The sequence below is a fragment of the Notolabrus celidotus genome, chromosome 8 (genome assembly GCF_009762535.1).
Source record: "Notolabrus celidotus isolate fNotCel1 chromosome 8, fNotCel1.pri, whole genome shotgun sequence".
Taxonomy (NCBI): domain Eukaryota; kingdom Metazoa; phylum Chordata; class Actinopteri; order Labriformes; family Labridae; genus Notolabrus; species Notolabrus celidotus.
Window position 1 is genome coordinate 18,577,395 of NC_048279.1, and position 72,089 is coordinate 18,649,483.

Sequence of the window (72,089 nt, forward strand, 5' to 3'; positions counted from 1 at the left end):
ATTGGACTTATATTTTTAGACCGGAGGTTGCCGCTTGAGTTACTAGAGTAATCAATAAGAGGTTGCCTCTTAAAATTGGAGTTGCTATTAATCAAGAGGTGATATGATACAGATGGTCAGATTCCCTGCATTAATAGCCTGAAATAAGGTGGTACTACTTTACAGCAGCATTCAAGCTTATTCTCACCCTGAGCATGGTTCAGAAGAAAGTGGCCATGAGAATGTAAAATATTTTCTTTAGTTCATTGGAAACAAAAAGTCAAGATGCGACTTTAAAGTTTAATTCTCTTATAGATTTAAGCTAAGCTAATTGTGCACTGACTCTTAGTTTTCAGCACACAGACATGAGAGTAGTTTTGTATTTAATTGTCAAGTAGTACATTCATTAGAGCATACATGCCAACATTTGTAAATGTATTTATATCCGTCAAATTAAAAAATAAATAAATAAAGAAAACACAATGCAACACATGGTTTTTGAACCAAGCTTGTTTTATTTAAACCTATGTTAGTAATGTTATTTTAGCATTTTGGTTACAACATGTATGACAGAAAATGTGATTTACTTTTTGTTTGTTTAAGAATTAGCACCGTGTCCTCCAGTATCCCACTATGATCTGGGGAGAGATGGTATCTCGTTCAGAGTCAGAGGCTCTTTCTTCAGCAGACACAGGAAACAGCTGGGCCCTCAGCCAGCACAGCACTGCCTCCACATTATGAGGGAGTTAACCCACTCTGCAGTGGCTGACCGACGCTTTGACAGCTGAGAGGAAATGACTCTGAAGTAGGCTGGTAATCCTTCCTGTTCAACTAGTCCACAAGCCCCTGTGGCCGTAGAGGAGCGATCGTATTTGTGTTGTCAGGGAGCCAGAATAGCTTTCCCTCAGGAAACTCCATGAAAAGTGCACAGTCAGTCCTGAATGGTGCTTTGTGAGGCCTACACTGCAGCTGAAGCAGCACCAGGAAGAGCCAGGAGGTTTTCAATTCATTCCTCAACTTAATTTTAACACAGTGATATAACACAGGAAATAAGGAGAATACAGAGCAGGTGAAATATATTAATCTTGCGCTGATGTGCTAGTCAAGGGCTTGATTTCCCAGGCCACTGGCTATTGAGGGCACAGGTTTCTGTTATTCAGTTTTTGCTGTAATCTGTTAATAAATGACCTCTGAAAGTGTTCCTTCTCCTGTGCTTAACCATCTCAATGAAGCGCTGGAGGAAAAAATACTCCAGAAGTATTTCCTCTGTCATGTATGTGCCAAAGAAATGAAACCTTGACCTTGTTTGACTCCTGCTCAGACAAAGCCCCCTTCCTTGGGGGAGTGCAAGTAGCCATTGTATTTTTTTCACTTCAAGGTTGTTCTTACTGCTTGCCCAATCATTTCCTGTTTTTAATGCCCGACAATACTTTGAACTTGATCCCCCACCGCTCTATTTCTTTTTGACCCTCAGCTTAAACCACAGAGGGAACAAAACTTGGAGTAATGCCATTTACTGCTTAACACTGAAATCAGTGTTTTCACATCCATTGGCACCTTTAATATTTTAAAACAATGTGAATACTCATTTTATTCAAACAAGGCTAAAGTTTGGTCAGTTATTGAAAAAGTTAGAACAACAAGACAGGGGTTTGAAAAACAAGTGCAAAAAGTGATACAGTTGCTGGCAAAGTTTTTTTGATTTATTGATTTTGCCCCTCAGCCAGTAGGCCCCATAATCAAGGTTGTCATGCAGAACCACATCTTATGTGGTAGTGTTACAATATGCCCTGTGTGTGCATTCAGTCACTGTCTTTATGTACTCTGTCCTTTTAGTAACAGGTGACACACTGAACAGTGTCCCTGTATGCCCTGAACACAACATTCAGAGGTTTTAGTTTGAAAAATGTATTCCAAACAAAGATTATCTCATAGCTTCTAATCCTAATCAACAGGAAAATGGAGCACAACCTGTGTATGTGGGATTGATTTCCTCATCTAGAAGGATTGATGTTAGCTGTACCATTTATTTAGGTGGAGGAATTAGTTAGAAATGTTATGTATAACACATAAGTTAAATCTGTGTTCAGAGAGTGACAAGACATTTGATTTTAACTGGATACAAAGTACACATTTTCAAATATTAACAGCAGTGGCTCAGTAGTAGAGTTGGTCATTTTTCAATTGGAAGATTGGTGGTTCGATCATAAGTCCCGCTGTCCATATGCTGATGTGTCATTGGGCAAGACACTGAACCCCCTAACTGCCCCTAGTGTTTGTAGCAGCAGTGTGTAAATGAGATTATTGATGGGTGTTTTACAGTGAAACTACTATCATCTGTGTATGAATGTGTGGTAAATGTGATGTCATGTAAAAGCACTTTGAGTAGTCAGAAGTCAAAAGAGAAAGCACCATATAAACAACACATTTAAAATAGAATGAAATGAAAACTATTTTCATAAAGCTCACACACCCTTACATCCTGCAGACATGTGGCTGAAAAATGACAATAACCCAGATATTAGGTTGAGTACATACCTAATACAGTGGCCTAGATATCTTGGTTTTAAAATGCATGGTTCTAGGTTGTGGTTCAGTTTAGACAGGAAATCAAAGCAAAAAAAGTAACACAAGCTTAGCATGCCCACATTTTGTATGTGTAAAAAACCCCAACAGTGTTGGGAGTGTTGCGTGTGAAGACTGTTGAGTCTGCAGAGGTAGACAGACTCAGCTCTGCCCCATCTAGCTCAGACGTTATGTAACACTGGCTTGGTCACACCACATACTACTTTCTGATTGGCTTAATGGGATTGACTGACTTAGAAGTCCCTCCCCCATTGAAACGCTTCTGTCTGGGTTTCATCTTACACTGAATGCAGCTGTTTTGAATGAATGGACTTCTTTTTAGAACATCCATGGCACTAAAAAAAACATCTTTCTTAGGGCTATTTTTAAAGTATTGTAGGAATTGGACACAAGGAAATATTTTTTGGGGAAAAAAAACAATGTTTTTGTTGTGTGAGGAAGTGAACTGAGTGAACTCAAAGAAGGGAAAAGGAGAAGAACATTGAAGTTAAATCTGACTGCTTCTGGTTTCAGTGAAATCAAATACAGAACTATACTGACTTCTCAAGCGTGACAAGTCCATAATGAAAACTCTGTCTTACATAAGGATCTGAATTCCACTTCTGACACATGGGAATGATATTCTTTTGCTATTCTACCCTGTCTTCCACATATAAGTCCAAATATAGAGGGACAGGAGCAAAGCAGGAAGTCTCTGCACAGTCCCGATTCAGATTTCAGCTAATAAACAACACAGACCACCAAAAATGAAAATATCTGCACTGCCTATTTCATGGTGCATTTGCTTTGAACAGGCAACAGGCAAGACTAACATGCAGGGATAATGTTATTCTGTAAAGCTGACATGTTATCTCTAAGAAGCCTTTGCATGAATTTGAAAGAATTCACTTTTTTTCCCTCACTTTTTTTTTTTTTTTTGCATAAAACGGAACATTTAATCCTCACTTGCAATTGTAATCCCATTTTGCATGATAGGACAGAGTTCAGGTGCAATTTCAAGAGAAGAAAACAACATAGAAGTCTAGAGGTGTTACACTAACCTCATTTTTGTTATGCACAGAGAACAGTCTTTTGCTCATACTATGGCACCTGCTCTCACAAATGAATCTTCTCTTTTTTTTCCCCAAAACCACAGGTGTTATATAAGCAAGCAGCTACTGTGTCAGCTGTTTACTCCACCGCACACGCACTTACAGATATGTTTATCATGGTGATATTAAAAACACACTCAACGGTTCTGCTGACAGGGCACACAAAGCAGATGTGACCCAGAAGCAAGTCTCCTTCCAGTTGACCCTATGTCCTTGTAATGGACAGCATGTCGATATCCACAGCGTTATGTTAGCTAGATTTTCCTGAATCAGCGAAAAGCTAAATCAGGTAAAAACGTTCACTGCCTGACTACGTGGTTCTGAGGGGGAGTTATCCTAAAACAAACACAATACCCGTCGATGGGACAGCTGCCTGATGCCAAACTTAGCACTAAATGATAACGTCTGAGGGCAGAGACCTGCCTGGCATCACTCCTTGTACTGCTTCCCTGTACTAGCAAGGCTGGGTTCTCAGTAATGTTTGAAAATTACGTCATAAATTGTATTGATTTTCAATGTTAAAGACTTATGGGGCCATTGACCATGCAATGGATCATGCTTTATTTGACTGCTGTTAATCTGTCTGGATTTGTCTGTTCTGTCATGACTTGACAAAAGTAATGTGATATACATGTAAGCCGTATATTTGATCTATCTTTTATTACAGCTCTGTCAACGTGTTTGTCTGTTTATTAAAGTAAGGTGTTAATTGCATAACATCATTTTAAAATTGGGTTATCAACCATTTGTAACAATTTAAATTGTAGTTTTACAGTTGAAATATAACAGTGTACATTTATAAAGGAAGACTTTAGAAGAAAAAGTTGACTTTTGAAGAAAAAGTTGACTTTTGAAGAAAAAGTTTTCTTTTGCAGCCTGGAGTTGAACTTTTGACACATTTTCCCATGCTTTCCTTTTAAAACTGAATGTAATATTTCCTGCCTACTGAAGCAGCACTTTGGCAAACCCAGAAAGATTGAATAAGAGTTTTTGGGTTAAAAGGCCAAATGGTTATGCAGAAAAGCAAACAGACTGTCTGACTGTCTGACCGACTGACTGCTACTGCACTCACAAAGACATGTCTGTATCCAGCTCATTCAGTACGTACAGTGAGTACTAGAGCACTAGAGCACTCACCAGCTCGCAGCGGTCATATACCATACGTCATATATCATGTTCCATATTTTCTCACACTCAGCTGTCACTTTTATGCCCCTGCTTGGAGTGGTTTAATTCATGGTTAGCTGCAAGGTTATCTCTGTTGATGTATTTATGAGATGTCAAGTCAAATTCCTACTTCACATCATGTTATCAGAGAGCATACGGGAAGAAAAGTGAGTGAGGAGTGACTCAAGAAAGAAAGAGAGAGAGAGCGTCTCTATCTCTCTCTGTGTGTGTGTGTGTGTGTGTGTGTGTGTGTGTGTGTGTGTGTGTGTGTGTGTGTGTGTGTGTGTGTGTGTGTGTGTGTGTGTGTGTGTGTGTGTGTCTATCTGTGTGTGTGTCTATCTGTGTGTGTGTCTATCTGTGCGTATGTGCGTAGTGTATGTTTGCTTACTAGCCTGTATGAGCATTACTGGCAGTCTGTGTGCATTATGATTATTGTTCGCTCTGTTTCTTTTCATCATCAAATACAGAGCCAGCTGATCCAACATGCTAATGTCCTTTACCTAAAGACTGATACAAGAGAAGACATGGTGAGAAGTTAGTGAAGCTTTTATTGCAGAATTATTTGAATGACACACAAACATTTTTGTGGTTTTGTTTGACATTTCCCTTTCGATCTATCCAAATACAGAATGGTCAGCTAAGATGAGGTAAAAGCACTTAAAAAAAACAATCCTAAGCATCTAGATCATTATGTAATTTACAAGATTTTTATGACCTATAAACTCAAGTAATCATGAATAAACATTGCATAATTTATCAATCATAAATTAGGCCTTCAAAGGGCACATCATAGTGTGTCCTTGTGGAGTTTCTGATACGAGATTATAGAGATAGCAATTATATAATTTACAGATTTAACACTTTAAGAATGTTTCGATGTTTGAGTTACTTTTAATTTAGGAAAACACATTTTAAATGAATTAATGAATAGCAATTGCAATAGATTTAACAAATATAAAAATCAAGAAGATTAAGTCCATGACACACAGACAAATTAATATTGGCCCATAAATCTAAGAAATAATAAAATAATAAATGTATTTATTATAGCTTAAAATAAAAATTAATGTATAATATAATAAAACATATAATTTCTACAATTAAGCAATAGATACAAATTACAGGCGGGGTAAAGAGGCAGCTCATAAATCTCTTCATAAAATGAAAACAATACACTTGGTAAAAGATGTTTAAAAATGACCACGTCACAACTAAACTGTAAATTGACATGGATTATCAGTTCCATGAAACTGGTTAGCACAGGCTTAGTCTCAGACTGCCATCTGACAACACAATGACAGAAGTTACAGTTCTACTGTCACTGTATGAAAGCTACTTATGCCTCTATCTTAAAGCACTCAAAACAGGCTGTTCTGCATGAATGCTTGTTGTGACAGACAGACATCCCTGCAGGGCAATGTAAAGGAGTCGTCTTCCTCATCATGCTAAAGCACATCTTAATGTGATGTTAAGCTGGAAGGAATGTGCTGTGGGGGTGTATCTCACACATGTATGTAACACTTGCATAAAGCCCCCAGCGTCTATATGTGCATAGTATGTATTTTTCCTGTTTTTTTAGCTCCAGTTACATAAGTTCAGTTTGCCTTGTAGCGCCTTTTGCTGCACACCATAAATTGTGTCAGAACACCCGGATCTTTTTGTGTAGTCGAGTCCTAACAATGATGCACTTTGAGCCTGTTTAAATAGCTAACTTTTCAAAAAGATAGATGTTGCATCATGTGAACTCTGTTTGGTGAATGAGTTCCTTTTCTAACTCTTTACAAACCCTTTTCTTTAAAGAAGCACAAGATAGTTGTGCCCCAATGAAAAGTATAAGCTATCATTGAAAACCTCCCTCCTGTAATCGCACCCTGCTTATGTCCTACTGTTGAGTTGAGTTGACCTGAGTGTAAAACGCCTGTTTGGGCAAGAGGACATCCCTAACCAGATCAGGTTGTACACTATACCTCCCCCAACTCCCATATCTTCATGATGACAGGGAGGTGAGAAGGCAGAGGGGGAGAAGCCTCTTTGGGCTAACCCTGATGGGTCAGGCTGTATATAATGTTTAGAATATGATCTGTATGTGACTGACCTGTTTGTATAAATCACTGTTGCATAAGTCTCAGTGTGAGCCTACTGGAGAATGTGCACCAGCAGAGTTATGTTTATTTGGCTGCATGTGTGCGTGCTTGGATTGCATATGTGTTTTGAAGGCACCTCATGTTTATTTTTAATATTTGCTTTAGTGTGCCAGTGCTCTCCCTTTTATTCTTACATGTCATAGCACTAATGCTGCCCCTAATCTGCAGCGCCACACTGGGCCAAGCTCTGTTTATACTCCTAACCTTATCGCAGCTGAAGCCAAGAATTAGATCACGATGTTCAGCACCTTTTGCAGTGCAATGCGGGAGGATAAGGGATGACCACAACAACGCCCTAATAGGCAACAATGCAGAATGAAGTCATCATGTGAAGCTTTATCACTTAAACAGATGTAATGTTGCTGATTCTGTGCATTCTTCTGGAGAAACACACATTCTTCATGCGGTTTTCTCTCCCTCAGAGAACATTTTTTGATAAAACTGACATTCCTCGTTTTTTAGATTGTTCCTACCGAGTCCTCAGGGGGTTTCTGGGTTCAGTTCAGCTTTGACACAGTGACAGGCTTTCATTTTGCAAAACGGCACAGCGTATTCTGATATTTACAGTATGAGCAATATGTGCTCCTTGCGTGAGGATCAATGTCTGCAGCCTAAGAACCTGTCAGACCCATCACACCGGAGCATCTTGCACACGGCTTTGTAAACAGCTTGCTTCTGTCTGGCCCTCTCTCTCTCTATCTACATATCTGTCTTTCTTTCAGGCTGTCAGCCTGAGGCCAAGCAGCTGGGAATGCTGTCTGCTCATGTGCCTCCTCTGCAAGTCGACACCTCGCGGCCCATAAAGATTGCCGACACCTCTTGATGACAAATGATTTACAGATCAAAAGAGGCTGCGGACATGCACAAGTTTATGTCTGATGAATTACTCTGGTAGCTTTGCATAGTCCACATTTCTATTTAAGGGCTAAATTATGACCAGCTGTTTCTATGACAGCTGATAGGTAGTTAATTGGGTATTCTATTTACTAATATATCTGTGTTATAGCTGGCATGTAGGGGTGTTTGAATTATTTTTTGTTTGATTGTTATTATGCAGGAAAAATAACCAAAATAAATGGAGAAATTGTCATTATTTTCTGACGCTTAAAAACAAAATTAGAGGTTCCCTCCTCTCCTCCTCTTCCTCTCTTATGATTATCATATACTGTAAAATATGCGTAAATTACATAATGAACTGTACAGTATCACTCTAAGATATTTCATGTGTAAAGGGAACAGAGAGTCTTTACCTCAGAGAAACAGTGTTACAATGTTATTAATTATTTAATTCTCAGTTTGCCTGCAGCTTTTTGGAGGTGTCATTGTGGCTGTGAAGTCTCATGAGAAACCGGGTCAAAGAGTTTAACGTGTGTTTGCTGGGGGGTTTAGGTTCAGAATTTGTGTTAATAGTGTGTCTGGCAGTAAAACACGTTATGTAATAATGCAAAGTGTGAACTGCTCTGCTGACACACCTGTGTGAACTCCAGTTATGGCACGATCATGGAGCTGCATACTGACTTGTTCTTTTTTAATTCATCTTAAAGAATTCCTCTTTCAATCACTCAAGAAGTCATAAATCATAAATTTACTGTAACAACAGAAACTCTTTGATAATTTAGTTATGCGTCTTCTTTTTCATGTCACATAAATAACAGCGACACATTCATCCCTATGACTCTCTCACATATGCATGCATTAAAACCCAGCTGCCATTCATCTAATGTTATATCATAGACAGAAGTTCAGCTCAGTTGATTCTCTTCCTCTTCACTGTGTAGGAAGAACATTGCCTGTGGGACTTGCTGTTCAAAATATTGAAAGTTAAGTCCGACCCGCCAGCGTTCACAGTGTCAAAACTGCTCAAAGGCACAATTACACAGTCGCACTCCTAAGGGAAACATAGCTGTCAGAATGTTCTGCCGTCTCTGATCGATTAACAACCACAATTGAGTGTTGAAATATAAAAGCAAAAACAAATGAAAGCTTTCTTAAAAGAGAGACTTAACTTAGTTTAATGAAATAACATATTATCCACTCATGAAATGCTTGTCCTCACATATTACTCATAACCATCCCCATATTTCAAAGCTGCAGTTACTTTTAATTTGTCAACAACATGAATCTGTAAATATTTATCACATATTATCTTCCTCAGATTTGAGTTATTACGCCAAAATGAAGAGTGGTCTGGAAGCCTCCAGTGCAACACAAAGGTAAAGAGTCTGAAACTTGTTCATCGTCAAAGCAGCATCTGTGGCGAAAGATCATTGGGATGCAAAAACATCTAATGAAAAAAACGATGCAATGCAGCAACATAACGATTTTGGTCCACTTGCCAAAGAAAGTCCACAATCGCTGCACACAGCTGGGGACAGATTCAACGGCTGTAAAGCCACCCTCGTAAAGTTCACAACCCCAGAACACCGCAGGAAGGCAATAAAGCATTAGAGAACACGCTGTTCTGCCGTCCTGGAGGAGCCCAACAAAGTTGGAGCAGGAAAGGACAGGTGTGAACGCAGACTCAATCTGCTTTGTCTGATACTGAGTCTGTTATTACGATATAATTATAAGTCTTTGATAATGGGTTGGTATGCTTATATGTGCCACATTTTTACGATGCACAGCAAACTAAAGCAGAAAAGTATTTATTATTCCTCTGTGGTGCAACATCTGTTAAAAAAACAAATGTGGAATGTAATTGACTATCTACTAGCTCTTACATCATTTAGAAATTAAATTAGTTCCTTGATTAACTACATTGTTTCAAATATTCATTCGACCAATGTTCGTTAGTAGGTGTTACACAAGGTTTTGGGATCACCTGTTATTCAAGTGTCCTCGCATTCACCTTAGAACCACCAACCGGTTAAACACGCCACATATAGGACTGGAAATGTGTTTGTTTGATACATTGTGTGCAGTGGCGGTTCTGGGGAGGGGCCAACAGGGGCCATTGCCCTTGTAAAACTGAACCTGGACCACCCTGTGGCCCCCCCTTCACACCAAAATAATATTATACAATAAAAAAAGCTTCGGTATTGCACCAATGTTACAGGCAGAACACATGCGTGTTGCACTTGGTTCCAGTCCCTTAGAGCGCTAAGAGACTCATGTTGAGTGTAAACAGCCAAACAGCTGCTGTCAGTCTGCATTTTGATATAGTACACAGTATACATGTCTAGTATATAGGGATGCACTGATTTTTTGCCAGTTTGTTCTCAGCCAGTCCTCGCCCTTCTCAGTCTGTTTTGTCAGGGTTGAATGTGTCCCTCTGACAACACCTTTGGCCCCAGCCTGGCCCCCTCAGTAAAATTGGTCTCGAACCGCCACTGATTGTGTGCCCAACATTAAGAGTAATGTCACATGTTTTTATTGGTTGGATTTTGACATTTTTGACCAACAAGAGTTGTGAAACTGGAAAGCACTGGGAAACTAAACCTCTGCTGAGTCAGCCTGTTTTTCTTTCTTTTGTGCATTTCCAAGAAATCACAGTGGAAACTCTCAAGTGCTCACAAGACCGCCATCTGAGAGGACACTTTTGAGCACAATTTGAGCATGGTTGAAGATCATGTGACACACACAGCACATGCCATAACGTTGTTTGCTTATCAAACATGAGAAAATACACTGAAAATCATGTTTGAGTAGCGTCAACACATGCACTAGGACGAAAAAGAAAGTGACTTTGGTAAGGAGTAATGACGATTCCCTGCTCCAACCTAAAATTCTCAAATTGCACAATGGTTTATTGTGCTCTGTAAACACCACAGCCTGAGACAAATTATTTTCCAGACATAAGTAAACATTTACAAGAATCGAAATCTTATCTATGACTGTAGATTTTGTCACACTGCGTTTTTTCCAGACTGCGGGAACTCTGAAGCATCCAAACACGAGGACAAACTTTGACACTCGCTTTTTTAAGGCTGGACATTTTGGTCCTGTATTTTATGAAACCTTTCTTGCTGACATCTCAGATATTTTATACAACATCTAGAATTTTATTTGGGTCCACTCTTGGTGAATATTTTGACAACCTGTTTTCCTCAATTCTGTTGTAAAGTTTAATCCTGAATCTAAAGCTGTTTGAAATTACCTCATGCACCCATTTTTCATTTTTCTTTGAAACATCTAGTAGGTGGGGAACCACAAGCTTCATCATGAACAACATGTATCACCACATTCAATGCAATTTTTGTTTCACTTTACACGTGTAATACTAAAATACTTAATTTCTTCCCTGCAATGTGCTTTTGCAAATGAAATCCCATAATTCAGCATTCAGTTATAAGTGTTTGTTCATTCCTGGGTGTTTTCCTCTGCCGTGCATGTCACAACAAAGATAGTTTTCTCTCTGTTCTACATCCGTATAAATAGGACAGTATGATGGTTTTAATCATCTGTTTTCCTTTTCTATTATACCTGCCATTTTTTTCTTGTCGTGACTTGCTGCTTTGGCCACCCAGCCAGCTCCACCCAACAGCACATAATAAAAAAAGACTTAACCTGGATTTGGCCACATTGTGTTGACGTGAAGACGGTTTACGGCTCATACACGAGAGAAGACAATCCCACATAAGCCTCCACGTGAAGTATCAAATGTATCAAATTTCTCTGTTAAGGCTGTCAAATATAAAAACATGAGTGATTAATGATCATGTGTTATGATCTGTTGGACTGTTACACATCATTTCCATTTTATTAATGAAAAAAACTGTTGTGTTTTTATCATTTGTGTCTGATTGACCCAAAGGAAAACCCTCTGTATAAGAAAGATACATTCCCAAGGTTTTTCTGGAGTTCATTTCTGACCCTGTTTACATCTTAAACTTCCTCAAACATGCTGACTGTTCTCTTCACATAGGCTGAAACTAGAACACAGGATGGGGGGATGTTTACCTCACAGAAGGGCACAGTCATATAAATACACCACAATGGAGGAGGGGGGAGTTGCATAATCCTTTCAAAACCAAACCAAATAACTTTTAAAGCCTGTATTTGTGGTGGAAAGTAATATGACCATAAACAAGCTGCAGTAAAATGTTCCATTAACCAAACACTGTAAAATGCCTTCTTGTCTTTGTACATGTTTGGAGGTTCACTGGATTCTCAGCCCTCTTTTTAAAGCATGCCACAAAAAAACGTCTTTCATGTGTTGTTATGTTCACTTGCATTCTTATTGCTTGTGTCACATTTAGCCTGCAAGATGTTAATTATAGATCAAGGCACTGCCTCTCCATAATTACAGCTGCACAGCACTGCACTGTGCATTTTGAATGAACCTGACCTCTAGCTATGACAACTCTTTATACATAGAGCCACAACCAGAACCAGAACCCGTAAAATAACACAATTATGGTTTTAAAGCCACCCAAATCAGCTCCTAGAAAATAAACTTATGTAAAACTATAAAGCCTTTTTTGTTGTAAGAAGTAGAAAATCACACTTGGTTTCATGGTGTTTAAGGATTATTTCACATAAATCTTCCTTCCAGCTCGTCATTATTTGCTTATCTCGTGATTAGTGGCCACTGTTGTGAGGAAACCCAGTCTGGGAAAATGTACGTTTTCAGTGTCGCACAGGTTATGCAACCATCCCCTCTTTGACCCTGCATGTTTCACATGTTAGAATGGAGGGTTGAGGGGCTTTAAATCATGTGCAGGTTCTTGCTGTGCAGTGGTGCCATGAGCAGGGGGTATCACCGTAAATCTGAAACCAGTGGCTATGTGACCTTTTGTCTCTCTGAGTAAGATGTTCTGACCTGCGTGGCAGCACTCCTGCAGTGGCTTTGATCAGCTGGGACACAAACACAGCTGATATATTATGAGGGGGAAAAAAACAGGTTCTCATGTGATTACTTGTAATAGCCAAAGACCAAAGCCACCAAAATGCAAACTGTATTGTTTTAATTTAGCTGCCTTAAGTGTTCCATTCTCTGAAAACAAAACCAACACAGATTTAATCATGTTTCTTATTTACGTAATCATTGTAAAATGAACCCAGTTGAATAATTCAGACCACGACTCTGAGCACAACGGATAAACTGTTCAGAACAAAAGCAAACTTTAAGGACTGGCTCATTCTGTGAATAAAACCGCTGAAAGACAGCACTAACGAGATTTGACTAGAATAACAAAATAAACAAACAAGTTGGATTTGGGTCAGACTCTCTTACAACCTCAGGTGAGATAAACTATCATTTTTAAAAACACACCGCACCCTGCAACCTGATACACATAGCTGGGTCAAGGTCCTGCTCCAAATAGCAATGCTAACTGAAAGTATGCATCAGCAGTAACTATTGACCCCTAAAATAAAAGCACTTCAGCTGTTAATTTATTACAATTTCAGCCTTCAAGTGCAAGTTACGTCCACAAACTTTCACAGGAACATTGTTGTGTCTCATTTCTTTAGCACAGAAAATACAGAGTGACATTGACAGAACTAGCACTTTTAGAAAGTGGTGGACAAAGTACACAGCTTCATTACTTAAGTCAAATTATAGATACTCCAGGTCAAATATTACTCCAATACAAGTGAAATTTGCTCTGTCAGATTATTACACGAGTTGAAGTACTGAAGTACTTGCTTTTAAAAATAAATATTCAAAGTACTTCTTAAAAAATCTCTAAACGTTGTATTTTCAAAATATATAAATGCACTCAAGAATACATAGGAGTACATTCTGTTACATTATGTTTATTTAGAAACCATTACTTGAAATCTCTAAAAACTATACCATGTAATAAAAAAAGCAACTAAGTTACTCCAAGCACAGACAACTTAGTTTGAAGTGTTCATCTGGAATGAAACAACTGTTACGTAGCTCAACACACTTTCTCAGGTTGGACAGTGAATGTTTGTATGTTTGAGCAGAGTGGGAAACAGGGTGAACATTTCAAACGATACGTATCATTCTTCATTTGAAAAACCTCTAACATGGGCTGAAGCTATGGAAATGAGTGCTCAGGTGGAGAATTACAGCCATCATTACCACCTCTAAATGAACTGACTGATCTGAGTGAAATGTGCTCTGTGTTTGCTCCACGTTCAACCGTGGAGACGCATGATATACAGGTATGACTAAACCACTGAGACAAACAGAACTACACAAACACATTTTACTGTCTTAGGGATCAGATTTCAGAAAAGAGAAGGAAATTCATGAGCTGACTTCAAAGAAAAAGGAGTGAGTAACTCGAGCACTGATAGAAATGTAGTGGAGTAAAAAGTACAATAATTGTCTTCTAAATGTAGTGGAGTAAAAGTAATATATAATAATAGTATCCTCAAAAAATAATTCTCAAGTAAATTTACTTTGTTACTGTCCACCCCTGCTTTTAGCGTATTAGTTTCTTTGAGCCAAAAACCCACTGACGTCAGGACTCTGACCTCATTTGTAAGGTTGACAACTTTGAGGATTATAGTTTGGTCCATCACGTCGCGCATGGACCAAAATAGAGCTGAAGTGTAAGAGGAAATACAGCAACATCACACAACCAAGGATTAATTTGATTAAACAGGATTCAAGGCCTAACATAAATGTGTATGAGGTGCAGCTGCTTCTTGTTCATAAGGCCTGAGTGTGTCGTGGAAATAACAGAGGTGAGAAACGTACTTAGTATCATTATAAAGGCGGAGCAGCTACTTGAAATCTGCCAAGACCTGCCGGCCAACAATCTGAACTTATATAATGGTATACATTTTGAGTACGTCAGCATTAAAGCGCTCCAGGTCTGACAGGTTCACACCAACCCGGGTATGAATCTGTGTTTTGCTGTTTTGAGTCTCCTTGCTTCACAGTCACTCATTAACCCTCATTTACGACCTGTCAACTGTAAAATAAGAGATGTACTGGGAGATATTAGTGTCATCATGTTATAAAGTTGTGTGAGGCGCTGTAAGCCTAAAGCTTGTTAGCAGTTGGTGAGCAATAGTGGCCCATTTTTCATCTTACATAACAATTTGTCATCAAAGAATTGGGTCTCTTTAGAGCTTCCTTTTATGGGAAAGTCTGTCCTAAATAACAGAACTGAACAACAGACACAAGAAATCTAACATTTGTTTGATGCAGCTCTCTCTTTCATCTCAAAGTGATGGATATGCTGACATTCAGAGGACACACAAGTTGTATATGTCTGCATGGAAAAGCAGTCCCACCAAATGATTCCCCTGCATGCGAACCCGACCGCACTGTGGCGAGGCTCAGCTTATCCCGGCACAACCCTTGAATTTCCATCTGAACCAGATGTTCCTTTTTTTTCTCATTGCATAACACAAGTAATCCAACACAAACTCTGCTCTTGGCTGCGTGGTTTTGCAAGTCCCTGTCTAAAATTTGACTCTTAACCTAAGGCTCTTCCCACACTTTTTAATTTTTAACTGTACTTGATGTGGAATAACTAACACTGTGACTCACGTCTTCTGAGTTTTTATGCCTTTTTTTAGAAAAATCTGGCGGAAGTGAGAATTGGTAACAGTTCCTTATTCATTAACCAAAGGATGTATGTGAACACGTATGACACATTTGTGAGGAAGCTTTTAACCAGGGTTACAATCAATGTTTGATCTGAGATTCTCACAAATGAACAAGTGGAAAACTCTGTTGTGTAATTTGGAAAGCTGGGTTAGAAATGAAGAAACAGATCACATTTGAAGTGCTTCTTTTATGCATTTTTCCACTCTGAGTTATGACAGGATAAGAATATTATCACACACAATGTATGTGACTTTTGACATCAGAAAAAACAACTGTGAATTTAGAAACACAAAATGACCAGCAGTAATCCTAAACAAACAGGATACGAGCAAAAACCAAATATAGCTCTGGGAGTGCTTTCCTGATTTGGCCTCAGTTGCAGCTGAATATTTTATGGTGAATAGTTTCAAATAAAAAAAATAGTCACATGCACTTCAGTGATCTTGGAATGCAATGTTACCAAAGCAGCCCCGAAATAGACATAACGACTGCTGAAAGGGAATTCAAAGTCAAGCCATAGACCTAATTGTCTTCAGACGCTAGCCGAATTGTTCCAGTTTTCAAGCAGTGTTAGCCGTTAGCACAGGTATGGTTTCACTGCTGTATGATCCCAAATCATTATGCATGAGTTATTCAGCAAACTGAATCGAAGTAGGAAGAGTAACTCTGATAATTGTGTGCAAAATGCCAATAAACGCCTTTTGCTCTCCTTATTGCCAAACAAATGTCCTCCTCGCTCAATATCCAGCACGTCCTGCCTGCCTCTAATTAAATCCAGCGTTCATTTCACAGCAGCTGTATTGATCAGGACCTTTGGCTTCACACAGAATTAGTGTCTGTGACACAAAACACTAAGATAGACCACAGTTTCTCGTGTCAAAGTGAGCAATGGGGAAGACTGTGTGTTTACTTTTGTGCTATTTGATCTGCTGCGGTGACTCCGAGTGTCTGTGTTCTCTGAGAATCATGGATGTGAGCCCGGTCTACGCACCAAGGAAGCCACAACAGATCCAGTTACACTCAGGCTTGCTCACACTGGCTGCCAATCTGTCTGAAGGGAAACGCAGAGAGGACAAACTGTTTTCTCACTCCAGCAGATTCCAACCCAATAGCAACCAGCTATCATTACTTCACTATCATTAGTGGTCTCACTGTTTTTGACTTTTGGAAAAAGCAAGTGTTTTTTTCTAATATTGAACTTAGTTTTTCCGATATCTAAGCAGCCGGTATGCTATATTTAAAAAGTACCTTTAGTGTAACTTGTGTGGCTCACACTGTTTTGACTTCTACGAATCACGTGCTGCTCACTAGCCTGACTTTGTATACAAACACACGGTTAATAAAGTTGTGATGGATTTTGCTCCGTCCAAGAACTTCCAAGAATGCAAGGTTAGTTTATGAACAGACAGTTTTTTGTTTACTCTGAAATTCAAATGAAAGGGGTTCACTGACTGTTTTTCCTCTTATTTCAGGACCAGAAAATGAAATAGTCATGGGTGTTGTTACAGCCGTCTGGTCTGTCTGCCTTCACTGAATTTCCAATGAATAAATCTACCCACTGTGCTGACTAAGTAACCTGCTCAATCACTAGCACAAGGAAAATATTAAAAAGCTCTGGTCTGGTCTGCAGTCAGTGGTATCCCCCTATTACTACTGTGTTATTGTGCACAGAGCAGATCACCAAACATTCATTACACTTACTCAAGGTTTCTGTTTACTAAGTGTGAGAACTTAAATGAGATGATCTTGGTCTATTATGGAGTAAAAGCAAATTGTTACATTACAAGTAAACCTTTAAATATCAAGTACAGGATTTTCATTCAAGGCTACGTCAAGAGAACATGAACAAAAAGACACCACGTCAGCGTACTGTATTCTGTAAACATAAGGTTTATTGCAAATGTGCAGTCGTATCCAAACACCATAGTGAACAACCATTCAGAGGATACATTACAGCAACAATACCGTTATCTTTACAAAAACATAGAAACTTTAGCTCTAGCTACAAACGAGACTTCTCCCTGTGAACTCTTACACATGGTCCTGGTTTGCTTGGCTTCTGTTGTTGAGAGAAAATAAAGGCAAAAGTCTTTGGTAGCTAGAAAACAACAACAGCAGAGCTCAGTGTGGAAATGTTTTCCTTTCTTTTCATTCATGGACAGGCACTGTTGTCATGCCATTGTTCTTACTACTTGGCAGAAAACGGACCAGATACTGGACATCGCTGCTAAAATCAGGAGTGCATCTGCAGCGACAAATGCTCGCTCGCCATCTCCACCATGGATGATTATGTACAATGTAGTAATCTGTTACTCTGAAGAGCTCTGGCAAACAGAGGGCCAGACATGTTGCCCCTCTTAATTACAAAATAACTCTTTAAGACTGCAGTACAATGCTCCTATTTTTACAAACAGCTGATTTTTGTTCAGAATCACTAACAAAAACAGAAGATAAAGCAGGATTAATTTCCCCAACAAGCAGCAAGCCCCGACTGCAGACAACATGAGATTATATTTTATGAATCAGGTCAGTATACTGATACTGTGGCGGTCCACCAGCTTTAACAGGCTATACTGCATCAACCTCCACCTCTGTTTCCTTAGCTTATCCTGTAGATTATTTGTGTTATGCTTAAATGTACATGAACAACAAGGAATACATCGTAGGTACAGGAAAAGTCCTGGCAATGTGGCTGAAATGTGTCACTGGGAGTCCTTGAAACTTGTATTTGGAGATCGAACAAATCCACATGATGGGGCTCTTCTCGTTGAGGCATGGAGGACCATCTCAGATGGGTTTCCTCTGGGTGATCGCACTTTCCAAGGCAGCACCTGCAGGGCGAGCCCGGTCAACCCCCCTTACGCCACCTCTAGAGCAAAAGGGTGGCTGTTTGGAAGAGTTCAGCATTTCTTAAAGCAAGCGCTTGTCTGTGTCTTGGTCGGCCCGCTCTCTATTCTCTGCGCTTTTGTCTACACAGAGACTACGACTAAGAGTTGGACGGTGTCTGAGGACGGGCCTGACACCACACCAGTCAGAGCGTCTAAAAGTTCTGTTTTGTGCTTATCAGTGTCAACAGTTCTTTTTGTGTCCCATCGATCATTTACAGCCGCGATGCTTCACCTTCTGTGTCGAAGGTTTTTCTCAGCGGCGGCGTTTATTGTAACGCTTAAGCTCAAATCGGAGGTCCATTACTGGTAGGAGACAGTGGCTCTGCCCGCCCCAAGGCAGAGCCACTTACACAGCAGAGCCAGTGCTGTGGATGCAGCTCTGCAGCTGGTGCTGGTCCTGGGACAGCTGAGAGCTCTGATTGTCAAACAGCGCGTCTGCCGGGACGTGTGACTGGAACTTCTCCATCTGCTCTGGACTGGCCAGGTTCTTCAGCAGGTAGTTCTCCCTTTCTAGCTGGTTGTTTTTCTCCGCCAGCTCCTTGATCTGTTCTTTTAGGATCTCCACCTCCTCCCGAACTGCGTACATTAGGTGGTTCTTCACCAGATCCTGTCAGAGGAAAGAAGAAGAGGGGGATCAGTAAAGATGTAAATACCTAAACTCCTGGCAAGTTGGATGATATATTTTACACCAGTTTATTTATTTACTAACATCTCCTAAATAAAGTGAACTGACACACTAACATTGACTGAGGAGAGTATTCAATCATTTTATACTGTAGGAAGTTTTCTCTCTGTTTTTCACTTCCTGTTCGTTTCATTCAGTTGTTCTCTTTTATCACATGCACAAAGCTGTACTGTAGCGTGAGCTTTTATGTAACAGGGAGTTCCGGCGTGGGCATTCACTTGAAGCAGGTTTTCTTGTGCAGGATGCATGGGGAAAAACGCTTTTTTGAGGGGGCGGGGGTGGTTAAAGTATGCTACAAGACAAAGTGGATGTACAATTAGCCTTTATCAGACTAGTTATTCTTAGAATTAAAGTATTAGCTCTATTAAAATCCTCACTCCAATCAAATAGTATTCAAATACAATTCTGCCCTTACTGTAGGGTGCAACTTGGATTCTTATTATTACAGTGAAAGACATATTGATGTATGTGAGTTTGCATTTGTTATATGGACTTACCATGGCCTGCTCAATCTTGTTGTCGATGGCCACAACGCTAGCACCAGAGGCACTGCAACACAAGAAGAAAAAGGCCATAAATGAACAGTTCAATAACACAATCGCTGTACATTTCATGTCGAACAAATCTCATACTGCCAATAACAGCACTTCCTTAAATTCGTTGGTCTATGACAGTGAAACAGAAAGCTTGTGGAAACAGAAAGAAAAACAACTGATGCCTGTTATCTAGATCATTTTGTGGAGTGGATTACTATGAGGCTGAGATTAGGCTTTTTTATGTGGGTTATTGTGTAACGAGCACAAAGGTGTAGGGAGGAAATTCCAAGTGATACAGACACACAAGCAGATCTCCGTACAGAGTCCAAATAAACAGCAGGAGACCCAGGATCAAAGCTGGCATTTGGTAACACACAGACATTGCAAATGGACGCTTTGAACTAGTACTATATATGTGGGCCTGCATTTCCTCGTGTTGCAATTTATCCCATATATAGCATGAAATAATAAAGACATGCTGCTTCGGAGAGTATGCTGCTGGTGGTGGTGTCGGATAATTACCTGTTGTCAAGTTTGACCGATACAACATCTCCTCCGAGGAGCGAGGAGAAGAAAGAGATGGAGAAGTTATGCAACTGGTAGACGGCAACCTCCATTGGCGTTTTCGCGAACATCTCCGTGCTCATGTTCACTACCAAACTCGTTTGAATAACACTTCTCGCCACGTTTGCGACTGTGTGTCACCTAAGTGTATATATCCGGATTTGCTTCGTCTTTTTTGCTTCGTAGCGATGCACTAACGCGTTTGCTTGCTCGCAGGCAGTGCAGTGCAGTGTCGTGGTATAAAAGCTTCGCCGGTGTGAACTAGCGACTGTCTGATGCTATTTCTGCCTCCGGCTGCTTTTTATATGGCTTGCCTCCTGACGTCATATGACGCGTGCATACATTAGTCAAATGAGCTGGTGGGTCAGATTTCATGTTGCATTCAGGTGCCAAAGGAAAAAAAAAAGCTGCCTGCAGGAGCTAAACAAAAACATTCAAGATAAAGTTTTTACACAACAAACTGAGAAGAGTAAATATCAAAGCACGCCCGGTCACGTACTCATGGCAGAGTAAACACGAGACTGGCTGCTGGAATTTACTGTTTTTGGAACACTAACTTAATGGCTTGGGATATTTGTGTTGATCTTTTAGTGCAGAATAAAAAAATATATATAACTCATAAAGCTATAAAATATATGCGATAGAATTTACTATCCTTAAATGACTTGGAGGCTGATGCATTTGTCTGCAGATGTTCTTTAAATGTCACTCATGCTGTTTTTCTGGAGGTGTTTGTTGTACATCTGCTATTTGTATATTGTGTATTTGTAACTCTGTAACTGTGCTGCTGCCTATCTTGGCCAGGACTCTCTTGGAAAAGAGATTTTTAATCTCAATGAGCATTTTCTGGTTAAATAAAGGTTATAATAATAAAATAGTAATACCGCCTGCATCTGAAAACAAATACGCCACATACACCTTTTAGTGCAAGGAATTAACATCACAGAAACTGTGTGGACATACTTTCCAAAATTGTGCATGTTTGATCATATAACAAAACTGTGGAAATTATGTGACTTTAAATGATAGAAGTCTCAGATTACCAATTTGAGATTATCAGTTAATTGATACAATGAGACACATTAAATTGTACAACTTTCAACCACTTTACAAAGTAGAGAAAAGTTGCTAGATTTTTTATTTCAGGATGCATAATTACAAGTAAACAGATGGGTTACTTGCATTAACGACTTTACTGGGAGCATTTGAATGCAGCATTTTTTGCCCTCCTCCTGAACTGCTCTTTGACTGGGCCCTCTGCAGTTAACCCAGAGACTGAAAACTCCTCACTGAAACAAATTACATTAAAAACCTAGAGAACAAGTGTGTCCATGGCATTTACACTGAACTCGTGTTGGTGATAAATAAACTCAATTTGGCCACAGACGGGTTTTCTCACTTGATTTTCTTTTAAATCACTGAGCTAAACAATTTAAATTAAATAAGATTTGTTATGTTTGAACAGGTGAACTGAGATATCCATTCATTTGGGTTCTTGATTTGTCACGTGTTGCTCCCACAGCTTTGTCAAGTAAACAACCCGTCCTTGATTACTTGATATGTAATGAGAACAGTAGCATAATGTTCCCATCACATTATTGTTGTTTGTTACAGTACTGGCTTTAACGGAATGTCCTGCACTGTCCCTACACATGCATGGATATCTGCACAGGTACTTTTCCATCTGCGCTCCCGGTAAATTTCCCCCCAATCTCTGTCTGAACTCTACCGGCCTCTAGTGGTGAAAACGTAGAATGCAGCGACCCACATGGGACAATGTTAATGGCAGGGACTTTCTTCCCGGAAACACTGTTTACCATGGGATTTTCCATACACCTTTTCCCAACTTCATCATATATAATTAACGGGCTGTTTCTCCTGCTTGGAAAACATATGGAAAATTTTCATGGAGACTCTAAATTTGAAGAGTTAATTTGCAAAAACAGATAACTCCGTTTTTATACATTTTCAAAAAAACATATTTCTTTTTTATATAGATTCCTAATAAAGTTTTTGAAACTTTTTTAAAATTTTCAAAAGTGAGTTAACTGTTTTTGCAAATGAACTCTTCATTTGTTACCTAAAATCCATATCCTACAGTGCATTTTTTGTTAAGTAGCAGACATAAAGCCTTCAAGGATTTTTTGTAGGTTAACAGACATCCCAAACTGTAAATCATATGTTTTGTATGATTTTGTAAACTGCAGCCATGCTCATTGACCTCTTGCACTTCACATGGTCTTTTGAACTACGGTGTTATGACATGTGACGCAACTACTCTGGCCTCCTGCAAAGTGTAATAAACAATTTATGGTAAAAGTTGAACACAGAGAGGAAAAAAAAGCTTTATCTGGTGTGTTTTTTTCCACAACAAATTCCCTGAGCACTGGCTGTGGCTTTTTATTGAGCAATAGAGCTTGTTTTCACCAGGGCATCCGCACACGTTTTAATAGCTGAAATGTAATTGCTCAGCACCTCTCAGCTGTCACATTAGGTTCCCTTTGTTGTTGCAATTATCTGATTCAAAACTGATCATAAGCCAATTAAATTTCTATTAGAAAGCCTCTATTGCATGCTAATTTTTTTTGCCTTAACACCAAGGTGCTGTAGAATATTATAGGCTTGTCAAAATGTGTGTCATTTTCTGCTGAGAGGTTTAGATTTTCCGTCAGACTCTTGCCAACACACTGCTAGCCATTGTCATACATATCCTGCATTTATATTTATGCAGTTGCAGCAATAAAGTCCATACATTTCTATACTAACAATACAGATGTAATAGTCTTTGTAAATAATCAGTAAGATCCCATCGCATAGGAAACAAAAATTTACAATAAAAAGAGCCAGAGCTATGTGATCTCTGTATTTTAAGCAAATGTCTGCAATGTTATTTTAGAGAAATGGAGTTCTGTTATGTAACAAAACAATTAGTGTGGAAAGGCTGACTTTGGGTAGGCCTAACAAGGCTAAGTAGAAAGCACAGTGACTGGGTACCAGGGTCCATTGTGCCTGTCGTCTCAGATTTCATGCTGTGACAGTGCAGCTGCCATGTTTAATATCAGCCCCTGTTCTGGTGATGAGGGGCTGCTGAATTACCTTGCCCTGCTGTGATAGTCCCTTTTAGGTTTGGGGAGGAGTTACTCTGATTGCCTGTGGCTAAAGCTGAAATGCACAGATAGAAGCTACAGGACAGCAGGGAGCCATCCTGCACTGTGAAAAATACGCCTTGAGATGTAGTAAAGAATGCCTAATGAGCCACATGCAGAAGATGATGACAGAGTTAAAAGTGATGGCTATATCCTTCATGCTTTAACAGCCCCGACACCAATCCGAACAAGTGAAAGGCATGCACTCACGACATGAGTGATTCCAGTTTAAACTGACTGTGTGTTTCTAAACAGTTCAAGTGCCAAAGCCACTGGCCTTCGATGCCGTTTGGAGAGAAAAATTTGCTCAGATTTCTGTTAAACTCATGCTCCCTGACCATGTTTGGGGCGTGCCAGTGAGTCACTCTTAAGCTAGGCCATGGGCAATGCTTTCCATCAGATGTCCCCTGTGAAAGAGCCAACAACGTTATATAATACCGTGATTCATCCGGACCAATGGCTGAAGAAGAATAAAGCTGAGACATGCCGCCAGACACGACTTCTGTTAGAAGCAGCATTTGAGGGTTTGAAGGATCAAATTCAAGATGAGCACAAACAGCTCAATGAGAATCACTGGTGATGAAATCAACAGAGTAAATAACAATCACGACTGGGTCTTGTCTTGTTCAAAAAGATGACATCCCTCCTCTTTATACTGTTCACATCCCATCTGCAGTCTTACAATTAGGAATGCATAATGTGTGTGAGCGTGTGGCCTGAGAACACACAGCCCTGCCATAGGCTGCAGCCAGCGGCCGTCTCAAAGGAAGCTGTCAGTGTGGCCAACAGGCCCGGTAACATCTAATGAATACTGAACACTCCACATACAGCAGAACACCCAGAGGTGGTCATTATTATCACATCACCCATAAGACTCCAGAGCTATGAATATAAACCAGGCACATGGCCTTGGTCTTTTTCATGAGGTTTCAATAAATCTAACAGGATGTCAATTTCTGCTCTTTGATTTCCAGTGATACTACTTCATGTGAAAGGCTGTATCAAAGATGCAATGCATGCAGAAAGCAATGACAGAACTGTCATTGTCATCCAACAGCTGGCAAAAATATCACTCTTCATCACTCTTTACACAACAGACAACAATCAATATATGTAAGATTTACCATAACATCAGTATTTTTAGGGTTAATGTCAGACAGGGTATGCAACTTTTTTATATCTTTTTGAATAATTGAACAGTTTGCATTTTGATTACTACTTTTTTTTAATCTGTGTATTCAAATCCAAGCCATTTGACTAAATTATTCATCCATGACACACTGTAGTTTTCACCAATCTTCCTAAGATCTACTTTTACTTTTTACATCTGTCACTGACATGTTATGCAAGACATCTTCTCACACATATGCCAAAATCTGAGACCACATCCAGCCCCTTACTTACCGCCGATCAGGCCTCTTGAACAGACTTGGTGAGTAAGGGGGAGAGAAGCTCATAGCTCTCTCAGGATAGCTGAAGTGCTGGTAGTGGCAGCAGTATCTCGGGGACGGTTCCGCCAAACGAAGGGCGCATAGCGTCCTGGGAGATGGCGGCATGGCCCCAACAGGGGGAACCTGAGTGGGACGCGTGTGAGACTGACCCATCTTTACTTCCAAGTGGAGAAGAATCAGGAGCCCAGAGACTGTTTGCTCTCTGGTCTGCTGTTGTTTGTTCTCTACTACTGTGTTCTCAAAGCACAATGAGACAATTGAGTCAGTACTTCTGGATATGCAGCCATAACTATGAGTGCCATGCGCAGACTGGCACTTGTATGATGTGTTTCCAATCCAGTGGTACACAGTGGTCCCAGAGTCACAATGAAGAGGGCGATCCTGAAATGATGCCAGTTGTCTCATCCGATACAGACAAATGAAAGGAGTCCTCTCTCGGTTCCCGAAAGGAACACATAATTAAAACAAAACTTGCATTAAATATTTATTGACCTTAAGTGGTCCCCAGACTTCCCGAGATAAAAAAGAAGTGCCAAAAAAGAGCAAAAACATTGAGACTATGGAGAAATTGTTACACAACTACCTACAATTTGCAAGCAAAATCATGCCGAGGCAGACAAATTAGCTCGGTGTTTTTTTATGTAACATTTCAGATTCTTCGTATGCCGTTCCTGTTCGTCAGTTCGGTTAATCCTTCTTGTCAACAGGCTTGTAATTAATGCATTAATGTTTGCAGAGCTTTCGCTGCAGGAGAAGGTGTAACTCCAAAAGCTAGCTGCCCTTGTCATCATTTATCACATGCGGCTTTCTAGTTTGACAGGTCTGCGTAAATGTCTCACACCTCTGTCTATAGTTAATCCTTGTTCTGCTAATGGAGACATTCGATAATGTGTATGGATTGTGACACTCAGACGTCTGTGGTGTTATATAACAGACAGCCATGTAGAACCAGTTTCTGCATGTTGCCTCTCCAGAGACACATTTTGTGGTTTGTTACAAATGTATGTATCATAAGATGGAGTTTAATGTTTTGTTCTTATGTGTCACAAGCAACAATATTAGGCAGTGTCAAGCAACTTTGCCTGAATATACTGGAGTGATTCAGAAAAATGTGTTCAGTATCTTCTAAATTGAGTGTACATTAAATCTTTAGAGGAATAACAATACTAACGAGGACAGAAAATGATGTCCCTTACACTGGGTCATGCATATTTCCTTGTTTTTCAGGTTCACTTTGAACAACCCTCGATCAAAGTTGCGTGATTCTGCACTTCATCTAAGTCTGAACTGACTTGTACAGTATCATCAGACATGGATGGCTTACATTAAAAATGTTTACACCCATCAAATGAGGAGCAGTTTATCCCAAACTGAGAACATTTAATCCTTTTGTGTCTAGCTGAGTCATTTTGGGAGGGTATTTCTATTCCTTTCTTTCTCAAGGTTTAACATCCAAAGAAAAGAAACACAACATTTTCTTCCTTAAAGAGGTGGGTTGTTTTTCTGAAAATAAGTACTGATCTTTAGAACATATTCATTTCCTCTTTTTTGCCTCTAGCTTCAGGTGAGACAGCTGTGAGCTAAAACGTCCTGTCTGACGAGAGCCAAAGGTGATACAGAAAGTCGATGTTGTGTGTCTTTACAGAGCTTCTTGTTTTTGTGCCACACAAGTGATACCTTGTAATAACAGACTATTATCTTCTCTCAGACATGACCAGTATTGTCCATATAAACACGGAAGGCTGGTCACAGTAACGTCCGTGAGAGGGAAAAAGGAAGTAATTAAGCATGTTGTTATGACATTTTTAGTAGCACTATAATGTGCTACAATAACAGGTCCAATAAAGAGAAACGAACGTGACTGTTGCTGTCAAACATTTCCTAGATTCTGCACATATAGAATTACTGTAAAATCCAGGCTCCTATGGTCTGATTACATAAGTGATTAAGGCTGTAAAAGTTACAGCATCATGTCATGAGCTCAGCATTACCCTGAGTCTGAGCTGCAGAGTTAAGAGGTTTGGCTAAATGTTGGTTACTGGCGCCAAAGGAACAACTTTTTAATAGGCTATACTTAGCTGCAGGAAGGTTTGAATTAAAATTGTTCGCGGTAAAAAACACAGAACTATTTCCTCTTGTTGTCCCTAAAGGCAGCTGCTACCAAATCAGAAGACATGACAAGCATGTGTGTTTGTTTTGTCCACATATGTACTTTCCCACTTATACTGGGGTTTTGCAGTTGGGTTGTTAACCCCTTGATAAAGGATCTCTTGCAACATATATGCAAATACCTGGGTGGCATGTTGAACTTACAACCACTGAGAAGACATGGGAGGAGCTGCTTCCTCCTTACTATGATTCAATTTCCTTGAGACAACACAAAAGCTCACTTTACTGCCTTTCCCTTTCTTGGAATTACTACACTTGATTTGATTTTTTTCCAAAGTGATAATGACTTCATTTACAGTAGCCTTCACTGGAACTGATAGCAGTCTATAACAGGACAAAGAGGACTGCAGTAAATGGTACTGTGTGCACTATATTGCAGTTAACAAGCTCAGGGACTTTGCAGCATCTGGCACCAGGCTGTGATTCAGCAGAAGACAGACAACCTCTGGCTATAATGTAAAGATTTACCTTGAGTTAACTGGGGGAATGGTCCAAGCTAAATTTACTGTGAAAACACTGACATAGAGTCAGAACCCAGAGAAGTGCATTAGGGGAATACAGGAGCATGGTGAACCCCCACAAAAAGAAATTACAGTATGTGCAAGCCTGCAGCCCATAGGATTCCCATCTGTGCTTTAGTGCAAACATGAGTACACACAGCAACACACACTTAAGACTGTAACCTCTGAAAGACAGGGGATTAGACTCTCGGGATGTGGATGCAGTTAAGTGATCTGCTAATGGCTCTGCAGATGCTCTACAAAAGGTCAAAGGTTGTGGACTCAATTGGCCGTGCAGTGTTAAATAGCAGTGAACTTAGTTATTAGCCATGTCGGAGCCCTTTGCCTCGTTATAGGTCACCTAGTTTACCACAGACATGAGAGAGTTCCTCATTACTTCTTCTTTGGTGTACTTCTCGATAAATCCATTCTAATTTAATAGTCTGAATTTAAGCACATTTCTGCATTAAAAAGCAGGGTAGAGCTTTGCTGAGAAAACCTGATGTATTTACTCAATACCAAAAATGATCAGCAGCACTTAAAAGGCTAGATGGCTGCCACTTTGCATGACACCTGTGATAAACATGCTGTTGGATCAAGTCCAGGAACAAAAGGTCACAAAGTTCACTGCACTGCCATCTGTCCATACTTATCTGCCTGTATACGGTAGAGTACTGTAACCCTCAGCTGTTGTTGTTGGTGTAGTTCTGTGTATCTATGTCTAATCTAAGTTGCCTTAGCTAGGAAATGCTGACATCACACTAATGGGTACATACAGCACTGAAATTAATCATAAGAGTGTTGAAACGATGAGAAAAGGGAATGTACTGCATGAGCTGTGAAGCTGATTGATTCACATGGAACCATTCCAAGGAAGTAGACTGGTTTTTACCACACTATCAGCACTAAGTTGGCAGGTTTTTGATTTTTATTGCAAACTGGGTCATCTGTTTGGCTACAGTCCTCACATCAATTCATTTAGAAAAATGGAGCTGGCAGTTTCATATCATAATCAGAGAGCCATACATAGGGATGGTTGGCAGCATCTATGATGTAGGTAGATAGATCTGTTAAATGATGGCTGAGCATCTTTACAGACAATCCACCTTATTGCTTTAAATACTGTATATAAACAGTGAACTGTCGACATGAGTTTGTCAGGAAGACAAACGAGAGGAAATCAATGTGGAGTAATGTCTGAAGAGGATACCTGTCTATCGAGAACAACAGTTTTAGGCTGTAAGACCTCCCAAAGTCCTATACCAGTTTTTAGCTTCCTGATGCTCAGAGTCTAAAAAATGATATAGGCCCTAGACTTTAGTATGCAATTATTATTTACCAGCTGCAGACATTATTTCTAAACCCTGTGTAGTTGTAGAATGGTGGCTTTCATCATTACCCTGACAGAATGCTAACCTTAAATACATGAAAGGCAGCTAGTAACAAGTAAGCTAATGCTACAGGCAGCGTGGCATGCAGGTCCTCCTGATGTTCTGTGTTTACTAAAGTTGCAGAAAAACCTTTATTTTTAACATGAAACGATTTAATTGTGCTTTTTTACATTTTATGATTGTCTTAACATTACATTTTTTATCAGACAGTTTTAAAATGTGTTATTAGAAAACACTTAACCCTCCTGTTATGTTGTTGGTCAAATTGACCCTTTTTAAAGTTCAAAAATTGGAAAAAAAATTGTTAAAAGTAACTTTTTTTGGTATGAAACTTCTTCTGCTTGGCTTGATGCTGCTCATGGGTTAATTTGACCCGGCACTAAAAGTAGAGGCTAAAAGGGGTCAGAAGTGTCAAATACTGAATGTTTCTTTGCGACTGTGTGACATATTTCACTCCTATCATGATCTGTGAGATTTAAAGAACATTGCACTAAATATTGATTCAAAAGGTTAGTAATGGAGTTAATATCGAGATAAAAAAAAAAAATGTATTGGGATTTTTTGGGTTCTGACACTTTTGGATAATTAAATATGCCCCGGGTAAAATTGACCCATGAACGTTATTGCTGTTCCTGAGAAACGAACATTACAGGAGGGTTAAGCGTAACATTTTGCTAGCTTGACTTAAATACAACATTAGCTGGCGGTGCGCTATTCTTCTTTATCACTCTCAAACAATAGATTTTAAAGGAAAGCATTTTATCACTTTTTAAGTGTTTTGAGGAAAAACAAGAAGTAGATTAGCTTCTAATGTCAGATAGGTGTGTTATCTGGTGTTTTGCCGCGTCCAGATACTGTATATCAACAGTATCAGATCAGTTTTGAATCCTCTTGAAGACTCTATTTTGTCCTGGAATGTGTAAAAGGTTATAAAAACAAGTGAAGTCTTCAGTTTAAACCTAACAGATGAAAAGAACTTGATAATAAGGGTTTGTTTTCTCACCCTCTACCTCTTGCCAATTATAATATCCTGATTCCCTCGTTCTTTACTTACCTTTTTGGTACTCTATTACCGTCTTCTTTTCAATCCCCCTGCTCTCTCCTAATTTCTCTCTTTCCATCTTCCCACTCTCCACATCTTTTCTCTATCCACGGGTTAGCCTGCTTGAGTCTGCAGCTGTGTGACCTAAGTCACCAGCAACTGGGACACTGGAGGGATGCAGGCCCTCGAAGAGTCTCCCCACCTGGTGAGTGTTTGTGTGCTAGCATGTGTTTTTGTTTGCTTGTGTGTATGTCAATGTGTGTGGTTGGATACACGCTTGCATACGTGCTGGCTCTCACACGTCTGGCCTCGTCAGCACGATCTGGATTTAACTGGATGATAGGCATCCCACTAACTCTCACCGTCAGTGTCATCTAAACACAGAATCATTCCCACAGACTCCAGCAGGCTCCTCCGCTGGGCTTTAAAGCTAATCTGCTGTCACCTGCGAGATGACGATGGAGCGATGACTAGGTTCCCACGGATGACTCCAGACCAGTCATTAGCGGTCATTGCTGAAGGAAAGTGGGCATTAGGTATTATTTTAGTTAGTGAGACATTAAAAATAAAGAGATTAAAATGTATTATTTAATGAAAGAGAATTTGTACCTCATTCCATTTCTGTCACTGTCATGTTATACATACTGACTTCATGCTAACAACCGTGGAGGAAAGTAAAGTTCAAATACCAAGTTACTAAGTCTACTTGAGTACAATTTTACTATAAATACTGTACATTTTTTAAACAGGCTCATGATCCCAACTTTAGGAAATGTAATATTTATGCTATTTTGAATGTTTTGAGATAACCTTCAAAGATCAAAACCACATCTAACATAAATTGAAGGGTTGACAAATTAGAGATGATGGGTGTTTATCATGCAGGGCAGGCATAGCAAAAATATCCAAAGTGAAGAAGAACATCAAGTGAATGCTTTGTGTGAGACTGACATAGAAGGCTTGTAGCAACATGGGTATGAGTGCACCAGCCAACATTACCAATCACACCCGAGAAGATTCAGAGCAACAAGATAGTTCCCATCTTATTGAATATCCCATCCATTATCAGCTTTGTTACACCAGTTTCTGTACTTCACTTTTTAAATAAAAGTGTTGTACTTTCACCAACACAGCTCTTTCTGCACCTGGTTGAATAACATCGCCAAGGCTTCACAAAATCATCCAAGGTTGATCATCAATCATACGGGCGACATGCTGCCAACCTCAAAAATGAAGCACTTGAAGTAGTTCTGAGTGAAAAAAAAATCAAACATATCACTCCTTTCTACGTGTAATCATTTATAAAAAGCTGTGTTCTTTTATGTCTGTAGACTCCAAGTCAAAGACAGCAGTGACCAAAGTTATGTTTCTGCCAAGTTACTCATCCTAGCCTGAGGAAGTTTCATCAGCCTGCCTTCCACTGATCTCGACAAGCCAAACAAATCATCTTATTCTCCTTCAACAAGACCACAAGAATGAGTCAGATCATAATTCAATCAGTTTTCCTCTTTTCACACACACTCTGACTCAGGCTGGAGAGCAGTAAATCGTATTGGTAATAGTAGAATGAAATACAAATTAACTGTGGGGGTTGTACAGTGTAGCAAGTCTACATCTAAAAACAAGGCTGTAATGTATTCCGATTCTTTGTATGTGAGAACATGTGGTGCCCTTGAAAAGACTGTAACATTGATATACAGTATTGATATCTATAGGAGCAAAACATGCTTGACTAAGTCGGCAAATCAAGAAGAGGAGTTTGAATGGGCACAGGATCACTTGTTTTGTGCACTGAATGTTACAAATCTTGAACGTTTACTTCAGGACTCCTACCCCCTGAATATGTGTTATCTTGAAACAATTGAAAATGTAGATTAATTGCACCAAACATCAACTGTGCGGTTGCAAATCACACCATGCTGCGTTCATATGTAAATATGCACATAAATTAGACTATACATTTGTATTAAACCCGTTCATGGCCTCTTTTTTTCCCTCTCAAAGGGGAACTCATAAATTTAGCAAGTCTCCCTTTCAAATAGCATCACAAATTAAAACCATTCAACTGCACACTGAGACTCTCAGACGGAGGGAACAGGGTGTACAAATTTTCTTCAGCCTGTCTGTGTGGTGAGGATCCCTACCGACAGAGGACAGGCTCACACAGACGACAAGAGGAGCAGATGTGGAGGCCCCCGAGTCTTAAACGTTCACACGCCGTAGTTTAATGGAAGAAGACTTGAAGGAACTTAAATGAAGGAATGCAATTAAAGCAGCCGCATAGAACAACTAAAATGTATATCCAGATGTTGGCCACCCGTGTGAAGGCTGTGAAACAAATACATGCAGGCTGTAAACACGTATATTACATCATTTTCTCACAGGAAAATTCTAGAAACTTAATGAGGATTTTGAGGTGTTAATTACAATGCACTTTGAAAGTAAAGTAGAGTTAGGGTAAGTATTGGATTCTTTGTGTTGGGGAAATTCTACATGTTTCTAGTGAAGCAGTAACAGCAGGATATGTTATATCAGTTATAATACATGGTAAAATGATTTAGTCCGGCTCTTCAGACATGCAACGTCAGTGTGGACATCAGTTGATTTCTCTAATTGATTTACACCATGTAAATTGTTTATACCTGAATCTGCCCTGGATCTATGTTCTTTTTGGCGCCTGAAGGACATGTGTTATTGATGACATGCAGTTATACAACAATCTATAGGGCTCCATACCAGTGGTATGTGAGAGTTTCAGTGTTACTGTGCACAGGCGGTTCACACAATTCTTATTCAAACCATGGAGATGCACACATAGAAAAGTGATCATCTGAGAATAGTCAGTTGCTTTAATTGTGCTATGCTGTAAAACTATAGCATGAATGTATTTGTGACACTCTAGACACACGTTCATTCGTTTCACATCAGCAGCGTTTAGAATGAATGTTGTCAAATCATATTAATTATAAAAAGAAAAGTTCAGATATGGTTAATGTATCTCTGGTAACTCTTCCCCTTAGATTTGAGATCAAGCTTTTTTATTTCATGTGATGTGATTTACTTTTCCGATTTCAGTTGCTGACTTTAGCACTCTCTGAAAGTGATGCCATTGAATTAATTTGTGTATATTGTGTACTTGGGCTACAAAATCTGATGAAATAAATCAGCCTGTTTGTGTTTCACTTCCTGCAGCACTACCTCTTTATGAGAACTACTAAAGCTTTTGTTTTTTACATAAGGTGACGTGTGCAATCGGTTTGTAGTCTAATTTGTGCATTTCCAACGTCTACTTCTCTTTTCAATCCTGTGTGATTTTGTGCATGTACATGGCACTGCAGTCTCATGTCCTTATATGGGCAGTAAAGGGGTGTACACCTACCCATACCTACTTACCAGCTAATTAGTAAAATCAAGAATGTGCTACAACCTTTTCCAAGACAAGACATTCATCAATGTAATGACACAGGTGACAACAACTCTGTGGTTGAAGAACAGGTTCATGAATCGTTCTAACATCTCTTGGAAACCTTCTAAAGAACAAATTTAAGAAAAATCTGAGGAAGATGTTGGTAAATGAGGCTCTTTATTGTCATTCTTCAATTAAACTTTATATGGTATTCACAGCCAGATCTCAAGTTCTCTCTCCACAGCTCATATCTTCAACTATTTTGTTGTGTTTATGATTGATATCAGTCCAACAGGATTAATTGTGTAACAAGAAAGCTTTATTTCAGGATGTGGCTCAGTCAGAGGAAGGATCAGCTTCAAAAGCGGCCGTGTGATCTCAGTAAACTGGGAACTTTGTGATATCCAGCCCGGTGCAGCACTGAGCTGAGAGGTTGTTTGGGAGTTTACAGGAACCCCTGCCTATCCTGCCTTCAAAAAGCCAAACAGCCTGCCTCCCAGGCAAAGACGCAAATCTTATAAGCTACCCTGATTGGTCACTTCAGGATTTCCCCCCCCCCCCTCTTTGTCACAGTCCCTTTGGAGACATGCACCCCGGGTTGAGGACAAGGGTAACCGATAAGAACTTGGCTTCAGGGTATTTGGTTTCATTGTTGAAGTTAAAATAAATCAGGCATATGCATTGTGCAGTGACATCTTACTTTGCATAAACAATAAAATAATGTGAAATAAATAGAAGCAGAAGCCTCTACATTATCACAACACATTGCCTTTTCCAGCCGTGTGGCTCTTCAGGATACTTTAAGCAGTAAGTGTTTGTGACTGAACAAATGAGTCTCTCGTTATCTAATGGGATTCTCCTTGGAAAAAAAAACACTTCTCAGCCATAGCTCATTGAGCATGCTGCTTGTAATGAATGCAAATGTTTGAACTAAGGGAGTAAGTAATGCTGCAGTTGCTGAAAAATCACTCTAATGGTGCCACTACTTTGCAATTTGTACAAACAATACTATTTTGAATGACTGCAGAATTGCAAAAAGGCCCAAAGGGAAGATCTTATGTGCTGCGTTGAAATAGAAACGCATACAGGGCTTTTACATCTCTCGTTAAATTAGGGGATATTGTTGCAGATGACTGTCTGAAAGCACAGTAAAGGTTCAAACCTACTCCTGGAAACAAACAGGAAATATTTCTACTTGAAAACGACTCTTGAACTTGGAGTCGTTCAGAGTACACAAGACAAATTGTCTTTCTAAGATGTCATCTTCCTGGCCTCCGAGCTGCACCGAAGAGCAAGTAAACACGATCTACCATCCCAGTCATTGTATAAAGGCTTGGGTAAACAATGTGGGCTGTATTGGCCGGCCTCCAACGTGTACCCAAGGGGTCCAAAGTTCACTGATGAAAGCAGAGAGCACTCTCTAATCTGTTTTGCACGCACACAACGCACAGGTACACAAATGCAGTCCTGTGCAAGTGAAGGTGTGCATCCAAGCATGGAAACAGCTTTGAAATATTTGTGTACCCAATCAGTATGCATGATAAAAAAAAGGTTGATATTCATCAAAACATTTATACAAAGAAATGGACATGCATATGCACACATTCAGGTTTGACGTATGCAGATAAAGCACACAAACACACAAATGCAGACAGAGAGGCAAGTGCGCACATGCACTACACACTGTTTTTGTTGCGGTGGAAGTGTGGATTTACAGTGCTGGGAAGATCAAAGATCACATTCACAAACAAAACAACCTCTTTTACCATCCTTACACCTCTCAAGGATTGAAGTCTTTTAATGCTGTTTTTTTACTTTAGAAACTAAACGTTATTGAAGATTAAGGGATTAAAACTAGTTTGAACTAAGATTGAGGACATATTGCCAACTCAATTCAAGATGTCATTCTCTGTCATCAATCAAAACAACTGCTTCTTTTGAAATAGCAGTGTGTGAAAACAAAAATAAGATGATCGTTATGCTTGGCATCTTCTGGAACGAAAGTTAGGATTGACGTAAAATCTCTTATCGGCTCTGGCCTCGCAGCATGAGAACTGCGTAAGAGTCCTTTATTGTTTTGGAGATGGACAGATTTGCCCACGCAAGAAAGTGTTTGTGAGCCAGTTAGCTGTCACATTATCTGCATACTCAAATCAGAGAGTTCAGGTGTTTTACGACGAGGTTCCCACAAGCATTGGAGTGCCTCAGCAAGGAGTGGGGAAAGGTTAAAGTTAGAACACTTTTTATTTAGGCAGGTGCTGGGGGTAATAAAACCTTTAAAATGTTTCCCAATCCGTGAAAAGTAACTATGCAGAGAAGATATTAGAGACAGGAGAGGAGTGGGTGAAGTTAACGGGGTCAATCACAATGTGCACGACACTCAGGAGCAGAATACTGATGCACAATTGTGTTTGGCTTTGGCCCAGCAAAAGCACAAGCGCACGCCACGGGGCATCATGAAACAGGAGAAATATGCCAGGCTTGACTTTGTGCTGCACACTAGAGCAGGTCTCTGGCAGGATGTTTGTCTGAGACAGCTGGAACTTCATCGTTATACTACCTGTGATAAAAAACGTCCATCTTTCAGGACGCTGATGAAGCTTTGGTTTATCAATAACAATGTATATGTGACGGTATGGTTAAACTTTGAAGCCAATTAAACTTGGACTGACACATTTACAGGATCTTTTAAGACCCATGACAGACGAACTAGGGCACAGATGTTATTGTCTTTCAGCGTATCAGTGCAGTGCAGAGATTACTGTCTTCTTTTTGATTTCCATTTACAGAAGTAACATTTGGACATCCATATTATAAGAAATTCAGCTGTGGATGATAATTGAAACTAATTCAAGCAAGCTACTTTCAGGAAGTTTTTCAGAATTTGGAGAAGTGAAAAAGAAAATTGGGTATTTCACAGGTTTCTAGACCGACTGCATGATGCCTGACCCCAGCACACACCTCGAACACACACACACACACACACACACACACACACACACGAGTGCATGCAAAGCTAAATAAAAGCCGCACCTCATTATCTTCGTTTTCTAGCCTGTGTCTGATTGTCCTCTTCACACCATCGTAATGACTGTGGTGTTCCTCCTTGGTACGACTATAATTACAGTCCAACCGCAGAGGAAGGCACGCAGTGTGGCGCCTGCAAGGTAGCTGCCAACCTTTTTACAACAAGGGCACTCCTCAAATAATCACAAAAGACACAGAGTGTGCCCTTTTAACATTTAAATATTGTTTCAGAGTGTGCAAATATTTGTGTGTAGCTTGTGCATTTTGTCTGCTACCTTGTGCACATCAATGGCTCTTCTGCTTAGTTTCTATCTCTCTCTGTCTGTACTGCACTCCTTTTACAGCTATTGTTATTCCTGTCTGTTCACACTGTCTCTGAGCTGTAAATCCTACCTGACTGGCATGCATCAGGACAGCCTAGCCCTCCCTCTGGGTTATTATCCTGTCTCTGACCTGTCTCGTCATATTGCATGTTGTTGTCTCAAGCACGCTCACCTATTTCTGGCAGAGGTGTTGCTGTGATGCCTTGCATGTTTTATTGAAGAAAATGTGCTTACGAGTGAGCCCTTGTAAGAATGTAATTCTTAGTTACAAATGGACACAGAGTCGTCCGGGGGGGGGAGTGAGATGTGTGATTGCACAAGAAATTTAGGAGCTGGTGTTTACTCTGCACGTGTACTGGATCTTGGCTGTGTTCCTAGACAGAAAAAACACAGTAATGCTGCCCCATCATGTCCTTCTACTCCTTTGTTTGTTAAAAAAATAAACCGGTATTGTTGGGAAAGATAATGTACCATCTGTTTTTTATAAGGTACAGACCAGGTTACGCACATGCAGCAACTTGTAATGATTTTTGTATGTGTATTTTGACTGCTTAGAAGACAATGATGGGCTTTTGTATGAACACATACATGTGTTACATCAACATCACTTACAGGACCTTTGTAAGGTCACTTCATGACATGCCTGTTAAAGTCAAGGAAATGCACCAAGATATGCATATTTCCTTTAGTGACAAGATACAGCTAACCACATTTTATGTAATGTGTCCTGCATTTTGGTTAAAATGATGCAGTGTATTTTTGTGACTGCAGATTATTAACAATAATGTCTGTCGTTGTTTTGATATCAATTATGGCTCTGCTATGAAAGCTGTGTCTGCAAGAAAAGAAAAAACAGTCAAGACAAAGTTACCAAACAATGGAGCAGACAGACACGCAAATTATCCCGATAACGAACATCCAAGGGATCGCCTTTCATCAGTTCACCAGATACTGTGTGTGTGTGTGTGTGTGTGTGTGTGTGTGTGTGTGTGTGTGTGTGTGTGTGTGTGTGTGTGTGTGTGTGTGTGTGTGTGTGTGTGTGTGTGTGTGTGTGTGTGTGTGTGTGTGTGTGTGTGTGTGTGTGTGTGTGGGCCCTGCCGCTCTGAGGACAGCCTCTCGCTTTGTATCAGAGACCAAGCAGAGGCAGAGAGCTACCAAACACCAAAACAGGAAAATGCAAAAATGAGGAAGAGAAAACGAGAGGAGGAGAAAGACGGAGGGAGGGAGGAGAGGGCTTTCACAGCTGTTGTTAGGCAGTGCTTCCTCTGATATGAGGCGTTGGCTGTACTCCCAGTTCTTCAGATAAACTGTCAAAAAAACACAGTTACCTTGAGTTGTGTCTGAGGGAGCATGCTGGGGTATTAAGCAATGAGAAAAGAGATAAAGTTTTATTCATAAAAAGAAGTACAATCAAATCAAATTCAGAGTTTCACCAAGCATTTCATTTGACGTATGTTTGGTGGATTTTGAAACTATTGCTGCTTGTGTTTTTTTTGGAGGAATGTGATAGATAATCTTGCAGATAGCAAAAACAGACATATATGGACACTATTATTAAGTGTTATTTTAGAGGCCCTATATAGGATAACACTGATGTATTCTCAGATCAGATGCTCCTCTTTGTTTATAAGTTGACACATCTTAGAGCTGTACAATGCAGACATCGACAAAATGTGTTAGCCTCTTATCACAGGATCATGATGGTAAGCAGAATGTAAGTCTTTAATCTGTCCCGCTGCACGTCTCATTGTGTCTGTGACCGCATGTGCTGTTGAATCTTCAGACTGTGAGTGCACAGCAAAAAAAAAGGGGACAAATGAATGTTGTTAAGCTTATGGCTTCAAATCCTTTAGAAACAAGGTGACAACTCACCCAATCTAGATCAACTTCTGAGTTAATTTCCTACAGAACCACAAAGTCCCACAGGTGTAATGAATGTTATCTTGTGCACACAATATTAGAATCATGAGGGAACACGTCATTGGCTTGTACCCACATGTTTCTTTTTCCCAAGGGAAAAGTTTTCTATCTTGTGCCCACAAGTTGATTTTCTTGAAGGAACAAGTTTATATCCTGTGCACATAGGTTAATTATCTTGTGCGCACAAGTTATCATCTTGTGGGAATAGGTTATGTTATTGTGCACACAAGTGGAAACAAGTTGTAATCTTATGCACAAAAGATAATATTCTTCCGGGCATACGTTTTGTCTTCTGTGCTCTAGGTCATTTTCTTGAGGGAACAAGTTCCCAACTTGTGCACATATAGGTTAATTATCTTGTGCTCACAAGTTATTATCTTGAGGGAATAGGGAATATTCTTGTGTACGCAAGTTATTAATGGTTAAAACAAGTTGTAATCTTATGCACAAAAAGCTTTTCTTCTGGGGGTCCTTTTTCGTCTTGTGCGCACAAGTTAGTTATCTTGAGTGTTTTTTTTATGTACACACAAGCTAATTATCTTGTGCACTGTAGTTATCTATTGAGAGCACAATTTTTTATCTTGGGCACATAAGATAATTATCATGTGTGCACAAGATGATCATTTTGTGGGAACAAGTTATTATTTTAAGCACAAAAGATAATGTATAAGTTATTTTTCTTGTATCCAAAAGTTATTGTAATTCATTACAATAAGTTATCTCTTGATGGAAGTTCCTTTTATTTGTGTATTTTTTTTAGTGTGTATGTATATTCAATGTAAAATACTCAGAATATTAATTCTGGTTAACCATGTGACCCTTTGTGATCCAGAACAGAGTGTCATTACTTATCTTTGTGGTGTAGCAACACATTTCTGTAGTCAGGCTTTTTCTGTAGCTTATTACAACAACAAAGGAGGTTGTGAGAGACCTAATATGTCCTTGTTTCCTTGTTTTATAAGAACTTGTATGAACAATATACATTTTCACAGTTAGTTATAAATTGATCAAATCAAGATATCTGACTCAACACATTGGAGTTGATGTTTTCAACATGTTGTTAAATAGAGATTCTCAAAAGATCCACTTATAGAAATTCAAAGTATGTGCCTCATTTTGACCACACAATCTGAACCACTGCATTTGCTGCCATCTGCTCAGATAAAAAGCAAACTCTAGTTTAGTTGACAACATAAGGGGGGGAATGAGAGACTCTCCCAAAATGACAGCTCCCGTGAGAGGTGCTTAGTGATGCTGTTTTCAATACACTGGCCTAGATATCAAGGCAGAGACAACACACAGGGACAAGTCCTGCTTCGTCTGAATCTGATATCTCCTCCTAGAAAGCTTATTTGAATATGAATAGGAGGAAAAATCTTGCTTATTATTCTTTTATATCCACCCCTTGATGGCTGTCAAAGAACAACAGCTCCAGACTTTGTTTTCTATCAGGGTGTTTCTCTGAATTCCCTACTGATATGGGCTACAATAGCATCCTTTTCCCTGCAGAGAGCTGTGAGGGGAACCTGTGAACTAAAGGAGCTCTAGAAATACACCTCACTGAAACCACTAAAGGGTTCAGATGAAAACATATTCATTCAAATTCTGGTGGGTGATGATAAAATCGGGGAAAGAATATGCACGGAAGGATTGTCAGTGTTTTGCCAACACTTGCACACTGCTGTGTGTGTCTGTTTGTTATGTAACCTCTGGTGAGAACAGCACTGTGTCTTGGAAATCAGAAGGAGCACTGAGCCATTACAATACTCCCACAGATTATTCATGGGTGAAGTGTCAGAACATTCAACTTTTGACCGGTCAATCCTGAGACGATCCTGATCAACCATTTACCCTCATGCACGAACGTGAAAAACATCAGGTTTGTTATGTCTTTTTCTTTTCTTTTTGTTAAATGTAAAAAATTTGACATTTTTATCCAAGAAAAACACACTGTTAAGTCTGTATTTGAAACTGATAACTAAATTAGCACTTCAGCACTCTTTTCCGGTGCGCATACGAGGAACTTCATCTCGGCTAGATGCTAAATAAGCTCCAACGGTAGTTTTAAGGTCACATTCTGACCCAAGACTCCTTACGACTCATCAACATCCAAACAGACTTTCATAACAGATTCATCCTGTATGCTGTGCACTGTTCCCTTCCCACACACTGTGACCCCGGCTTATAAGCCTATAGCAAAACAGCGCTTAAATTATGCTAAACAAGCTCCAGGGTGATTCATCGGTAAAAAACATCAGGGTCGGGCAGGGTGAGTTTGAGAAGCAGATGGGGATGTGTAGGAAAAGAAGATGAGAAAAACACACCTCAAAGATGACTAGCGCTTGAGCTTCTGTTGATGAGAGGAATTAACATTTGAAGTATTTCTTAGTGCACGGTTTCTAAGTTAAGAAAAATAGCCTGCAAAATAAAATGCCTGTGGTATACCCATGTTTTTCTTCTTAATCTATATAATCCGTACTTTTCTCTTGGCCTGTTTTGGCTAACCTTTCCAGAGCCCTGAGTTGTGACTTGAGGTGAAACAGGAGTCAACCGTCAGTCTCCAACTCCTCCACTGACGTTAGAAAAAAAACCCTCCTAACCCCAACTGACTTCCATGCCACTAGCTCATATGTACTGAGAGGTCCCGACCTCAAGTGTTACATAAATTCCCTTTTTCTGCATGCTCTGCTTCCTCTTATGTGGCACCTTCTTTTCAGGCAAGTAATAAACAGGTCTTTGTGTGCATTACAGGGTGCTGAAAGCCTTCTGTCAGTGATGTGGACGGCAGCCTGGATGGAATATGTGCAGAAAGAGAACGAGTAAAATTTTGGGGGGAATAGACGGAGAAGGGGAGGAAAAGAGGGTGATGGAATTCACCAACATCCCACATATTTCTTGCAAAAATCTCTGGTACTTTGCTTCAGAGGGAACTACTTTGTATCATGGGATCCCTGTTTAACCTAACTCTGTGCTGTGTAAACACCCCAGCGTGCAAACATAATGATGACTCATTCCTCTCTGTGACAGCAGACTGGAAGGAATGCAGAAAGAGGTCATCAAATGTCACTGGTGTTAATTGCTCCTCATAATGGCACAGTTAGACTGCAGGGGATGAGGGAGACATTATGCTCCATCAGATATATACAGTATATCTGTCCTGGGCTGCTCCCTGGCACGACTGCCTCTTTTAGACACAGTGACACAAAGACAGACTGAAGCAAGGCCTTATTGGACGGGATGCCTCTTGTTATTTTTGCTCTGTATCTGCCTCTCTGCTTCTCTGCTTCTCCTTCTCAGAACTGGGGAGCAGCCAGAGAAATCTCAGACTCCCTGAAACTTGGCACGTATGTTCATTCTTTTCTCTCTGGCAGGCTGTTGTCTGCCAGAAAGGCGATCCAGAGAGAGAAGAAGAGCTTTGTCGAACAGCTCTACCTTTTAATTTAGCCACCACTGTCTGCAACTGGGACCAAACTGGACCTCCGTCAGGCAGCTTCTACTCTGTACTAAATAAGTCACCCTTAGAAGTCTTTTGAGAGGCATGTTCATATGCATAAACTCTCTGAGTTTCTTCTGTGACTTACCATGAAAAAATGCATTGTCATGACAGAAAAAAACAAGGTTTTTGCTTATTTTGTCTTTGTTTATATCTTTAATGTTCCTTGTTTCTCCTTCTTTTTCTGTTCCTTTTTTTCCCAAAGCAGGAAAACTTGAAGCCAACATGAGCTTGGAAAGTTGGACTCACCAGGAACAAACAGGAAACCACATTCATTACACTAAAGTCAGAGTTTGATTAAGGTTCATGAGCATTTGCCAGTCACTTGGCCCTATTTAGAGCATGCAAACTGTAAACGGTAATTCAGTGTGGCAGTTATATGACATTACACTTTTTCACCAAGCCTCTGCCTGCCTTCAGGGGAAAAAAAATATTTTCTTGACTGTAGCGAAGATGTTTATTGCATACTTGGGTACATCTGATGAAACAAAGTCATTGCATTAAGGTTCGAGCAGGTTTCACAACATGTGCTCAACTCTGTGTCCTCACTTGACAACTCTGTGAAGTCGATTGCTTGTTTATTTTTCCTATCCTTCCCCAACATACTCTAGATGTTGAGTAAAGGCTCATTTAAATTTGGCAATTAAAGATGGCAGCACAACTCAGGAGTTCCCATCAAGGGAGGGGTGGTGTTGAGGTGATGTGTCTTCTGAAATAAGGTAAACACTTCAGAAAGCTTTAATTGGAAACAAATTTCAGATGGCACTCAGGTACTGCAGATTTAATTAAGAGTATGATTGTATGATGGGGAGCAGATGTTAGAGACTCCAGTGTGAATCCAATTACATTTTTTCTTTAAACACCCACATTACATAATTGTTTAATGGCTCAAAACAGCATAATGGTGCATAACTAAGTTTGACATATAATCCCTGTTGAAACGATGTTTCCTAATAAGAAACTCATTACCCTTTGCATGACGGGAGGGTAATGTTTGGGAAACTTTTGGCTCCTTCATACAAACATCCACCCAAAAAAGCACAAATGTGTTTACTAGAGAACACAGAAGTGCAGCCAGGAAAGAACAACACAGTATTTGGCCAAATTTTAGATGTCCTGTAAATTCAGAAATAGAACCTGAGTGTTTGCTGCCGTTGTAACCTTCCTGTGTTGTTGAAAAATTGGACCTCATGACCTGAAGAAGTTCAGAGAGGTAACTGTTTTCTTTCCCAGAGACTGTTGGAGCTATTCTAGGTAATGGGTTGAGGCAACAGCGTTACTTAAGTATGTCTAATGCTACTTCTCTGCCCTGCGGGGGTAAAGACATCACAAGAGTGTTTTTGTAAGAGTGTAAGACTGTGTGCTTTTTTTTGTGAATCTTCTGACTTCATCACAGGTGAGCTCTGCTGTGCAAGCTAATTTTCCCCAATGTTACATCCATTTTTCTCCTCCCTTAGCAATGGGTCTTTTCATGTGTGTGTGTGTGTGTGTGTGTGTGTCGATTTGATGGGTACATCATGTACCCAACCTGTGTGTGAATAGTGCCAAGGGAGAATGAGATAGCCTAATGATAGACCTGGCTCGAGCCTGCTCCACAAAAGCACTGTCTGGCTGCATTGTGAAGCAGACTATTGTGGTGAGAAAAAAATGAGTCAGTGTGGGACAAAGGCATTTAGGGTTATGAAACAGGCATCCGAGAGAAACAGATGGAATAAGAATCAGATTGAATGTGAAAAGGAGGTCTAGGTATGCCTGTCCTTTCAGAGCTGCTGCAAGTATCAAATTCAAACCAGAGTTTTGTCAGAGGCTTCATATAAACACTTTCACATCAGATACTTTGAAAAGTTAGATTTTATCAGCCCTTTCTCACTAGCAGGCTCTCTAATTTGAAAGATAGATCAGTGGTCTATCTAACATTTGACAATCGAGGTACCCCTCTGGTGTCATTTTTTGTCACAGTTCTCGTTACTTAGGCGAATGTTACATGTAGACTAATTTTGCTGGCAAGAGGTGGATCGAACAATCAAGGAACTTTATCAAGAGACATGTGTTTCAATGGAGCTATTGCTAGGTTCTCCTATGTCATGCTCTACCATATACTCAACCTCCTGCTTGAGCAAAGCGCGTTTCTCTGGGTTAGCTCTGTACGCGTGCTGTTTGATTGGTCTTGCATCGCCCACGTCTATGTCATACTCTAAAACATTTGTCTCAGAGGGAACATCGGAAAAGACACACTTAAACTCATCTAACAATGACGCTACATCAGCCTTTTCCTTTGGGCCTAGATGAGGCAAATAACCGTTAAGGTTTTCCAGGATCTCAGAGTTGCAAAGCTCAGGCATTGACACAGATTCTGTTTGGTCGTCACCACGCAGTGTCATTGAACTCACCACAGTACACTCAGCCTGTTTATCTACCCCACCTTGATTGTCTGAGGTGTAGTATGGCTTAATCATGTTAACATGACACAATCTTTTTTTCCTCCTACGCTCTGGGACATGGTTCAAGTCCTTTATGTAACAAATGCTGATGTCTATTAAGAAGTGAGCTTCTTTTTATGTGGTTTTAGGGTAGCTAAAACCACACCCTTAAAAAATGGTGTGTTTAGTTTCTCCTACAGATCTCCAACATTTGGGTAGACAAAGTTGATATCAGGAGTCACGCCCCTTCAAGCGGGTAGTGAAATAGGCCTGTCATTAAAAAGTACAGAGGTGTTCACGAATCTTCAATTAAGAGTAACGAGTGTGTACTGTAGAGTCAAGAAAAAGCTGGCAAAGAGGGCCTTTTTGCACTCTGGGCTCTGAGCACTGAAAACTACACTGGTTCTGTAAAGAAAAGAGGCACTACCAGTACACAAAAAAAATGTTGCTTGTGGACACAGGCCCTAATGGTCATATCTGAGGTAAGGCTACAGACCAAGCTAACATATTTGAAGGGTTAAGACAACATGGTGTTCCTACACATCCAGTGGAATAAATTACTTCTTCACAGTGGATCTTGGAAAAAGACAAAGCATCTTTTCCTTTTACCTCAGATCTACTTCGCCTCACTCTTACCTAATTTGAACTTAGCTGTTACTGTCGTATCAGGGCGGGTCACTACTTCCTCACCTCTTATACAGAGTTTGAACCACAATAATGGATAGCAGCTGAAAATAGCAATTGAAACTTTGACTTCCCTCCAGCCAGCAGCTTTTACAGCTCAGCCTGGGTGGTATGGAACGAGTAACTCCATCGCTTCATCCACCCTACATCTACACCATGAACTATACCGGAGACAAATATTTTCCATTGCCTGACAAAAGCAGCGGCACTGCCTATTGTTGTGTGCAAGCTGCAGCCTGATACAAAGCATTATGCAAGCTGTATTACAGTCTAATGCCTATTTAAAGAGTGTAATTATGAGATATTTGCTGTTTGTGATACTGTTACTCACTGTAAAGTACAGGGCTGTGTGTGTGGTGGCGAGTGTTGACAGGCTGCCTCATTATCTAAATCGGCGCCATAGTCATGGTCCAAACTGATAAGGCAGTGAGTGAAAGCAATGGTCAATCTTTGCTCTAAATTATATAAGTACAACAGCTGCCAACTAGAATGACTGTGATGGAGAAGAGAAAGAAAGAGAAAGAAAGGGTAACCAAAATGAATGCAAAGCGTGTAGAAAGGGATGTGCTTCAAATGAAAGAGGGAGGGACTGAGTTGCACAAGCATGAAAGAAGACAGGTTTTTAAAGGATTTGTGGTTCTGCTTTTCTTGTTTTAAGAATGTATTGAACGTTTTTTTTTCTTTGTTACAAATGTACACTTCTTTTAATACTTGTGTTCACCTCTGCAGTGCGGTGTGGGATACCAATCCCTTATTTTTCTTTTCACTTCATGTCTATTTTTCATGGAGCTTTGCCATTTACAAGTCCTGTTCACGTGGCAGAGCTGGATCTCCCGGGCTTCAGTTCAAAGAGTTTTTAGCGGAAACCAAAACATTTTTTTTGACAAATTATGCTCCAAAACCGCAAGAAAAAACAGAGAGTATTTCCTTGACACTTACTTGCTATTGGCAACCGCAGCATGATAAAAATCACCAAATTATCATTATGCAATCCAGAAACTTCCTGTGTATGTTTCAGTTAGAGATTACTTTTTGACTTTCATTTAATGAGTTTTCTTTCAAGTTTGTTAAATGTTCTAAGTGCTTGTTGTATTTGCTGTGAAATTTTAAGATTGTGGCTCTTTAATGCATCTTTACAAGAAATGTGCTTTTCAGAAATACTTTTGGGCTAATTTTTTACAATTTGGCAGTAGCAATAGAAAATGAATGGGGTAAATGCCTTCTTCAAGACTCCCCCAGGGTGCTTTGATGTTGGGGATTTGACTCAGAGGTCAAACCTGATGTGTTACTTATAGATTTATAATCCAGCTCTGGTACATGTCCCCTCTCTGTCACTCAGGAGGACAGAAGAGCTTAGCTGGATTCTTCTGCTCTATAGAGCTGAGGGTCACCTCTGTGTAGCGTACACTGTACTGTAAGTATGCTCTTATCTCTGTGTGTGTGTGTGTGTGTTTTGCCAGGGTGTGTCTTGTGTCTTCCAGACAGACATGAATCATCAGCCCTGACCCTTGCAGCTGTCACTGATGAGTTCAGTGTTGGTTAATAAAGCGATTTCAGGACTTGATAATAAAAAGCAGGTATCAGGGTCATCATGATGAGCAGTCACGAAAGCATAAGGGTGGCTATATTTGTATTCTGTATTCAACAGTGGTTGCTTCAATAAGGGGCTGAAAGCAGTGAATGGTCTGTCCTCTACAATGACTGGAGATGTCTTTGACATCTCTGCGATGTCAGACACACCTATTTCTCTCTGTATCTTAATAAAACAAGTGAGCACTTGAGTTTTCAGCAAAGAAATCTTAAACTAAAGTAAAAAATGTTTAAAGGGACTATCGACAGCTTATAAACTGGCATGCAAGCAGCAATTTAGAGCAATATGAACAATTTGATTGTAAACAGTTCCTGAGTTCATTGTGATTTCACACTCTTGAGTTGGTGTGCTTTATAAGGTTCAGGCAAGAATTTTTTTTATTTTTGAAAGTTGAAACTAGATTATTGCTTGGGCCTTTAATCGCTCTTTTAAAAGATTAAAAACACATTTAATAAGTTAAAGGGAAAGAAATCATATTGAAAAGACAAGGTTAAGTACCTCTAATTTAATACAAATTGAAGTTCAGTGTCACTGCTTTCATGAGTCTGATGGGCCTGTTTGATTAAAACGAAAGTGTTACATAACTCCTAAAGGGGGAAGAAATGCAAAACCAATGTACAGACCACACACAGATTGTGACGAACAGAAAGAGATACTGCAACGGCAAACTGATGCTTTGTTGACTCGTGATTTGTTTATCATGTTGCTAGGGCCAACCGAACATTGAACCACAGCAGTGTAGGAAGGCCTGTACACACGTGGTTACATCAACCTATGGTACATGATGAATTGATATCTGTACACTGCAGTATAGAGTGTGAGTTTGGAGATTAATTATAAATAGTGTCGTCTTAAAATCACTAACATCTTGCTCCCTGCTCTATATACAGCAGATTTTCCAGTTTAGTCACAGGAGAGTAAACACAAACACACACACACACACACACACACACACACACACACACACACACACACACACACACACACACACACACACACACACAGACATACATACATAAACAGCTACACATATACCATTCAGCAGGGGCTCCAGGCCTCTCCTGGCACCCCACCAACAGCAGCCTATTCACACAGTCGCAACACAAGACAGTAACTCAAGAGGTCCATTGAAAAGACATCATTGTCTGCCCTGCAGTGATAAAATCAAGCACAGGCCTAATTCTTGTGCAAACACACCAAATTTACATCGAAGCGTGCTCGAAATCAAGTTTTTTTTATATTGTGCATTATTCTCTTGCTTCTTGACTGCCTCCTTTAAAACACAAAGCCTGTGTTATTGAGGAAACTCATAAAAACAACTGTAAAACAAACACTTGTCGTGACTTTTTTACTTCCTCCCACCACTAAAAAATGACTTCCCCCAGCCATAGAAACGGGTCGTCTGCAGTCTACCTTTATCTGTCCACCCAGTGTCAACAGCACCCTATTTTTAGTAGGTCCTGTCTATGTTTTGTCTTTGTGCCGGCCTCCTGTCTGGCTGTTTGTCTACCTCTGACTCTTTCCCCAGTTCACCTCTCTCTCTCTCTCTCTCTCTCTCTCTCTCTCTCTCTCTCTCTCTCTCTCTCACACTCCCTTGACATGGCTCAGACCTCGCCTTGGTCGTCTTTGTTTGTTTGGGATTTGCTGGTAAGGCTTGCCTGGCCATGAATCTGTTTTTCCCGCCCCAACATCCTTCCCCTTTGCTCTCTATCCTCTAATCCCCCACCACACCACCACCACCCTTTCTTTTGTCTGCATCCGTCTGCCCTGCCACCTGCATCCCAGGAACTTATGTAACTTTCTCCAAACTTGAATGGGACACTTGGTTTTTCCACTGTTACAACAAGAAACAAAACTGTCGTCAGCAAATGTGTTTTTACATTTTTTTGGATGGAATTTTAATACAACAAGGCTATTATGTAATTTGATTTAGGACTTTACAGTCTTCTCTCCTTTCCTTCCACACATTGTCCATCTTTAAAAGCCAAGTAATGCAGCCCGTACAGGGTTTATACACAACAGACAACATTCCTTACAGGTAGAAAAACAAACTAACAGATGAACAATGATCCCTGTGAGAGTTCTTCAAACAGCAGTATCACTTTACTGACAAGTCGTCTATGCAAATGACCGAGCATGCAGACCTTCCCTGAACTCGGCTCCACTTTGACTGATGAAAGATAATTGTCCAGCTCTGAGTTGCATGGAAATAAACTGAGCAGGGCACTTTACAGACATGTATGTACATGACATAGAAGATTTTTCTTACAAGTGATTGAAAATAATCAAATTATTGTCAGCCTCATGTGAATGAAGGAAGCTAATGTTCCTTTTAAATACATAATCATTAAACTTTAAGATATTTTTTTTTCACTGTAATTCAACAAAACAATTTTGGTCCAATTGGAATTCATGTTTTCAGATTCACACTACTTTTATTTTCTGATATTATTTCATTAATTTGTAAAATTCTATGTACATTGTTACCAAGCTGTGTTAAATATTTGACTCTGGTTGGTCAAACCCCACACCAATGGTGATTCATTCTGTGTAATGAAATCAGACACATTTTGTCTCTGCCTGTTGACACTGTGGCAAAAGCGTTAGCTTCTGTCCCAGAATGGTCTTGAGAGTGGAGAAATAATGACAGTTACCGCGTACAGATATGAGAGCAGCCTGAGGAGCTACTGGGCCCCAGCCATCTCAGAGAAAGTGCACAAAAATCCTGTACTGGAATCCAACTAATAGCTGCTGAGTGCATCTCTGAGCTGCCAATCACTACAAAGTAACTTAAACCAGCAGTGATAACAGTATCCTCATTTGTGTTTAAAGGTGTGTCAGCTGCAAATGCTCAGAAAAGAATATGCAGAGCTGAATGAGGGCAGAAAAGTCTAATGTTACCTTCAGTACTTCAGAACTTATCCGTTCAGTTTGATGTAATTTAAAACAGAAAAGCTAGACAATATTTTAACCTGAGCATGAATTTAGATGTATAATTGTAAGGTTGCTGATGGGAATCTGTTGCCACAGAAGAGTAACCAACAATGGAATCATAGGAAATATTTGTTGAGCTATATAAGTAAATCAAGCCGCATACTAGGCGGAATTAACCGGAATTAACAGTTGAGCAGGAGCAGAAAATGAAGCAGAAGTTAACTCTTCTTCTGGGTCTATTTTTCAGATTTTCTTTTTGTTCAATTTATCCTCCAAAGCCCAAACTTGGAAGTTAACTTACCTCCAGACTGAATGACTGACTGACATTTTAGTCTGCCAAAACAATCACTGTCATTCCCAAGCTGACTGGAAAATTATCTCACTGCCTATTTAATTCAACATATCTGAAGAACAAAAAGAAAGTCCCGTCTGTCCTTACATTTCCAGTCTTCTCCTAGCCTTGCCAGTTTACTTCTCAACAGGTTTTAAATCTTTTCTCTTTTGTACCACCCATTAGTTAAACCAACATTTCCTTTCTTCCAAGACTTGATAGACAGCTCTTTGTTATCTTGTCTCCCTCACTCTGTAAAAGCTGAAAGGTGCACATTTGGCACTTCTGCAGGAGAAGCCCCTTTTATGAGGTCTTTGACACTTCGTGACATCTTTTTGTGCTTTTACAGACTTCTTTTCTCTTTGGATTTGGAGTGCTGACTGACTGACTGACTGACTGCTCCCAGCTCACATCTAGTCCTGTGATAAACAGTTGTGTCATCACTGCTGGCTCTTCACCCCTCTTCACCCCGACTTCTGAAGGTGTTTAGTGGCTGTTAAGTACTGACCCACTGCCTGAGGTAAAGGTGTACAAGACAGTCTCTCCCTGTCCAGCAAAGTTGGCCTCAAAGCCTCAAAGTACATCGACACATTTTCTCTGGTCTTATCCTCAGTAAATCACAGAATCGGGCCCCCTGATGATTTTCTGGCTCAGCCTCAAACGCCAAACAAGACTTATGAGCTCAAATCCTCCTCTCAGCACATTTCTGTGACCCTTGAATCATTTACATAACAAGTTTGCTGGCCACTGCCTCACACTGATACTCAAGTCCAAAAAGATGTCCTGGCAGGCCTCTTCTGGCCATGCTGAACATTTTATTCTGTTAACAAGTGTCCGATGAGAGTGATGGCTGCGCGGCAGATTGACCACCCAGGGTGAGGTCATCGTAGACAACGTCAGCCGCACTTTCATCCAAAGCCGGGCCCTTCCAGAAGCCAGCACTTGAAAAAAATGTATGAACTTGTAGACCCCAGCTCAGCAAGGCGGCTTTCTTGTTCTAACTGACAGGATTAGGCTGTGGGTACATGTGTGAATGAATGAGCGCGTTTGTGTTTCTGCATGGAAAGGCGAAAAAGGGAACACTTTGGAAATTAATGTTTTAATCCAGCAGGAAAGCCTGAACCACATGATCCATGCCTGTGATTCTCTCTCTCTCTCTCTCTCTCTCTCTCTCTCTCTCTCTCTCTCTCTCTCTCTCTCTCTCTCTCTCTCTCTCTCTCTCTCTCTCTCTCTCTCTCTCTCTTGTGGAAACAAAGTGTTCTGGCTTAAGATCGTGTTTGTCTGACTGAAGAGCTGAGCCGGTACAGACGAATGCTCAGTCACACTGGATGATGGCAGAGTTCAGATCTTTCTTCAGAGCAAGTTATGTTAGAAACTATTGGCATTTATAACCTGATGTTTCTCCTCCCTGGATGTGAAATGTGAAATTCTCACTGTAGAACATTTCGTTTCTGACATTCCCTCAAATCAAAGTGACCATGAAAAGTACAGGACTATGCATGGAGCTGTGAAAGTACAGCTGTGTCATTGTGACTAGAAAAAAAGATGACGCATAAAAAACTCCTTCGTAACACTCAACAAAGCCCTGCCAACAGATATCATTCAGTGTACAATACTGTAAACACTGAACACATGGAATAATAGCCCACTTGAGCAAATCAAAGTATGGTTTGAAGTCTGGAAATTAATGTCCTGGTTGTTTTGAAAGCATGATTTGCTCTCTGATTTTGTTTGTTCTCACTGCTAAAAGTGGTGCTGTTAATTCTAGTTTTAAAGTTTCTTCTCCCTTTATCTTTTTTTTTTTATGATTATGAACAACATTATCTTAATGACACGCTCTCGCTTTCATAAATGAATCAAAAACAGCCGTTCACTGAAAACTGCATCTCCAGCTCCATGGTAAGAACAATATCACCTAAAAAGGTGTGAGATAAATGAGCTTTTAAGCAGCTGTTATGTAACTGAACATATGCAACCACAAAGTGTGAGGAATTTCACAGGATAGTCTGTACATGTGAGGTTTTATCCACACAGAGGTAATGCCTACTGTATAAAAAACAATAAATTAGAAACTTCGTCCAACGCCTGAGAGTTTGGCACTGCTGTAATATCATCCCTGTGATTAGTCTCATCGGTATCAGAGCACAGTTAATGGTTTATTAATGCTTAATGGTACTGAATGTTCTAATGGAGTATCAGTGGATACCACAGAAGATAAGGACCGTATTTTATAGCTGTAGTGTAGAGCGAATTAAACATAGGTTGAAGTTTAACCTATTTGGTTATGCTGCGCTGGCTTGGCCTCCAGAGGAATTTGATAAAACACTGATTGTACTTCTTGGCAGAACATTACAGATGTGACATCTGCAAATAATTGATTTGATCAATGATTACAAATACCACTGCCATGTCCATTCCAGGAAGGTCTTAGCTGGAAACACATTACCTGTGGTAATGTGGAAAACGTTTGGACCTCACATATGTTTGGAAAATAAGTGTTGTGATTAACATTATTGAGGGTTATTTGTGGTAAAAGTTGTGCATTTTCTTTGACAGGGGATTAAGGATATATTGAAACAGAAAATATTGACACTTTCACAAGAAAAAAGTTCTAAATGTAACAGAATAAACTTGAAATGTTACAAGATTAAAGCTAATTTAATTTGAGTCCAGGGTTAGCCCATATGTTATGTTGTTAGCATACAATTCAGTGCAGGTCTCACAAACAAAAAAATGTGGTGATGAGGTATTTTGTTAAGTATCAGGACATTTAAGGATTGTGCAAAAAACTGAGTATTAAATATAATTATTTGTAAAACCTTCGCTAGATCAAAACCTGGAGAGATGCTCCGTGTTTCTCATTCTTGTGCGGCAGGTTGGCTATACTTCTGATATTTTCCTTCAAAATAAAAAATAAGTTAATTACACATTCACTTTTCAACTGCATCATTGTAATATGACATAATTCTTGTAGGACTTTAAATGTATGATTTTTTTTCTTCTTTGATGAGGCTCTAATACTCAACATTTAAATGCATTTTCTGACTTTGTTTAACCTTCTATGCATTGATGAATGTTTTTGACTTTGACAACTTAACCTTTAGTTAATTTGAAAAATTGTGCCTCCTTTAGAAACAAAATGAAATAACTTGTGTTAATATAATTTTAAAAGCCTGTGTCTACTTGAAGTTTTCCCTCTACTATCTGATCAGAAAAAAAAAGCAACCATGAAAAATAAACCATAAAATGTTAAAGGAACAAGCTGTTGACATATTTCTTAACTAGGTGAGAGAACTTGGAACGGCACTAGCATCATAAAAGCTTGTCTGCAGCTTTGAGTACACAGTGACCTGAAGAAAAAAATGCCCTTTGACAAGAAGTGGTGAGAGTGGGTGCAAAGTTCACTATTGATATCAAGATACTTGTCATACTTTACCATAAGAGGAAAACTCCCTTTTACTACCACATTATCAAACGTATAATAATGATAGTAATAATAATAATTCATAGGACTTGTCGCTTGTCTGACATATGTCTTGATCATATAACTTATCTGTTTTTACTGACACACATGATGACATCTGCTGAGTATATGGCATTCAAAGATGGCTCTTAATATGAGAGCATGCAAGTTTGTGTTGTTTAAGGTAACCATTTGTCCCATTACATCCATATATTTTACAACTCAGATAACCAGTAAGACAAACGTAATATCACCTCATCCAAGTAAAACTGTACAAAAACTACCGGCTCAGGTTCAGGAGTCTAGTGACATTAAAAGCGATAGCTGACTGGAAATGAAGGGAAGTGTTAATTTGAGGCTGAAGTTATTTGACAGGAGCTGCCAAAGAAACTGGCAGCCACTTTGAAGCTGGACTTTCTCCTTCTGTCAAACACAGCGAAGTGAGCTGCCAAACTCCATTTCATTAACACTGTTTGGCAGCAGGCAGCAGCAGAGAGGGTGTCAGGACAGATTTAATTGACCTCTAGCAATAAAACAGCAGTTTAATTGAATCAACGTGACAACAAACTGTTGCATTAGGATAACCTCTTGTTTTTGTGAGGGGTGTCTCTCAGATTAGAGTTGATCCCCCTGTTTTGGGGTTTTGGGGATTCTTCTGAAGCTGTCTTTCATGTGACGATTCAGGATGGTGTTTCTAGGAGTTGAGGTCAGTCTTTTATCGGTATAATGTTATGTAACAAGTCAAATATGCGTCATGAAAGACATGGATGGTGTAGCTGCAAACTGACATTGTGACCTGAACAAATATTTGGACATCTTTGGACATTGTAAGTCTATATTTCAAGTTCTTTAGATGTTCAGAATCACATAGAAAACCACAAGTTGCTTTGTCTGTCGTGCAAAGACAATGACAAGCTAATTCAACCAGGGGATCAGTGTTACATTTTCTCACAAAGTGAAAGAAATTTGCTTCCATCAAGTTGATACCTGGGACCTATTTATGCAAGAGGATCAAAATGAATGCCCTCATCTGAGACTATGCTTAATCCCTGGCTGTACACTCTTGTGTCAGCCCTTTTAGAAGAAGTGCTGATCCAAGAAACCCGATCAACCATCTGGTTCATTTAAGAAAAATATGATAGTGTATTTTGATGTGATACATGCAGATTTAGAAGTGGAACTAAAGTGTTTCAAGGTCCTGAAAGATAAAGGAGAACATGTAGTTTCTTGTTATCAAACTGTTGACATACCTATGGAAGAAGAGCAATATGGACAGCATTGTCTGGTCAATGTTGCTGTTGCAGATCCCCTCATTGAGCAGGAAGCAAGGGTCCCTCACCACCGACTCCAGCGAATCCTGCCTCATGATGTTGTTCAGCTTGTCCGTGTTCAGGTTCTGGTACATCAGCTGGTTCCGGAGCTGGCGGAAGTGGCTGACGCTGGGGCTGGTGGGGCTCCCTGGCAGGCCATCGGATGGACTGCTAGCACTGGACATGGAGTCATCGCAGCCGTTGGCCAGGTCTAGGCAGCAGCTGCAGCAGTCCAGGCCGATGGGCGAGAGGCAGTCATCGTTGGACATCTTGAAAGGACTGGTGGATGAAAGGGGGTGATGCCCAGGTATGGGCAGGTGCAAGAATTACAGAAGAGGACAGATAGAGGCAGAATGAAAGACAAAACAGAGACAGAGCCTGGTCTTGTATCTCTTCTCCTTGGCCAAGAGAGCAAAAACGGCAGGTTGAGTTCCTCCCCTGAGAAGCTGCCGTTACACTGGGCCACTCTGGCTGCGTCTATCCCTGAGTTTGTCCTCCTGTGGCGTTGCTGCGTTTAGCCTTTTGTTCGGGCCCGTCCCTGTGCTGCTACTGTGGCAAGAGACTGAGCGAACGCCCCCAGAAAAACACACACACATTCACACTCCCTCACACCGATTCAGCAGGAGAGCGCTTGAAAGCAAAACCCAGAAGCTGCTTATCACTTTTTTTTCCCTGCACTTTTTTTTTCTTTGGTTGGTTTGTTAAGAGACAGTGGGAGGGAGCGTAAAAAAAAGGGAGGAAGGGAGGGAGACAGAGAGGGTGGGGAAACCCCTGTGATTGGTATAAAGCATTGCTGGATACATGCACTGGGTCCTCCCCTCTTTTCTCTTATGGCTTAGTCGTGCACGCTTTATAAGAGGAAGGGAAACAGACAGTGAGAGAGCACGGCTTCGGAGCATGCCTGAAACATGTGCAGCAGCCTCAGCTCCACCCTGCCATGCTGACAGCACAAGGAGTGGCTGAGAGAGGGAGGTTGCTTGGGTACACACACACACAGACACAGTACCATGTCTGACTTGCTAACTTGTGAAAAGGAAATGAAACAAACACAAGTTGTGAGACGCAATAATGACAGTTTACAGGCTTTGAAATGGAAACTGAATGTTCTTTGTTGAGCTTTTATTTGAAAAAACATGTTTCTATCGACTGCCATATGTATACCATTCATTACTTAGCATTCTAAGAGCTTCCATTACAAGTAACAGCATTTACTCAGGAATGGGTTGTAAGTAACTACTCATAAAAAAATGTGAGGGATAATGTACAGTGAACAGGTGTTTATGCTGATTTGAGTGGTCAGGGTGAGCAAGACCTCGAAGTGTGTCTCTAGACCTCCCTCACTGTTTCTGTGTCGTTTTCCTCCTCTCTTCTTATTTTCTTTGCCAATGACTGGTCAGCTACTAACCAATAATTACATTTTTTTCATATATATTAAATGAAGGGCAGTATTAAAAATGTAATTCATGTTTTACTGCTTTAGAATACAAACATAAGCCATTTTTGCCATAGTGTCAACAGGCAGAGGGTAAATGGGATCTCCTTTCCTGGCATGTGGGATCAAGCTGTTGACTCTGTTGTTCAGAATGAATCAATCAGAATCAATAGTTACACAGCTTGACAATTGTATCCTTTATATTTTGAGAAAAACTCAAACCTTTTGTCAATTTTGGCAGCCCCTGAGGACAAAACAAGCTCGTCCTTCACATGATAAGTGTTATTTTCTGTTGAAAAATATCCTCCAGCTTCTTTCTAATGGGCTGAAGTTGTCTCAGTGTGGAAAACAAAACAAAGACTTTTTCTATGTTGCATGCTGAAAATCATTATGTCCAAGCCTGACCTGGTGTCAGCAGTGACATTAAAAATAGCCTACAGAAAAGGTCAGTGTTCTTGCTGATGGTCTGGTTTGCTTCATAGGTCATATAGAGGTATGGTTATTAAATCAAGTCAGTTTCATAACCAGTTTTAACTTCTCACAGTTTGTTTAAATTACAACTTTTTCTGCGTTGCATTGATTTGCTCTGCCACCTTACAGAAACCACTGACAGACACATGGTCTTACTGTGTGGGTTCCCCCTCATATCTTCTTGAGTTTCTCTTGGTAGCTTTGGTAATCATGATTTAAATAATCATGTGAATGCACATGGTTATCTGTGTCAGCTCTGTTAGACTACACACTTCTCTCTCAGTGTTAACTTTCAGCTCCAGGACCCTTTAACCCTACACAGTTACAAAGATCGATTGCTTAATGAGTGGCAATCACAAAAGACCGCATTGCAAATAGTTTAATGCTTGGTGTTGTTACATATTATGTTTCACTCCAGGTGAAGATAACACTGGTTTTTAAATGCATATTTTTTAGATTATGTAACGCACTATATAAAGCATTTTTGTGTCATTGTGCATTGACATACAACGGAAAAAAACTGTGCTCTTAACATGCATCGTAAACATGACCGTTATCTTATCAGGCCTCCCTTGTCTTTGTTTAGGATTTAGTCAATCTCCATATTTGTACCCACAACAGCAGTCTTCAAAATTAGGTAACAGAGTATTGAGCTGTGTTCTTGTCATCCAGACAAGTGTTTCACAAGCCTCGCTAAATGCCGGGACAATGTCATCACAGGCTAACACGGCTCCAACAAGAATGCACTGCTGAGCCCCTGACCTCGGCCACTGACCAACAAGTGTACAGCATGCTGTCTGCAGATGGCCAGTCATGCAAAACCACAACAGCAAGATAATTAGAAAAAACATGTCTTACTCCGAGGCATGGTGCTGTTTCTGCTACAGTAAAATAAAAGTCACACCACGCATTGTTTAGTAGCAGAGGGATCAATTAAGCAGAGAAAATGACTGACTATTGCTTTATTGAGTGTGTAATGATGGCCTTAGGCAGTGAGCTGCTGTAGTTCAGTCTGTGGAAGGATGAGGTAGTGGAATAACACGGTAGATGCTGCCATCTAGTGTTGACATTTATTATTGTCATTAAGGAAAAGTGGGACCACTTTCAGAATCCTATGCAAACACTTTTCACAATTCCTATTCTCAGTCTGAAGAGCCAAACACTAGCCAAACACTTTTTCAGAATAAAAGCACACTTCTTGATTGGTGTGTGTCAATTAAAAGGAAGACGAATGAGCATTTGAAGCTTTACTACAACTGTTCTTTTTTACTTTTTCTGAAGAAGCTGAGCTACATATGTCTCAATTTTATTGCATTCTCGTGTCTTTATTCAGAATTCCAAATTCCCTTTTAATCAGCATCTAATATTTTTAATTGTGGCCCTCATTCTAAGGGATTTATGAGGCAATATACTTCATTTTATTCTGCCTTTCCTAAGAGTGAAAGTGAAATTTTGTTGGAGTTAAGCACATTGTCAGTAAATGTTAAAGACAGGAGTTGGCCTTCCTGGAAGCGGTTGTTAGGCTGAAAACTATCCAATATCAGGGCTCACAAATTGAATATCATGACCAAAGGTCATTACTGATAACTTTGGAAAAAGGGAAACTTAATTAGACAGCAAAAGTTTTGCAGGCAAGAAATATGCTTTTTTATGATCTTGTGGCAGGGATGATGAAAAAGTCAAAACTTTATCTGTGTGTTAATTTAAAAATAGAGCTACAACCAAGTTAAGGTTACAAGTTTTACATAATTAGAGGCACGTCTGACTTGACTGACAGGTGAGCACCCTGCAGATGTTAAGACACTACTGACACACTGAAACCAAAGTGAGGGCTCCTGAAATGTCAGCTCTCATCATTCATCCAATACTGTTAATATAAAGCTAGCCTGCAAAGTCGAACTTTCGAAGTTTGTATGCAGATAAATACACATTCTCTTTTTTCTGCAAGAAGCCAATGACTCTGTCAACTTGCAAACTATAAAAGTGAGAAAGACAGTGTTTTCTTGTCTTTCACTTGTCTTCAGATCATGCAAATGGATTTTTAAAGAGGGAACAGAGTCTAAGGGATGATACATTTTTATCTGCATATAACCAGTAATAGAAAGGAACAACCTTTGTTTCACTCACTGAGCTATGATCGAGGTGCAAAATGCTTTTAAATGTTCACACCAAGGGGAACTGTGCAGCAGTATAATTTCACCCTTCTGTGATTCCATGTTATTTCTTTGCCGGTTTGCTCTTTAATAGGTATAAAAATAATCAATAACTCATTTAGTATCAACGTTTCTTGCAGCAGCCAATATGTGGCATATATTATTCTCGGTTTTCTGGGTGAATATTTTTGTCTCCAGAAATACAGAGCGCACTGAGCTAAATGGTGTCGACACTCTGTATAAATTATTAATTTGGGAAGAATTGCCTTTTCACATACTCACTCCCACAGCTGTCTAAACTAGGTCAGTGAAACTTGGAGAGTGAAAGCTTGTTTCTATTAGTGGCACATTCCTCAAATCTGTCCTAAACTCACTGATAAGTTCAGTGAAGCCACGAGACCGGTGTCCACACTCTGCGGTCATGTGCAGTTTATAGACAAACAAGTGATAAGGGGCATGTGCGGCTGACAGTGTAGAAAAAGAATATTTATCCTACATCTGAAGGACAATGATCAACAAAAACAACAAACAGATGTAATGGGAAATTTTGGAAATCATGATTTACTCATTACTCTGACTTGTAACTGCTAAAAGGTTTCAGTGTGAACTTCTTAAAATGTTTTATCTCTCAAAAGTTGCATCTCCTGACTTGCTGTTCAACCCTCCCTTCATCCTCTCTTTATATATTATACTCCCTTTCCTTACCTTGCTAAGCTTCTTTGCAGACTTTGAAGACAATTGCATTGCTTAGAGAGTCTCTATTGTTGAAATAACACATTTACTAATACAAATTTCCAGTATACAGAAAAGGCTGCAGCAATGTGTTACATTCTTCAACATATCTGCAACGTCTTTTTGTCACTCACATAGAATGTGCAGTATCTTATTTGTTCTTACTGAAGCTTAAGTAAAGCATGATGGATGCTAATAATCATAAATACAGACATAAGGAGAGAGTTTGTTCACAGCTAGTGATATGCTCATTGATTCTAGGGGGGAAACTCACTCAAGCTAAGTCCCTTTAATGAAAGGTCAGACAATAGAGTGTGTGCAATCTTATAAATACCTTGGGACCATCATTGATGACAAATTAATATTTGAAGCCAATTTTGAAGCAGTGTGCATCAGTGCTTGTATTGTTTAAAATGAAGCCTACCAATCAATAAAACAAGATGAATAACTTTGATTAATACCTAGTCCTTGTTTTTGCTCAACATTCATGCCAAACATGTAATTTTCCTCAGCAAACATTTATCACTAAGGCCTCAAAAGCTCAAAACAACAGTAAACATCTAATTGGCTTGTAAAAACACTTACCGGTATATACACTTGGCCTTTGCTAAATGCACTTGATATGGCTGATTGGCTATATCTGCAATTTGTTAATTTTTTTTTCCAAATACAGAACTTCATGTCCTCTCATTAAACTGCTTACAGGAACTATGTGGCATTTACTCAGAGTGGTTTGTCTGAAAATAACAAAATAGGTGTGTATGTTTTGGCACTGAAGGGAGCAGGTGAGCTCACATGGTCAGACTGCAGCACTAGGGCAAAAGTTGTTTTTGGTTCATTTCCCAGTATACAGCCACTTTAAAGACGGATAATTAAAGGTCTGTTTGTTGGAATGAGTTTTATGGGATGCCAGTTAGTATGACTCAGACAATCTGATTTATACCAATTCCTGTAATTTAGCGGACTGTGATTAATTTTTCAGTACTTGCCCTTGCCTCTACATTAATGAAGTTCAGGGGTTAGGTCGCATGTGTATTAATTAATGTTGCTTTATTTACATTGCTGTGTGATGGGGTTGTTGTGGGTTATTCACCAGCCAACCTTTCTATAAATAACATTGATAAGCATGGGGCCTGGTCACTTAAGGGCACATAATTCTGTGTGTTGTTTTTTCTGTTTTCCTCTACGGTTTTAAATAGAGATAGGGGGGTGATACCGAAGCAACAAGGCTTGTAAGATGAACATTTTCATTACAAAGTGTCATAGATTGTGTGGAGCTTGTATTACTTGGATGAACTGCACCATTTCAGTACAAAGTGTCTGAGCTTGTATCAAGCAGGTTGTGTCCGAAGCTTTGAATGTCACCAGTGCTTTGAGGAAGTGCTTTACTTGAATGTTTAGAAAGTTTTACAGATTAACAGTGTAATCGAAACATTTGAGGGATAAGAAAAAAGGAGATTTACTGAGAAATATAGTGTTGCACAGTCGAAAAAAAATATTGTTCAAGCTTTCTGACAAGGCCAGGTTATTAATTTCAACATATTGCACTGAAGTTGGATTATTAAATGCAGTATGTTGGGACTAAAGTATGCAGATAGATTTATTTCATGTGCAGTCTTCCTAGACTTGTATTCTTAGTAAATTAGACCAGTTCTCAAAGTGGGGTCCTGGGACCCCTGGGGGTCCACAAACCATAGCTTGGGGGTCCGTGAAATAATTTGAATACATTTCTAATAAATTGTAAAATTGTGCTGTGTCGTTACAAAACAGCATATACACCATTGTTATGATACCATTTGGTGGCTCGAAGGGATATGTGAGTCCTGCTACTGTTAATTTTCTGAAAGCATTTAAGATAAATTACTTGAAAAGTATAAATGCTGTCATGTTGAGTCCACAAGGAATGAAATGACCCTCTGTTTTAAAGTATACAAGTGATATTTACTTGATTTAAATTGAAGTGTTATCTGTTTATCACTATGGTACAGGTCTGAAGTATTTACATTGATACATTTTACAATACAAATAGTTCCAAGGGCAACTAAGAGTGCAAATGGTAGTAAGCATGTGCTTTAGTGATGGGTAGTTAAGCTCTTTTCAGAGAGCCGGCTCTTTTGACTCGGCCCCAAAAGAAGAGCCGGCTCTTTTGACTCCCGAACGGCTCTTAATTTAGGATCATTTGTAGCCGTATGTTTTACCTTAACTTTGCAAAAAATAACGGTTTGTGTTGAAAACCTTTTACATAAAATGTTTTTATGAGAAGCCTTAAAATTGCCCAATTTTGTGCATTTATTCTGTTACAAAACCATTCTTACTTTTGTTTAGTATTTTAATCAAACTTTTTATTGCACAATTTAACAAAAAACTGCAAACATATCCACAGAACAGAACCAGAACCAGAATCAAGAAAACAGAACCAAAACCAAACTCAAGAAAACAGAACCAGAACCAACTCAAGCAAACAGAACCAGAACCGATCTCAAGCAAAGAGAACCAACTCAAGCAAACAGAACAAGAACCAAACTCAAGCAAACAGAACCAGAACCAAACTCAAGCAAACAGAACCAGAACCAAACCAGAACCAAACCCAAGCAAACAGAACCAGAACCAAACCAGAACCAAACTCAAGCAAACAGAACCAGAACCGAACCAGAACCAAACTCAAGTTAACAGAAACAGAACCAGAACTAAACTCAAGCAAACAGAACCAGAACCAATCTCAAGCAAACAGAACCAGAACCAAGTCAGGCAAACAGAACCAGCACCAAACTGGAGCAAACAGAACCAGAACCAAACTCAAGCAAAAAGAACCAGAACCAAACCCGAACCAAACTCAAGCGAACATAACCAGAACCGAACTAGAACCAAACTCAAGAAAACAGAACCAGAACCAAACTCAAGCAAACAGAACCAGAAGCAAGTCAAGCTAACAGAACCAGAACCAAACTCAAGCAAACAGAACCAGAACCAACTCAAGCAAACATAACCAGAACCAAACTCAATCAAACAGAACCAGAACCAAACTCAAGGGAACAGAACCAGAACCAACTCAAGCAAACAGAACCAGAACCAGAACCAAAATCAAGCAAACAGAACCAGAACCAAACTTAAACAAACAGAACCAAAACCAAACTGGAGCAAACATTATTAATGTCCTCAGTATAGGTTGGCATTGAGAACAATCAGATTCCTCAGGTTGGATGGGCTGATCCGATTCCTCCTCTCAGTGAGAATTTGCCCGATCTTTGAGAAGAATCCTAACCTTAACCCTAACCCTCTCTGAAGGAACAGATGAAGCCATGATACGCAGCCTCCCCTCCATCACCTATATCCTATATCCTCACATGTGATTGGCCGCATTGCCGCCATGCTGACCAATCAAAACAAAGTTCTGCTGTGAGCAGAGCTGGGGTTGAGCACTGTGAGAGCTAAGCAGCGAAAGGAAAAAACTGTGAGCCGGCTCTCTCTCGATGCGAGCCGGCTCTTCTGATTCACTGTAAAGCATCGGCTCTCAGAGATTAGCCGCAGCTAATCTGTGTTACAATTATGAGGGGGTCCTTGGACAATTTTCTCAATTTTTGGGTCCCTGGCTCCAAAAAGTTTGAGAACCCCTGAATTAGAGCAAGGCTATGAATATCAGTGTAGTGGTGCTTCCAATAGGTTATATGAGGGCTGCTGTAAGTTCTAAAAGCCACCAGATGTCACTATGTTTACTGGGTTTGAGACCTCAAAGCTTGAGTCTTTTTGGCACAAACTGAAAGAGAGCCCAAATGCTTCATAATCTTCTGGCCCATCAAGATAGCTAAAACAGTCACTGCAAACATTAGCCAAACTCTCCACTTCCTGGTTGCCTCTAAGGCAGGGGCGGAGTCAAAGAAAACTTTGAAGCAAGTCCTGTTTGAGTTCCTGGAGTAAACCATTAAGATTTGGGGGGTGTTGGGCCCAATCAGGTGATCTTTATGACTCTACCTGAAGCAGAAAGACAACATGTTTCATTGAGGGAATAAACTGCTATAGTCGTAATTGATTACAAATATTAGTCATTATTTCCTCTTTCCTTTTTGTCTTTCTTTTCAATATCATTATATGGTGAAAATTACTGAAAGTAAAGAGCCCTGTTCAAACCCCAGACCAAACAGGTTTGCATCGTGTGATATAATTTATTTATTTAGTTATTTATTTATTTAATTAATTTATTTTGATTAGTTATTGATTTTTTTGTTATTTATTTGTATATTTTATTTTATTTATTATTATTATTACTAAGCCGCTTAATTTTTGTTTATTGTTTGGTTATTTGTTTTCATGTTTGCATGATGTGGAATGGTACCTAAAGTACAACACCCTGAAGTTACACACTCCAGTGCAATAGGTGGCAGTATGCACCTTTTTAATTTGGTTGTGCTCCGCCAGTCCAGAGAAGAAGAAGAAGAAGAAGAAGAAGAAGAAGAAGAAGAAGAAACCTCAGACCTCTTGGTGGCAGTAATGCAATTAAATGTAGTTCATTAATCACCATCAAAACTTAAAGGAGAAGAAGTGAGTACACAAGACAACTGGTTGCACACCAGTTTGATTTTGAATTGGACGCAGCCAGAAGATTCCTGGACATAGGTGACATTACTAGAGAGGAAGTAGATATTGCACTTAGGCAGGAACTGTGCAAACCCAGGCAAATGTGTTTAGGTTATAGAAATGTGTATAATATCTGAGAAGGAGATCACTTTGCGTTAAAAGTGGAGATTACTGACACTGTAAAACTGATGCAATCCTGTAGATGTTGGTAATGTGACAATTATGGATGCCAACCACCAAACACAATCCAAGAAGAAGAAGAATGTGAAGTTTTATTTTAGAGTCTTTTGCTTCTTCTGGGTAGAAGTAAAATACCAGCAGAGCTCAAAGTTCATGTTGAAGTTTAGGGGATACAAAAACTGTGAAGGCCAGGTTGGCTTGATGTTAGTAGTTTCCTGGTTTATCATAGAATGTTGCCTCAACTATCTGATAGATTTCTATTACTTTTGAGAATTTGGGGCTCATTTCCTGACACTGGGTTTATGTATGAATATTGTTTCCTGTCAGCTCATCATAGAAAATGTGTAATTGTTGTACCAGAGTCTCTTGCCTCCCAGCTATTATATTCAACTTTAACTTTAACTTTAACTTCAATAATTTTAGGCTTTACACTTTATTTAAAATGAGCTGTGACATGCTTGGTGTTGTAATGCAGTTTTCAGAGTACCCCACATTTTACGCAACACGGCTGACCAAAGGTTGTGTCAACAGAAGCCTATAAAGTCCAGGAGCAGGTGTGTAGAGCTATTTGTTGGAAGGAAACTGAATTCTCTCATGCTGTTGTGAGGCACATCCTCAACATGCCTGTGTGAACCATTCACATCTATGTGTCATGAAAGATAGGCCAATAGAGAAGCTGAGTGTGTATAGGGGGAACAGGTGGGAATATCTGGAGGCAAGTGTTAACTCTCACCAACCTTAAATGCTCCAAAAATCGCCTTAAATATGACACTCTTGGCAAATCAGCAGAAACACAAGACAACCTGTAAAATGTATTAATGTCTTTCTAAAGTTTGTTTAGCTGGTAATCAGAAAAGTGATTGAAGACCACCACCTGTGCTCAGAACAGAGTAACCTCAAAAAGAACTTTGATACGTTCAATTGTGTCTTTTCACAGGCTTAACATGAGAACTCATTAGGTTTTCTATATCAATTCAGTCGTAGAGTTTTATTCTATTACTACACAAGCTTCCATTGATAGTTGCTCTGATACTTCTCCTCTATGCAAAACACTGGCGCAGTTATGCTGATCTCTTTGGAGGGAATTGATAGCAATTGCCTTGAATTTTTTGCATGTTGTGTCGATCAGGTTCTTTGTTTACCTCTTACATTGTGGATAACAGTAGAGATGTGAACAACACAACATGCACATTTACTGTTCTTCTGCTTAAAGGGATATTTCAGTTTTTTTGAAGTGGGGTTGTATGAGTTTTAAATCACTAGTAATTGTAGGGGCCTCAACGGATGCTGCTCAGCTCGCCCCCTGTAATGAGAACCTGCAGGTAGAAATGGAACGCAACCTAGGCTACTGTTTCTGCAGACTGTGTCATTTCTGCCACATGATTTAGCCAATTTTGAAAGATTCCGACCCAAGCACTTATCTCGGTTTAAGTGTACCCTCTACTTTTTCAGGACTTTACTTTGCCACCAGAAAGCCAGTTCGTTTTTGCATTATTTGCAGACACAACTAAGACGTGCTCTGTGAAACTGAAATATCCCTTTAAAGTGTGGGTCAGACCACACCAGAGGCATTATTCAGTACAAAATTCACATAATATTATACTTATTTTTTTCTATAAATGTATGCAGTTTTTACATAATGCATGCTAAATATGAAAAATGCTTGGTTACATCCTTTCGTTGTTGCACCCAGAGTGGGGGCAAGGGGGCCATCAACCCCTCTTAGTGACCTCATGTTTGGAAAAAAAAAGCCACAGAAATGCCCTCCATGATGAAGTGGATTAAACAATACAAAATGCCCTCATAGTGTTCTTTTAGTGGAAGTAATGTAAATAATGTCCTAGAAGATGCCCTCCCAGTGCATACACAGTGTCCTCTGAATGCCCTTTCAGTGATTAAAAAGAAAACAAAGTTCCCTATAAGTCTTTTTTTATCCAATCAGCCAACGTTATTCTATCATTTGATTATGTGTGTATGCTAACATTACACATTTTAGTTCAGAGTGACCATGTGAAAAATAACAGATTAAAGCTTATTATAATAAGAGCTTCATGCTGGATATACCATTCTTTTTGTAAGTATGTATGACTAATTTAGTTTTTCCCTCACACATACTGTTGCATAAATATTCACCCATATGCAAGGAATTAACTGTCAGACACAAAAAAATGTCCTGAGGGAGAACCCCCAGACCCCCTCTTATTACCTCTGCCCGACTATGTTTAAATGAACCCCATGCTCTGGGTGTTAGGGGATTGAAAGACTAATCCAATTCTGTAACCTTAACGCTACCTGTCCAGGTTGCCCACCTTAACATATCTACAATCCTTTTTTTATTTTTATTTTTTCACAGGGTACTGCCATGTGAAATTACCTTGTGGTTACAGAGTACACAGGAGATGCAGAAAACTAAAGAGCTCATAGAATGGGGTTCAAATTGCTGCTACAGAGGGAGATCTTCATTGATCCCCTGGTGCCCCATGACATACCTCAGGTGCTTGTTTTATCTTTTTCACCCCTGCCCTCTAAACAGTCTGAGTACACTACTGATGACATCAGACATCAGTGGATGTATTTTGCTATTTGGCAACACTGGTGTCCTGGCACTAGAGGGCAGTGAGTGCAAACAGAAGTTTCTTACACCTTGACATCATACTCGCAGAGCTACAGCTACATGAGAGGAAACAAACAACCTCTATATTTGTTTAGTGCAAGAAAAGGTGCTGCAACTAGAGCACATTCTGCTGTGTTAGTGTTTGTGTGTTTCCTAAGAAGTTGGTTTAGGTGATGCAGCTTTATTAGAGTAACGTATTTCCATTATTTTGTTTCCCTGCTTCACATCTCATTGTGGTTTCAAAATTATGCTTTTGGACAACACCATGCTCAGTAAACCTGAGCACCTCTAGCTGGAATGTTCAGATGTTTTGGTGCATGGCAAATGCAAATATAATGTAAGGAAATGATTTAAGATAATGGAAAGTGCACTGTAAAATGAGAGACAAAAGAGAAGAAAGAAGAAAAGAAAATGCAACTAAAAGATGGAAAAAGTTTATCCGTTTTTTTTTCCTTCAATATAGAATTAATTTACTAACTAACATTTGTGAAAATAAGTCTAACAGATGAAAGCCATTATGCATTCATGCCCAGCATCTATTTGACAGATGCTGTCATGCCGGGAGGGTAAACCAAACAAGCACAAAATGTTCTTGATATGATATAAATATTTCATCAAAATTTGAATCAACAGCTTTGAAAACTGACATGTTTCCAGCTGAACAGACTGTTGTGTAAACTCGACATCAGAATAATTGCTGTTTTTGAATAAAACAGAAGGACAGCTACCTAATTACCATGAGATGGACACATTGTGTGCTTAAGTTGTCTTCAGATGAGTTGCGCTGCTTTACTCCAAGGCTATCATAGAGCATCATTTCTTCCCTGCTCCTCTCTCATATGTGCGTTTGATCCTCTGCCTCAGGCTGTGATTGGCCAAGACTTCAGGACCAGAGGGACTCAAATCCTCCCATTGGCTGGGGAGATACAGCATATAATCCTAAGCCTCTCTCACCCTCTGAGGATTAAATTTGCTGTCCACTCATCTTTAAGAAGTTTGCTTGGATTGTGGAAAAAGTGAAGCACAAACTCTTCACAGGCAATCTCTCATCACAGGAACATACAGCGCCAAGACCCAAGTGCAGAGTATTAGTTTGCTGAAGGAGATTCAGGCCATGAGTTAAGCCTGGGAAGTAATTACCGTTGTCAGGAAACAGAGGTCTGAGCTCTCTTCCCTCTGACTGTCAAGGCCCTGGCTCATGCACTCACGCACTCTTTTCCTATTCAACGTTAATTCTATATGCTTTCACTCTTTCCTATTTTTCTTAAACATTTCTTCCCCTGTGCTTCAGTGTGTCTTCCTGTCTGAGGAAACTTGTATTGACTCAGTGTCAGATCCTTCCACTGTTTGCACAGAGCTTTAGCTTAGCTTTTCATCACAACTGAGATTTACTCATCACAGATCTTATGTTCGCCCTCAGTGATCAGACTTTCAAACATCCAGGACTTTTTCTGTCACAAGGTCTTCTGACAAATTCAGAGGAATCGCCTGAAGAGTTATTGTTTAACAGAGATCGTGTTCTTTATTTGAGGCAAAATATCTGGACATGGAGTTTTAAGGGGCTGCACGGTGGTGCAGTGGGTAGCGCTGTTGCCTCACTAGAAGGTTCCTGGTTCGAATCCCCGGTCGGGCAGGTGCCTTTCTGTGTGGAGTTTGCATGTTCTCCCTGTGCATGCGTGGGTTCTCTCTGGGTTCTCCAGCTTCCTCCCACAATCCAAAAACTTGCTCACCAGGTTGATTGATCACTCTGAATTGCCCGCAGGTGTAAGTGTGTGCATGAATGGTTGTCTTTCTCTCTGTGTTAGCCCTCTGATTGACTGGCAACCTGTCCAGGGTGTACCCTGCCTTCCGCCCGAAGTCAGCTGGGATAGGCTCCACCCCCCTGTGACCCCGAACAGGATAAGCAATCAAGATAATGGATGGATGGATGGACGGAGTTTTAATGTTGGAAAAAAGTGTTCCCATTTCCGATTTACTTGTCCTAGTAGTCAGTGTTGAAGTGCTGCTACCTTGTTTTCCATTTCCTTGATTTCTCTTCCTCGCTTTTGTCTCCAGCTCAGCAGCTTATGTTTTTTTCTAATTCAGATACATTGATTCTAACATATCTCAGCAAAGAAATTTATCACCATCCTTTCACTTCTGGGAAGCATTGGAACCTTTTGATACTTTGTATTGTGACCTGCTTAAAGATGATAGGTAATGTACCTTTGTATTCAAAGTCTTTAATATGTGTGTGGGAAGGAAGGAAATATAGATTGATCTTGTTGTTGATGGAAAGTTTAAATCAGAACTTAACATCCCAGTCACGACTTTCTCTTCAATAACACTCCTTATACCTCAAATCGCCTGCATTTCTAATTATGGAAATTGTATTAATTCGCAGGGGAACACGGCGAGCCAAACTCGATCACATGGCCTCAGGTGTTTCTTTAAATAACATCAGAGGTGTTGATTAATGTGAAAATATTTGAACCACATCCATATCAACACACACACTGTAATCACCCAGCTGTGCCCGTGCTGCCTGTATGATCTTGTGCACGAACATACCACCAAATGGAGCAAAATGCTAATGGAAATCTCTAAAGTATTGATTATCTTTAATGGAGGCAAAATAAATGAACTGGCCTGTGCAAAAAGCATGCAGTAAAAGGTCTGACACATTTAGAATGTGCCTAATCTCAAGCAGTTTAGAGAACTCAATTCCAAACCGTGTGTACGCCATTTTGGACCTGAAATGTAATCTATGCTGTCGTCCATTGCTAATCTATTCACTCATGAGGACACTTACCCTTTATCAACCACACACAGAAAGACTTGAATAAAAAAGTGCCATCCGGAACACAGTTTCAGACATCAATTATAAATGCTTGTGTTTTATTTCTTCTTTATGAATTAAACAGTAGCGTTAATTGGACCTACTGTTTTGGATGTGTTTTTGTTAAAGGTTAGTAGATAAATGGGGCTTCTTTAGGCAGCATATGTTTATAAAGGCAGATTAGGTTGAAGAAGTTAAATCTCTGGTTAAAGTACGGTTGCAGAAGTAAATGAATAAGGTTTAAGTTCTACGTTTTGATCAGATCAAAAGAGACACTATCTATACAGTGGACTTTTTTAATTGTCAAAGGACCAATACATTTAAACCCAATTTTGTATGAGTGCATCTAAACTGGAATTGGCCAGAGCACTCTCTCCAATTGGCCACTCAAAGTGTTTTGTCTTTAAAAGAAAGCCTCCACTACTCAATGTCACCCTTGATCATCAGCATTGATCAGCCCTGTCTGCCTTTTAACTCCACCTCCTCCCCGGTTAATTACAGCACAGCCCTCATGGGAGCGTTAGAACAATGGAAGTGTTTGTCTACAACTTCACCTACAAGTGTTGACGGACATGTGGGTAAAAATGGATTCTGGACGAGGTGAAATGTCTGTTCGTGCTTCTGAAAGCTGCCGTGTTGTGACAGTTTTGTGAGCAACCGACGCCGACGATGAATGCATGTTTGTTTGTTCCTCGGGCGAGTTGTGGCACTCAGAGTTTGTTTGGTCAGTCAGAGAGGATGTGTGTCCTCAGAGGGTGAACATGCCAGCCACCCATGTCGCTAGTTCACGTTTACTCATACTTTTTCATCATTAAAATGGTGACACATAAGAGTCATTTAGGCAGAAAGTATTTGGGTTTGAGTGACTAAGCCCATCATAGTGGAAGTACTAATCCAGTTTTAGCAGATTTTTCTACTTCACTACATTCTCTGACATAATAATACTTGAGCAGTGAAGACTATTCCATGCGTTTTTTATAAAGAAAAATCTGCCTGGAGTAATTCCCTCAAGCTCAGCGCTACAACTCATCTTTTTGCATTCTGCTGCAAACTTGTATTTGACACAAATGAATAAAAATAAATGCTGCACCACAGCAACTTCATGTTGAGGAGTTTGGTCTCTGGTTTTCCATTTCTTTTCTTCCTTACATGTTCAGTGTAGAATACATATTCAGTGCCTATTTGTATTTTCACTGCAGTTATTCATGTTACTACTCTGAGACATTGTTCAGAGCTAAAAAGGGTGTTGAATAAAAAATGTTGTGGTGAATTAATGGTTTTTGAGTTAATTTAAGAACAGTTAAAACAGACCGGTCACTTTTGACCGGGAATACTAAAGTAAGGGGATGAGGATGAAGACAACAGGAGGGTTTGACCAAAGTGGTTTGATGCTAAACAACAAACTAGTGTTGTTATTTAACGCTACCTAGCTTTACAACTCCTTTTTAGGAACTTGTGTTTTGTAATGTTTTGTGATACTGAATGAAGAAAAACTCAGGAGGGATCAGATCATGACTGAACCGTTAATGAGTTGTCGCTCTATAATGAGAGTTACCAGAGACAGGAAATACCACAGTAATGACTAATTTGGTGATGATTAATTCAGAAATATCAGCGCATCTGAAAATCATCACTGTCTTTATGAGTCTTTGCAGATTTAGCTCTGTGCCCACGTCCTCATTAATGTGCTGTGATGAATCTCCTTTGCTCTATCAGAATACCTTGGTTTACAGTAATCAATCAATCAACCTTTATTTATACTCGAGAGATCATTGAGGGGCAACCCTCATTTACAATGATATCGAGTCATTTACAGTAGCATTTAAAAAACAAACACAAACAAACAACAATGCATCAAGAGTATCAAAGTCAACAAATAGGATCTTATTTTTTTATTTGGATATAAAAACAATTAAAAGATGAAAAAAAATTATACAAATGATCAGGCATTACAATTACTTGTATTATTAACAGTAAACATACTTGAAAGACTCTTTTACTGAAACTCTTACTGGAACTCAGTCTCTTCTCTGAACACTCTGTGGCTCCCTAATCCGATCCTGCCCAACATAAATGACTTCAATTTGTACGGAGTAAGTGAAATTAGAGGAGAATTATTGTGACAGGAAAGAGCAGGCTTATTGTGCTCTCTGGGGTAATGTAGGCTGTCTGTGCCTCTTATTATCACAACTGGCAGCACATCCTATTCATCAAAACATGTGCTCCAAATATGCAAGATTTTCTCTCAGATTCAAAACACATGAGATTCATTTTCATTTTGTAAGAATTTCAGTGAGTTTTTCAGTCAAGACTTATTGGCTCACTTTAGAGTACCATGCATTCTGATAGGTGTTAGAAACATACACTTCCTGAGGTTAAGGTTTGTATTGAAATCAT

At 39.7% G+C, this 72,089-nt stretch overlaps 1 protein-coding gene across 2 annotated transcripts; it reads right to left on the minus strand.

Moving 5' to 3' along the window:
- Nucleotides 1–17,316: 17,316 nt before the first annotated feature.
- On the minus strand, nucleotides 17,317–55,396 carry tsc22d3 (TSC22 domain family, member 3). 2 transcript variants are annotated; one of them, XM_034689570.1, is made up of 3 exons: nucleotides 54,661–55,396; nucleotides 19,517–19,568; nucleotides 17,317–18,941 (listed from the first exon to the last, which is right to left on the minus strand). In XM_034689570.1, exons 1-3 carry the CDS (start codon nucleotides 54,987–54,989, stop codon nucleotides 18,681–18,683), a joined length of 642 nt encoding a protein of 213 aa, XP_034545461.1. In that variant the 5' UTR covers nucleotides 54,990–55,396; the 3' UTR covers nucleotides 17,317–18,680. The 2 variants fall into 2 exon arrangements, with proteins under 2 accessions (XP_034545461.1, XP_034545462.1); XM_034689571.1 differs by lacking the exon at nucleotides 54,661–55,396 and adding an exon at nucleotides 20,078–20,407.
- Nucleotides 55,397–72,089: the final 16,693 nt, after the last annotated feature.

Bases quoted from the DNA above. Each gene is read 5' to 3' on its own strand.
- tsc22d3 (XM_034689570.1), bottom strand. From the start codon at position 54,989: ATGTCCAACGATGACTGCCTCTCGCCCATCGGCCTGGACTGCTGCAGC. The intron at 19,569-54,660 runs GTATGTCAACAG...CTTGTGTTGCAG, and splicing joins ATATTGCTCTTCTTCCATAG to TGCCTCTGGTGCTAGCGTTG. The intron at 18,942-19,516 runs GTAAGTCCATAT...TTCCTCTGACAG, and splicing joins ACAAGATTGAGCAGGCCATG to GATCTGGTGAAGAACCACCT.